This window comes from Chaetodon auriga, chromosome 5, assembly GCF_051107435.1.
Source record: "Chaetodon auriga isolate fChaAug3 chromosome 5, fChaAug3.hap1, whole genome shotgun sequence".
Taxonomy (NCBI): domain Eukaryota; kingdom Metazoa; phylum Chordata; class Actinopteri; order Chaetodontiformes; family Chaetodontidae; genus Chaetodon; species Chaetodon auriga.
In genome coordinates, this window is record NC_135078.1 from 22,945,946 (window position 1) to 22,996,889 (window position 50,944).

A 50,944-nucleotide genomic window follows, 5' to 3' on the forward strand; every position below is an offset into this window, starting at 1 on the left:
CCCCCTGCTGTAACACTGCAAACATGAAAACCTTGAAATCCTCCCACCGATGTGTGGCAGCATGAGGTGTTTGAGTTTTAAGTAGTAACTGATTGTACCACCTGTGAGCATGAATAAGTCTTAAACAAATTACATAAAATTCAAACTTTTACAGCACTGAAGCTAAAGAAAGAAAGAAAAACCTCTGGAAACCTCTCTTTTGTTGATGAATTACACTGATTTTCTGGATTCTTAAATTTAGATTTTTTTTAATAAAATGGACACTGTGCGACTCTGCATGCATTGAACGTGCTGTGACAGTAATTGTGCTTCAGTGTGATTACAGCAATCAAGAGAATAAAGACGTTATTACACATAATGGCACTCTTGGAGTTGGCTCCAATATCTCCACAGAAATAAAAATATATTGGAATTTCCTGCACATGCTCCTGCACAGACTCTATACCTTGAATGCTTGCCTGGATGGTATCTTTTGTATTGGATGGCACAGATTGCAATTTTTAAAAATAGTTCAGAAAAGAGACAATGCAATAAAAAAAATATTTATTTATATGTAAAAAAATACAAAAATATGCAGTAAAGACAGCTGATGAATTATCAATTAAGTACAAAAACAGTTGTGAACATTAAATTTATGTCTGTTTACATGCATGGCACTTCCATGAAGTGCTTTGTTTGAGAGGTTCAAGGCTGACAGCTGCGTTTTAAGTATGCTGGTGCTCCGCTCGGCTGAGAGAGTAATTATAGATGCATTTGGCTAAAACTGCTCCGATTGATATCATCTGCATTGACGTTTAATTATCGTTTGAGAGAACAAAATCAGGCGGTCACTCATCCAGCCTGGAATATGCTTACAGTTGCACACATATACACACATACACTCTTCTGTGGCCTCTCTCTCACAGATGCACGCACGCGCACACACACACACACACACACACACACACACGTTCGAATCACGTCTGTAACTCTTCACAACTTAACTCTGTTAGTACATTCAACAAGTGATGCAACTCCTAAAAATCAGGGTGCCTCATTAATTCGGCCACCTCAGCACAGTGTTAGTGATTTCAGTTAGTCTTGGTTAGATTATTAGTTTATTAGTAGGTTAGTTTGTTAGTTTGCAGAGAGCAAATAAGAGCTCTTCAGTTAGTTCCTGTTAATTTAACTTTAGGAGATGTTAGTAGCTTGTTGAGAGAACCAAACTGTCTAGCTTATTTATAAGGACTTGTGTTAGTTTGATCATTTAAGGACTCACACAATTAGAGCTGTAAGACTTTAGTAGGACTGCCCATTGCTAAAAGGCATATAGGAATGGCAATAGAAGATGTTTAGGACAAAAGCTTGTCATTTAATAAGCATTACTAGTAGCACCAGGCATGCTTTGATTTATGGAAAGATTTAACCAGAGGCAGAATCATTTGATTTCAGCCAGACCAGAGATGTTAGTAAGAGCAGCAGGTGGGCCTTTGCAGCCTCACCACTGTTAGTATCAGCACCACAGTAAGTTAGTAGTAGAGTTGAGGTTTGCTTGGCTTGTGTGTATCACTTGTGGTGACAACAAGCCAGGCACTCACCTGCGAAGGTTGACCACACAGTGCGCAGGCAGAGACAGAAAGATGGTCTGAAGGCGTGAATTTAGCCTGTGAAGCAAGACACAGTCTGGGAATATCATTTGGAATCAGATCTTAATAGATTTTGTAAGGATTCTTCCAAAGTATGTGGTCAACCCAGTTTGGTATCAGCAGCTGTTTCTGCTCCTCTTTTCATCTAGTGGTTAATAACACCTCCCTTCCCAGGTCCTGAAACCCTTCTCGACTTGCTCACTTTTAGCAGTTTTCATTGATTTCCTTCTTTATTAATCAATCCAAAGTTGGTCATTTCAAGAAGAAGGATTGCAGGATCGTGAGAGAGGAGCGTGTGCATCAGACTGCGGGCATAAAGCAGAGGGTTAGTCCATGAGTTAGAGAGAACAAGGCCAGCCATCAGCATTCAGAGTACAGGTTAGTAATCATCCGACTGTTAGCAGACATTAGTATTGTTAGATATTAGTGAGATACTGTTAGTAGAATCCAGACCTGAGTAAAAGCTATTTGCACATCATTATTAGCATTTGCTGTAATTTGCTCAAGTATCAGATGGTGGAGCTGTGGGCATCATGACACTTTAATTAATGCCAGAAGGCATCATTTAGAAAACTACACACCATTAATTTCCAGCGACATTCTTGTGATTGTCTAAATCACAAGAATCCCCACCTAACTGTTACTTCAATGAGCCTGAAACAAATGCTAAGAATCATCTGTAAATATCTTTCATCCCTTCTCTGGAACATCCAGTGGCTAAAAGAAGAGCTTCAGGCATTTTGAAAACTTTGCAGCTATGAGAAAAAAGCAGCTAGGAGCTTCAGGACCATAACAAATGTCTGTGTTGTGAGACAGACATGACACACATGCACACATACAGGAACAAACACACAAACAAACAGAGCACATGCACACAAACACATGCACTCACGCGGACACACACGCGCCCACACACTACAGTTAAAATACACATTCAAAGATAGTTGGTATCACCTCCAAATGAAGAGGTTTCAAGACAAAGAACATACTGTGTGAATAACACATTGTCACAATGTGAGAAAACTCGTCATCCTCACACCCTTGAGCAGATTTTTTTTAACATTACAGGATTAAAATATCAGAGCTTTCCAGTTCTGGATCTGGCATGGATACCTGCTGGCTCCGGTGAGAAGCTACCACACAGGACAGCTTCATTTAAACGCCACATCTAGTGAATTTAAAGTGTCTTATATGGGGAGATGTGACTAAATGATAAACAGAGTAACCAAGGTAACAGAGAGAGGAGGTCACTGTACACAGCCGCTGAAATAAACAGGCGTGAGAGGTGTTCGATGGCTGCCGTGTCAGTGTTCTCCATCAGCCAAAAAAAATGAGTGTGGGTGGATGAAGCTGTATTAATATTACTCACAGCCAGGAAAATACACACATTTTAAGAAGACAGCGAAAAAACACTGCAGCAAATGATTTGGACTCAAAACACCACCCATGAAATACCTTCCTGCTAAATCTGATCATGCTGACAGTGACTGCAAAGCGCCGGCGGCATTTTTAACTCTTCAAAGCCATTTTCACGCAGAAGAGGCCGAAGTCGTCTCTCGGCGGGGAAACACTTGCAGGTGGATCGTCTCCTTCTGAAGGCTGCAGCAACGACACCGAGCGTCCATCGCTGCAGGAGAAACAACATGAGGGTCAAGAAGAGTTTCTGCTTCCTGACACTTCCCCAACACCTTCCTGTTGGCCTACTTTGCATGACATACTTTTAAAGACAAATTTTTGTCCTGGTCTAACAAACTTTTTTTTTTTCCAGGATAATCCTGCATAATGTAGAATAATGAATGTGAAAAGCTGATTATGCTAATCTGATTTGGTTATGGTCTCCACTTTCAGGTTGGTTTATCTCCTCTTTTAACCATAATCCTGGAAAGGCTAGCAGCATATAGCGGAAAATATGGCAGCGCTTTAACACATAACTAATCTCCCATGTTCTATCTGTTCCCCATTTATCTGCACTTTCAGCAAGCACAGAGGCTTAGCACACAGACGCAGGGACACATCCTGCATGTGGGCAAGAGCAAAACAGAAAAACTGGCTCTGCAGTTCAGATTCATCTGGACTTTTATAACAAGTCACTGTGAAGAGGGCAAAGCCGATATGAGGGAAATAAAAGTCACCGTGGTGTAAATCTAGAGGCAGATCCTGTATCTGTCTGTGAGGCAGCACACTAGAGGGCGATGGAGCGATGGCACAGGTGAGGTCCGGTGTGAGCCCAGATCTGGTTTCCCATCAGTGTAACTGGAGAAGAACACACAACACAAAGCAGCAGAAAAGTGGGACGGGACCAAATTGTCCACCCAAGACACCCCAGGGATTACATGTTCTTTGGTTTTATGGTTTCTCCTCACTGCTTTTAATTTAGACTCAGATGAGCATGAAATGCACCCACGGATAGATGACATAAATCACTTGAGAGAGGCGTCACTGCTATCTGTATTAAATCCAATTCTCCATATTGTGTTTCAGTGAAAATGAACCTCCCCCATGATTTCAGTAAAAACAATCCAGCCTGTACACATAACCTGTCCTGCTGCTGGGTCCTTGCTGGATCCTCCCAGTGTCCTGACTGGTGACATGTCAGCAGCTCTGTCCAGGAATCCAGTGCCAAGTCCATGCAGCACTGACCACAAGGTTACCTACAAAATAAAAGCATACTACATGAGGATGTGGAACATTTTACAGCTGATTAGAAACACCTATAGTTGGGGTTACAGTACAATCAGAACTTTGGACTGCAGCTCTGAGGCTTGAGTGAGGTGTGTTTCAGTGCAAACATACGACACATTGGCTGCAGCTCATGATAGAAACACCATGCAGGCTATACTGTATATACTGTGCCTACAGCAAGCCAGAGGTTAGATCAGACTTCATTCCAGTCTGACATGTGTCCACCAGAAATAGCTTTTCTATAAATAATTCTATTTTAATATTCATAAACCCTGCAAGGATGTCAGATTGAGGATATTATCTACGGACTAGGCCCTCCTCTGCAGAACATTAAATGAGTCAATGTATATCTAATCGAACAAAAAGCAATTAAACCTGTTTGATTAGCGCATTAAAAACCCTAAATGTTAAAGAAAAGCAGAACAACAGGAGCTACAGGGTCGTTTTTCCTACCGCTGATCTCCAGGGTCCACACCACCTGTCCCGCAGCATCAAACGGTGCGAAAAGATCACATCTTCCTCCTCTTCTTCTTCTTCATATTTCCATGCTGAGAACACGATATCAAACCTGCAAACGCACGCCGGGTGTGCGCACTGATTGCACCTGCTGTAAAAGCCTGGTCACCCCATCGGACCTCCGCACGAGCCGCGGCGGAGCGTCGTCCATGGCTGACGAGCTGAGACGAGCAGATGTGGGAGTGCCAACAACAGCTGCGCACTGACGGGAGTCCAGTCCAGCAGAAACGGGATAAAGTGGAGACGGAAGCCCCGGGACAAAGGAAATGGATGGGAGGTATTAAAGAGAACAGCGTCGTCTTTGACCAGGCTGCACTGCTCAGACCTGAATTAATCAGTGGTCTCGGTCTCCAGCTGCTGCCACAGGTTTATGGTCTTTAGTATGCGCGCCCTTCATCCACCATCTGTGTTTCCTGGGCAACCGAGGACTGCCTGCAGGCACCAGCAGCCACCTCAGAGCAAAAGCACTCCAGTACTCTGCTGTGCTGTGACTTAAAGGGACATGCTGTAACATCACTGAGGGTTTGCGTGAACGTTCAGGTGAATTATTCACGGATTTCTCCACGTACGCAAGAATAAACACACGTTTCCCTTTTCTGCTGCACAACAGCACACAAGAAGGCTGATCTGCCACGATGGAGAGAAGCTGGTTTGCATTAATACCAGTGATGATGTCTTATCTTTAAGTTTATCCAATGCTCATTTAATTTGCAAGCCTGGTCATTCATACTGTAATGTTTATTAATTAACTGATTTGTCTTACCGTGACGTTTTTATTGATATCCCTGGTATTTATGTAATTGTGGTTTCATGCCTGTTTCATGTGAAGAACTTGTTTTTCCGCAGATTTTTATACAAATAATACTTGTAAAAGACACAAAATAAAGTGTTGATGATAATAATAAATCTATTTCTTCTGTCACTCAGTGTCTGATGAGGCTGTGATGCTCACGTGAAAGCTAAAATGTTTTAATGGATGAACATTTATTTTTTAGATCTTTGCTGCTTGTAAAACAGTTTGGCCTTAAGCTGGCAGAGGAAAGGCTTACAGAAAGGTTTATTTTCCAGTGAGTGAAGCTGTGCAGAGGTATGGTTGGTGCACTTCTGGGCCTGAGGGTGGTGCTAGAGGAGGGGGCACTGCAGAAAAGAGTACAACTGGCATACAGTGAGCATAAAACTAAAGCTATGAAGATCCAGATGACTCCACAAGGCACACAATTAACAGATTCCTCATCAAACGTGAGTAACTGTGAGGAAACTGGCCTCTGAAGTGGAAAAATGCATTTATTCAAAACTGCACTGAAAACTGAACTGAAGCTGTTTGTGAGACACACACAGCTTCATGAACTGCAGCCTATGAGCCATGAGATGTAAAGATGCAATTAAGTTTTAAAAGGCTGAACTGACAAAGAGCAGAACAGTTTCATCATTTCTAAATAGTTATTTCATTTCATTGTTGAAATAATTTTACCATTTTTCAGTCAAGTTCTTAAAATCGTTTTGCTACAATTTGCTATACATAATCAGAAACTAAGCAAAATTACATATTTAACATCTAAAGACGCAATTTAGGCTTAAATATTGTATTGATTTTATAATAGAAAGTGAGAAATGAAAAAAACTGTCAGTGAGACCTCCATCCAGCTGGGGGCGGCAGCGTGTGCGCTCTCACAGACTTGTCCTTCGTGTCCGGTGCATCAGCCGCTCTGGCGGTAACGTCCCGGTAAGTCCGTGTTGCTGCAGCGCTGTTCATGCATCGGTCGGGCCCTGCGGGTCTCTCGGGTCTGTGCCGAGTCACCGACCATCTTTATCTGAGCAACAGCAGAGCGGCCAATGACTCCTCTGAGGTGACTCGGTGCAGGATCACATGCATCGTGAACGTTAGTGAGACCAGGAGAAGCTGCCCTCCTCCTCCCGAGGTGGAGTACATCCACATCCCGGTGTCTGACACCCCGGCGTCTCCCCTCAGCGACCACTTCGAGGAGGTGGCAGATAAGATCCGGCTCACTGCGGAGCGCGGCGGCCGCACGCTGCTGCACTGTAACGCCGGGGTGAGCCGCTCCGCCGCCCTGTGCATGGCCTACCTGATGAAGCACCGCGGCGTGACTCTCCTGGAGGCCCACAGGTGGGTGAGGACCTGCCGGCCCATGGTGAGGCCGAACGACGGCTTCTGGAAGCAGCTCGTCCGGTATGAGATGGAGCTTCGTGGGTGCAACTCCGTCCGAATGGTTTCCTCCTCCATGGGAGAGATACCAGACATTTACGAGGAGGAGGCCAGAAATATGATGCCACTGTGAGGAGGTCACTGCACTGTGTGGGGACATTTCTACACTGCGCTGTGTCACAGAGACTACCTGCAGTGTTAAAATACTGTCTTTATACTTCTACCACATGTATGTGACAGCTACTCATTAATAAAGCATGAGCCCAATGCATTGTTAAAGATTAAACCGGTGGTTCCTCTTTAGCTTGTGGCCCTTCATAAAAATGTACTCAAATTGGGACCTCTTGTCACATTTCTATGAGTTAAAGTTGTTCCAACAAAGAGTTAATCCCCATGCGAGATTTCTCAAGTTTCAATGAAGTGAAATTACACAAAAAACACGTTAAGAGTAAAGTATAAAAAATGAATGTTGGTACTTTATTCTTTCCTGCACAACCCCTCCTCAGACCCTTTGAAGGGGCCCTGACCCCGGGTTGGGAACCACTGGATTAAACTAACTGTCTAAAGTCGATAAACTAGCTTCTCCTCGACCAGCTGCAGCAGTAAAATACTGCAAACACATTATTGCATCAGTATAAAGTATTGTAGTATTAACTGTTATGTAATGTCATAGATAATGATAGCAGGTTTCCTTTTTCTGCATAATGAGTTGTACTTTTGATACTTGTGATACCTTTTGCTGATACTTTTTTTACCTTGTGTATTTTTACTTCCATAATGGATTGAAGTACTTCTCCTCCTGATTATGGGCTTAAATATGATCTGAATCACTGCAGCTGTGACACTCAAGGCAGCCAATCAAGCTCGTTTGAGACTAGAAAGTACAAAAAAAAAGCTTTTATTGTAGAAGCAATACTCCTTTCAGTACACACACTTTTATGCAATCATACATTTGAAGGACAGCAGGATGTTTATTTATGGACAGCCATTCCTAAAAAAGTGAAATAAATATCTTATTTAGCCATATGGTCACTAAATATCTTGAAAACATGCTCATTTAATTCCATTTCCATCCAGACTGTGTGCTGATATCCCTCATGAAAATGTGGTGTAAACTAATTGGCTTATAAAATGTTCTTTGCAGATTTCACACTGAAAATATTTTTTGGAGCATAATCTATTTTTTTCTTCTGCCAAGAAAAAGCGGGATCATTTTTTTTTTTTACAGAAAGTGCTTTCCATATACTATGACCACTGCCCAATAGAAATATACTGTTAATCCAAACACAGGCACAACACAAGAATCACACATTGTATCACAGTAATATCGTTCACAATTTGGCACAAGTCTGTCACCTCTGAACATAAACACACACATCTACTGGTGAGGGGAGGTTTTATCTAAAGTAGCAGTGGTCAAACTATCTCCAGAGACAAAATAGTGCAGTCCCAACAGTCAAGATCATGCAGCTGTTGACCAATTTCCTCGCACAGTTTTTACAAAACAATCCATCGCCAGTCACACCACACAGATTGTTTGTCATTGAGATTCAGTCTGGATCAATAAAGAGCCATTTCCACGTGAACCCAATACCCTGACAGCAGTTACTCAGGTATTTAGTTGTATTTCAAATGATGAGTTTCTACATTTGGAAAATTTGTTACTTTTTTTGGCAAGAGTTAGATGAGAAGATTGATACCACACATGTTTGTTTGCTAAATATGAAGCTACAGTCATTAGCCGGTTAGCTTAGCATAGCATAAAATGCTCCCATCCATAATGTAGTGCAAAACCACGATGTATCATTTTTGCACTTGAATTAGCAAGAGGTGAAATGTGTTGATTGAGCTTTGAAGGTGCTGAATGGATTTTGTCACGTCTGGAGAGCCAGGCTAGCCGTTTCCCAGTTTCCAGTCCTTATGCTAGGCTAGGCTAACCAGCAGCTGCCTGCAGACTTAGTGTTATATTTACCAGAAAGATATGAGGGTGACCTTGATCTTCTCATTTAACTCTCAGCAAGAAAGCAAATAATTAGATTTTTCCAAATGTCACACTATTGCTTTAAGAACAGACTTTCTCTGTTCAGCCTGTTAAACATCTGATTTGGAAAATAAGGGTTGCCATTACATTCATCTGGCCACCGCCACATGGTTATGAACACAAGAAGAAATCCCACTGGGATAACTTTGTGCATATAAATGATCTCTTCATACATTTTATTTAATAGACATTTAAAACCTCAACGAAATTGTACACAGCCAGTATTTTACAAAGATTCAGATGGCTTATTTAGGTACACAGTGCAATCACTAATGCACTGCAAACAAGTCTGGAATCCAAACCACTAATATGTTAATCTGCTACTGAAAAATCCTGAGTCAGGACCTTAGTCAGGTCAAAGTACAAGATTGATTTAGAGGTGGAATAATGACACAAGTGCAAAAACAGCATGCTTATTTTACCTTCGCTGCATTTCACCAATTCCTTCAATAAGGCAACAGTGTCGTCTGCATAGTCACACAATAAGCATCTAAAAGGTACATAAAAGACGAATGTCCATTTAACACAAGGTGAAATCAATGCCGAGTGCACAGAAAGACGTAATTCGCCCGCTTGTCACACAACCCCCAGTGTATTCAACTGCTCGAGACAATGGCTTGAAGAGTTACTTGAGATCACATCTGAAAGGAAATTGAGAGAATTCAAAACCCACAAAATATTTAGATTATTCAAATTAAAATAAAGGGGGGTGGGGGGGTGGGGGGGTCATTTCTTGACATCAACAACTTACGTGCTGTTCCAGTTTTCGGTAGTCTGTGGATTTAGGTCGCCGTGTGGATCTGGATTTCTTTCCTTCCAAAACAAAGGCGATTATCTGCGGAACAAAGACGAAGAATATTGGCAAGTTTTCAACCGACTTAGCCTTTGTTGTATGAAGCCTGATCTACAAAACAACTACGGATAACCAGCATGCTGTTAGAGGCCCATGCTAGAACCGAGAGAAGTGTTTTTGACACTGCCAAGAATACCAGGAGCAGGAAGACTCTTCTCAAAGTACACAACATAGTTCTGCACTGTATTAGTCTGATGCTAATGTAGGGTGTTAATCATTCTATTGCATATAGCGGGGACGTGACTGAAAATAAAAATTCTCTGCCACAGAACTACCTGAGTGATTTCTGGGTTTCAAAATATTCCATTTACATCATCATCTGTTGGAACAGCAATGCACAGACCTCATTTGCAACTCAAATCTGGGTCAGTGGAAACAAGGGACACATGCTTCAGAGAAGTCTGAGAGAAAAAGTACCTTGCGCTTATTGTGGTAAGTGATGTAAAGCACCGCCACCAACACCGCTGTAGAGACAAGGTAGGCAAAGAAATGACTGCTTTCAGCCTCATCCAAATTGGTATCCAGCAGTGGTTTTTCTCCCTCATTGACATCTTTTTCTTTTGACTTTTCCTCATCAGCATTATTTCCTTCTGACACGTCCCCACTGGCGCCCTTTCCTTCTGGCTTTTCACCATTGGTGTCTTTTCCTTCTGGCTTTTCACCATTGGTGTCTTTTCCTTCTGGCTTTTCACCATTGGTGTCTTTTTCTTGTGGCTTGTCACCATTGGTGTCTTTTCCTTCTGGCTTTTCACCACTGGTGTCTTTTCCTTCTGGCTTTTCACCACTGGTGTCTTTTCCGTCTGGCTTTTCACCATTGGTGTCTTTTTCTTCTGGCTTGTCACCATTGGTGTCTTTTCCTTCTGGCTTGTCACCATTGGTGTCTTTTCCTTCTGGCTTGTCACCATTGGTGTCTTTTCCTTCTGGCTTTTCAACATTGGTGTCTTTTCCTTCTGGCTTTTCACCATTGGCGTCTTTTCCGTCTGGCTGTTCACCATTGGCGTCTTTTCCGTCTGGCTGTTCACCATTGGCGTCTTTTCCTTCTGGCTTGTTACCATTGGTGTCTTTTCCTTCTGGCTTGTTACCATTGGTGTCTTTTCCTTCTGGCTTTTTATCATGGGGACCTTTTCCTTCTGGCTCTTCGCCATTGGTGTCTTTTCCTTCTGGCTTTTTATCATGGGGGCCTTTTCCTTCTGACGTTTCCGATTTGGCATCATTTCCTTCTGATTCTTGCTCCTTGGCTTCCTTTCCTCCTGACTTTTGCTCATTTGTCTTCTTTCCTTTTGACATTCCCTCATTGGTGTTCGTTCCTTGTGACGTTCCCTCACTGGCATTCATATCCTCATTGTTTTTCTCCTTGTCTTTCCCTCCTGACACTGCAGGATTCTCTCCTGTGTTATCGGATGTCTTTTCTTCTACATTTTGCTCTGCTTTGCCAGTTGTCAATATGTCTGCAGGCTTCTGAACACTGGTTTTTCCATGTATGTCCTCCTCACCCTCCTGACCTTGTTGATTCTTCTGCACACTTGTCGCTTTGTTGCTGTTGTCATCCCTTTGCTCCTCTCCTGGAACTTGTTTTGGCTTACTCTCTTTCAGGTCTTTGTTTGCTTGTGCTGTCATGCCCGTTGCCTCCTGATCTCCCTCGGGTTGTTCTGATACTTTCACATCATTAGTTTCAGAATTTTTCACTGCTTGTTGATTCACTCCTGCTTTGTCAGTCATGTCTTCAGTTTTCTTAGTACCAGATATATCTGATGGATTGTTACTGTCATTTTGCTGATTTTGTTCCAGAGCGTGGTCCACGGGTTTTTGTGCTGGAGCCCCTGAAAAAAGAAAAAACAACTAAAAATGTAGATGTTTTAACCAGCAGAACACAAGATATGGTGCCTGGACGCACCAGTCTGATACTCGTATCAGATATCAGTCATACACTGACCAAAATAACTGGATCAGGTATCGGTGACAATGGAGCCAATCTATGGACCGTCTGTTCATTTCATTTATATGTTTACATCTACGTGTGCAAACTACATCATGCATCAGCAGTGCACTGTTAATATTTTGCCAACAGACAGCTGGGGTAAGACACCTTACTCATGGTTAAAACTCTAGACAAGCACAAAAATGGCAGCCACCAACATAAACCACCATAAACCAGCTGTGTTGTTTTACATGCGTACAGATAGGTACAAAAAATGGTTTCGGTCTCTATAGCTCATTTCCCCGTTTATGCCAACTGTACAGGGGAGAATTTTTATATCACTCACTCATTTGACTCTTACTAAGGCTTAAAATTATGCATCACTCTGGGCCACTCCTACTCTGTTCTATTTGCTTGTCTTCATTACCTTTCCTGTTAATTTTGAAGATATTTTACCAAGTTACCATTATTTGTTATTTAGTAATAAATTAGAGTGCGGTACATTTCTGCCCATATACTTGTTACACTCTGATTTACAAAGTTAAGAGAAGCAACGTTGAAGTCAGGCCTGATGTTACCTTACACATAACAGGATGACCCCAGTCTCTTCCTCACAGCGAGGCATGCAGTGTACTCATTAAACACTAGCATCAGGTCAGTATGGTGGTGACAACAGAAACAGAGAATAAAATGCCATGTATTAAAAATACTTGTGAATGCTGCCATTGTGAGTTCTTCATTGCTGACGTTGACACATCTGTTTGTTTTTCCTCATTACTTTTCCTTCTGTGTTTCCACTGCAAATCTTTGAATATTTAGTTCACGCTAAGCTTTAGTTCTGTCCCACTTCGTCAGTAGTGTTTTCTGTCATCTTCTTGACAGTTTAACCAGCTTCATTAAGTTAGCTGAGATGATTTCATTGGATGATTTGATCATTATGCTACAAAAAGCACATCTCAGAGGCCATAACATTAAGGGTGAGGACGCAGCCTCCAGAAGTTTGAAGCATGACTTCTAGTTTGGTGTACAGGATGAACAAGAACAAATGACAATAAAATCATTGTAATTACTGTTATTTTTGTGGTATTTCCTAAAACAACAAAAGAGAGATACATCTTAAGTAACTAAGCCTTGTTAGTGTTGTACTGAACTCAATGATGGCTCCATCCCATTTAAGTGTCCTATTAAGCAGGCATGAAGAATACATTGACCCTAATTCACCCATCTAAACTAACCCACCTAAATGGAACGCAGCCGTTATTAATGTTAATTTCACCTGTGATTTTCTGATATGAGTTGTCAAAATGTCTGTTGTGGAAAAAAGCCTTCTTTGGAAAGTCCCGTAAACAGAATTTAACCCAGTGCAACAATACCACAAACCACAGCCTTTGTAAATATACATACAGTTCATTTATAATAGCTATAACAATGTCAACAAAAGCTGAACATTACAAGCTTGATGAATGTATTTAAGTTGTGGCACAGCTGCTGTATTGGATGGCAGGTGTGTTTAAGTAAGTGGTCCATGAGAATGTCCATGTGACATTCAGAGTCCCACAACTAAGATTCAAAGACCTGCAACTCCAGGTAAAGCAGGAAACTGCATAGTATTTGGTCTTTGGTAATTTGACTTTTAAAATTTTGTTGGGAAAGTCTCAATAATATCAACTACAGTGGTTCAGATTATTAGCTGTTGTCTTGGGGGGGGGGGGGGGGGGGGGGCTGCATGTTATTTTAGTTTATACTGTGCTCACACAGCACATATTACTCAATAAAAGTATAATAAACTGACTGACACATTAAAAAAAAACTGAGGGAGAATTTCAGGATAAGAGTTCCGGGTGCCTGGGCGTTGAATCAATCTGTTGTGCAAACTGCGACTTGAGGGCAGCACAGCAGTGGATCTGGGGCGGGGATGTGTCGTCATTGGAGTCCCTGCCCGCTAATAATGCAATCCACTGCAAGTCGGAAGTCAACGGTTCTGCTTCTCAGAAAAACGTGGACACCTGCAGCAAACTGATGCTTATTTAGCAAGTCTCTGAACAGGAGAGCTGCAAGTGCTGCATCACACTCTTTACTCTGAATTACTATTAGAGTCATTTCTAACAAACTCTTGCAATAATGGAAAACAAATCCTCCGTTTTGTTAGTATTAGTTGTTTGTTATAACAACACGTACGTTACTTAATAAAAATCTGTGTATAATAACGTGTGTCGTGATGGATTTCCTTATAGTTTTCCCGGTCAGAGGTCGTTTTGTTCCGATAAATGCTGATAAATCACGTGACAGTGTTTATCTCGTTTTACGCGCTTTTGGTTTTTAGTAACGTTATATTTGGTTTGGTTTACGTGTTTTTGTGACTGAACCTAATAAATTGCTCAATTTAATGTGTTAGCAGTCAACACTTATCAGTTTCTTGTTCCCAACACATGTTTATACTGAAAGGCGTTCGTTCGGTGCAGTTTAAACAGCACGGACGTGTCAAATGCACTGTTTTGAGCTGCTTTTCATTCAGCCACTGAAAGAGACCTCTGTCATCACTTCTTCCTCTCTCAGATAAAATAAGTGGCGTCGTGTAATATAACGGTGTGACTGCGTTCAAGGCTGGCAGGGATTATGGAGGAGCCAAACATTTCTCTGAGCAGTCTGAAGGAGGCATAACGTTACATGGCAAAACGATATAAATCTCCACTCACCTCTGACCGAGCAGCAACAGAGAAATACTGCGACTATCAGAAAGGTTGTCCTCATTGTGTCCACACAACGACGAAGACACAAGGGAAAGCTATTCTATCTGTCTCTGGTCCGAATCCGCGTTGACAAACACAGGTCGACAGGTTGGAGGGTTTGATGGTAAATCCCGTTCCTGCTTCCGTGTACAAACCGACCTGCTCTTCTTCTGCGGATGGAAATACGGGCGAGGAGGGTGCTGCCACCTAAAGGCTGAAGGCCGACACGACACCTTTATTTCCCCTGAAACAGAGAAGTGGGAAAGTACACTTCCCAGCTCAAAACATTTTCTACTCCATTATATTTCTTTATAGCTGCAGTAAATAAAGATTTTAATTTAAAAAAATAAATAAATATATATATATATATATATATATATATATATATATATATATATATATATATTAATAAAATCTGCTTGTTAGAGATTAAACCAGTGGCTGTTCTAGTTTCACTACATTGTCATGTCTCAGATGTCTGTGAGTTGATGGGATTTTGCTGGATGGTTTCATTTAAATATCTATTCAAATCCCAAAGAGATCACATTATCTGTCAATCTAATAGTGTGAAATATAATAATATATAATTTGCGGAACAAGTTCTTTTAATTTTGATACTTGAAGTACATCTTGATTATAATACAGCTGTACTTTTATTTAAAGTTTTAAATGAATGGCCTTTACTTATAAAAGAGTACTTGGACGTTGTGGTATTGGCATTTTTGCTTAAGTGATCTGAGAAAAGATCTGAGTGCTTTTTCCCCAATGTTTGCTAGAGCATTACAATGGAGCTTCTTCATGTTCTGCTCGTCAGACTTCATTTACAACACATATGGACGATCACCTTTCCTTGCATGCAGTCATGCAGGCTCTCAGTGTGCTCGCTTAAGGCACGACTATCTATTGATCACACCTTTCTTTCCTGTAAACGCATGTGATGTTTCACTCAGAACAAAAGGATAAGAAGGTGCATTTATCCTTTAAGATGTCATTTTAAACTAATTTCCACTCAAGTTGTAATTCAATGTGACACAACTGCATCCCAAACTAACACACACAAGTTTAAAGTTTCAAATCAGATTAACATGCAAACACTTACTGTCATTTATCACAACATCAGTGCATTTAGGTGCAGCTCTCACATTTTAATCTGATCGTACCACTTCCATCTGCCGTTTCTCCAGTCAGGTCTAACGAGTTGAAATCCTTGATCCTGAAACCCTGAAGGCACAAGTTCAGCAACAAGATATCACCTGACCAGACATCAGATTCTTGCCACTAAATGAAGAACAGGAGACAAGCTGCAGCGTAACATATTTAAAGCAGCGCTGCAGTCGTGATAGCCAGTGTCACTGGGTTGAGAGTTACACTGAAACTCACACTTTCTCAGGGCCTGCAGCCTGTCGTTGAAGTGATCTGAACCACACCTACACACAGCTAAAATGCATCTATGTGTCATCAAAATCAAGGCTCTCCTTCCCCATTTCCAGAAATGTTATCGCACATTTCCTTCACATGTACCAGCATTCGTGCTAACACTCCCCTGTACTCAACTGGCCTGAACTTGTAAAAGTTAAGAAGCTCTAATGAAGAATAAATGTCATATTTATTATTATACGTGATTTTCTTTTCCTAATGACCCACCACAGGGGGAGTGGAGGAGGTAACAGGTGTGTTATTACTGCCACCCACAGGTGAGGCGCTGACACGATGAGGATATCCACTCCACATGAGGTGTCAGTATTTGACCTTATCAGCAGATGGCAGTATTGATATACAGTTTAAAAAAAAAAAAAAAAGCGTGTGCGTGTGATTGTGGGGATTTACAACAACCACTAAATTCTAATTAAATTCTAACGTTGACAGGTATGAAATAGCATTTATTCTAGAAAATAAAATACCATTTAAGTACAATAATCAACCTCAATTTAAATTTAAGAGCTGAGTATCACGAGCACGATGTAACAACATTATAGGGATTAGGAAAGAAGGTGTGCAGCACCTTTGGAGAAGAGATTATCATCAAAATGTTAATTGGAGGTGTTTTACATCCCAGCTGGGTGTGGGGGACCTGTGGGTTCTTGTAATGAATATGTCTTAATTGTGGCAGGCTGTTTGACATTTGAAAAGTCCGATGATCCCTCTCATTCTTGACACTCGTTTGCATTTCCATCTTTAAGGTCAAATGGGTATGAATAATACATTAAGGAGGTTCTTAAGCTCACAGCCAGGCATACCTATCTTCACAAAGGCGCCAGCTGAGTCTTGCTAAGCTCAGTGAATGTTACAGAAACAATCAATTAATATCACTTTGTGAAACCGCATGTGATGCAAACACAGCATCCTGTTATTAATGGGAATATAAGGTCACGAGTTAATGAAAGCTATAGGATCAGGCTTCTTTGATTAGTCTTATGTAATCCACGTCTTCATCTGACAACAATATGCAGTTCTCAGCCCGAGAAGCTGTGTGTATTTAGCCTCCAAAGTGCTGATGGGTGTGTGTGTGTTCCTGTGCTTTTATTTAAAGAGTTGCCATTTCTTTAATGATTTCTGTGACTTCTCAAATGACAGTTCATGGTGCAGTATTACACATGTGAACTATCAAAGGGTTAACCTGGAATAAATTCAAGATCAAAGGAAGGCCCAAAAAAGAACCTTGGCAAGAGATTGGAAGAATTTAATGAGCAAAAATTAACATGTATTAAATCTGACCTCGTGCTTACATGGCAGATGTTGAGTGGAGCAGCAACCAGATTCGTTATTAGAGATAAACAGTGGCGTGTTACATTTTGAGAGGAGCATGGGAATTTTAATACAACATACTGTTTATTCTATTTCAATTTAGATATTTTGTTTAAAACCAAGCAAAAATATCTATGCTTTAAAATTCAGTTTGCTCATGTATTGTGTACTTAACATCATCGACCAAATGTGGTTTTAATAATCGTGTCTTAATAGATTTCAACATAACGAAACTCACACAACCTGAAAATAAGCAGGTGTAGGTACAGAGATGTGTGTAATAGAAGAACAGCCTGGTTTAAGCAGCACATTTGAAGTCATTCACTTGGGGACTGAGTTTCATAATAAGGATACTGTCTTAGGAGGATTGAACATTACACTGGATGTATGGCCTTGAGGAGACAGATTTGCTGGCTGTTTTGACAACTCATTACCTGTAATTTCACTGACGGATTGGTGAAATGGCTCAGAGTCGGCAGCCGTGGCACCAGAGACCGTGTGGTTTGTGCCTGGAATGATGTAAGATACAACGGCAAACAAGCAAAGACTTATTATGGCTAATGATAGCTCAAAACGAGGGGGGGGCTTGACAGTTTGGTGCCTCTACGGGGGGTGGGGCCATTGGAAAATACATCCTGCGTCCACCTGTGTGTAGGTTTTAGAAGCCGGTTTGAAAGAAAAATCTTCCTTAGGACTCTGACGTTTGATTCTGTCAGATAATTATGAGCATATTGATGATAAAATCAGTAAATCTCAGTGACATCAGATATTATTCTGACAAGATAATTACTGTCATCATCAATCAAGCTTAAAAACAACCAACCCAGACTCGTCCACTGCACGGCTATCCTGTCCAGTATCTCTGTGGCCCCTTTACCCCCAAGTCCAGTGGTCCAGTGTGCCTGTCGGTGCCGTCTACTATCTGGAAACTTGTCTTTAAATGTGCACATTGAATGATCCAATCAGCTCAAAGTCCGTTGAAAAGTCACATCTCCGTTGCTATAGGTAAGATCTTGACTGAGTCTCTCAGTGAATAGGTGGGTTGGGGGGGGGGGGGGGGGGCAGTGGGCTCGTCCAGGCCAGGCCAGCCCCCCCTCCGCTGCAACTCGAACATAATTGGTCCATCCCTGGCACTACTCCTCATCTCCAAAGCCACCAAAAACTGTAACCTACCTTGTGTATTTTTCACTAATTGAAATGCCTAATGAGGTCCCAAGGGCTCCATCCCATTACCTCTGAGTTAATTAAAGCCTAAGCAGTGTGCCAAACGGTGAATAAAGATGCAGTAAAAGTGCAAGAGGAACAGGGAACCCGAGCAGGGTTCGGCGTGCTGGGATGAGGCTGACCTGCTTTTCTGTCATTGTTGTGGGACGCTGTACGCCGAGCAGGAGCAGATGTCTATTAATTTTTTTTTATTTGTATTTATTTTGGGCTTCAAAATTTTGTTACCCTGGTTCAGGCACTCATTTTCCAGTGTGGTTAGCCTAATTCTGTTTTATTAAACATTAAAATCCTTGCCACCATCAGCAAGGCTTTTATGAAGATGGTCCCTGTTTAGAGCTGAAGCGTAACACGAGGCTGAAAAATGACAGGTGAGTTATGAACTAATAAAATCACACCGTTCATTAAATCTACATTCTCAACACCTACAGAAGGCAGTTATCAGCTTGTTATGCACTGTGGTCACTATTATGAGAATATTAATCTAAACCACATTACGCTGTTAAAGAAACTAAATGACAAAAACACCAGCTGGCAAAAAGTGAAAAGACAAAACGAGACGCCGCTTTTAAGAAACAATTTCAAATGTTTATTTAACATGTCAAAGAAGGGGCACACACTCGTGAATTGAAAAGGGGGCTGCAATTATTGGCCAGTACTATGACTTAAACTTAATACTAACATTAATCAGGTTTTGGCTAAAAAGAAAACATGTTTTTGTTCCTTTTTGTTTTTATAAAGAAACTTTATGTACATTGTTTTTTTTATACAAGAGGTTCATTGGATAAATGCAAAAAAGAAACCAGTTCTGCAGTAAACTTTACAAAAAATACATTTTGTGTTCATTGAGAGATGTAGAAAAGGAGACAGTCAAATATTGACCAATAATATTTCTTCCTTTTCATTATTTAGAAAAAAAGTTGTTCTAATACCTATTTAAAAGAAAAAGCAATATACAGCACAATAAATGGGAGAAAATTGCCTTTGCGGATTCATTCAGTCGGTTTGGTAACCAGGGAGAGGGGCTGCGACTGGAACAGGGCATGATGGGAGTGAAGGGCTGCCTGATGGAAAGGGGAAGGGGGGGAGAGCATGGAGGGGTGCAGGGAGGTGAAGGGGATTGGCCGGGTGAGGATGGGTGCGGTCGACTGGCTACCTGAAGTACCAACTGGGATGGAGATGGATTGGGAGGAGGAGGAGGACGAAGAGGAGGAGGAGGAGGAGGAGGATCCAGAAGCCTTCCCGGGTAGAGAGAAGTGGTGGTGCATGCGTCCCTCCGGTTTGGTGGTGAGCGACAGCGGCTGGGCCTGCTCGGAGTGAGTGGCGGCGGGAGCGGCCGGGGAGGCCAGGGCGGCGGAGGGAGTGGCGGGCGAGTCCAGCATGCTGCCGTGAGACGACGCGGGGCTGTCACACATCTTCTCCGAGGGCAGGTACTGCACGCACTGCTTCTTGCTTCTTATCGAGAAGTCTGGGGAAAGCAAAGGAGACGAGAAGAGGCTGAATTATGGATCTGCTGCTGGCTTCGAATCTGGTTCACGTCCCTCAATGCTGCCGGCGACAGAAGTGAACGAGTGATTATTAAAACAGAGGAGATGATGGCGGCGAAAGCTCTGAAACACGTTCAAACCGACACGTTACAACAGGGAGAGGCAGACAGGATGTTAAACATATTCAGATGGTATGCATTTATGACGCAAAAAGAAAGAACATGACACACTACATCAAAATGTGCACTGACGTGTGGAAAGCTCTGACATTTTGGGCAAACTACAGTTGGTTGCACAACAGCACACATACCTGCCACTATTAGCACTGAACCTCATAAGCTGCTTGTCAAAGTGAAGCAGGGAAAGAAGTTAGTAAGTGTTAGTGAAGGAAAGAGTGCATGCAGAAAAGGTAAACAGAAAGAGCAGAATAAAGGTGCAGCGTCTTCTCAGTTTCTGCAGCTTTTTTCTTTCTTATTCCGGTTTGTGAAGAAAAAACAAATAAGGCGTTCAGGAAGAAAAGGCCTCCTACCTTCTGGTTTTGAGTCTGGTTTGTTGTCTCTCTTCCTCTTTTTCCGCTTTCCCTGCACAGATGAAAAGAAAGCCGTTAAAAACAGCTTTTCATAGTGAAAGTACGACCGCAACCACTCCGCCTTATCAGAGCAAAAGTGCGATTATTATCATTAAGTGATTCACGTGAGTGAGAAAAACTCGTGGAGGAGCAGATTATGGAAATGCGCCACTCACATAGTTATCCCGAGCTGACCATCCTGGATAGAGCTGGGAGTGGAGTTGCCTCTCTTTTCTGGCCAGCTCGTAGTATTTGGCTTGTTCCTCTCTTGACAGGGAATGCCACTGTGGACAAAGACACAAGATATCAAAGGGCTGCTAAACACACACACACACACACACACACACACACAGTCACATGCACATCTGTGTCTGCGCTACTTACCCGTCTTCCAAGGATCTGGTTGATGGCAGCGCTCTCTTTCAGAGTGCACTCTGCCACTACTTTGGCTCTCATCTCCTTCATATACAGCATGAAAGCGTTCAGAGGTTTCTTGATATGAGGCCTCTTGTCCTCTTCTTTCTTGGGAGGAACGGGGGACTTCCTGCTAATCAAAAACATTAAAAAGATGCTGTTAATAGAGCGTGATTGGTGGAGAGGTACCTGAAACAAGGGAAAATACTGTGCAGCAGCAAAAGCAGGGTTTGATACAGTTAAAAGACTATTTGGATTGTGCTTACGCATGCATCGAGGGGCTGATGTTGTCACCACTGGGCTCCTGTTTGATAGCCGGGGAGACGATGGCGGGATGGGGGATGCCAGTCTGGTGGAGGCTGTGCGGAGGCGGAGTCACCATGTGAGGGGAGAAACGGCTGGACACCAAGCTGAGAGGGCAAACGAGGGCAGCGTTTTAACAGTCGGGTTTAACAGCGAACCTCTGTTAACCTGACGAGAAAGGCTTGAGCTAACTTGGCACATTAAGTGCACTGCCTTACCCTCCGGGTGAAATTCGCCGTGCCTACTGCGTCTGTCTAGACTAAATTCATACACACAATGAGCGAAACGCTTGCTTTTTGTTCAAATAAAGACTTTTTCAAAAGCCCCTTTATTCAGCAATGGCTGGAGAAAAGTGGAGTGTGTTGTTACCATGGCGACAGCATGGCCGTGACACCTGAAACCACTTTCCTCACCACGTTCCAGACCGTGGAGAGCGTTCTGACAGCCGTCCACACAGAACACCTTTACAAAGTGTCTCTCTCAATTTCCAATTGTTAATACAACGGAGCATTGTAATGAAGAACGGGGGAAATTAAGCTCCATATCCTTCGATCACACACTCGGGTTCATGTTTGAATGGAAAATAACTCGATTCTGACTCTTTTAACATGCCATGAGAGACAATGCACGTACACGAGGTGACCTGGGGTTTTACTTAGTACTTGTACTTGGTACACTCAACCCAGTGTTAACTCACTTTTCTAACACTTTCCAACCATCAGACACAACGATACTGAGCTCCAGGTTACAAATGCTCACGCAGAAAGCAGCTCAACTGACGGAATATAAAATATATGAGCAAAAAAAAGTAAAAAATATATGACTTCCAATAAAATATCTGTGATTAAGAACTTGTATTTTCCATTTTTCCTTTGAAACACTTAATCATTTATGCTGTGTAAACAAGGAGGTGCCATATCATTCCCCCGGTAATAAACCTATACCGACTATCTGTGTAAACATCCCACTTAGTCCCTGGTGAATAACTGGATGCTGCTCCGAGCGATGGCATGCAGTCAAGCTCCACATTTTGAAAATAATGCTCCCATTAGCATTCATGTAATGCAGTCGTATTTATGTAACATGGGTGGTTGCCATAAGTTTTTATTTACACTTGAATTCGCTTTAAATTTAGTTCATCAGCACAGTTTTTTTTTTTTTTTTTTCTTGTCTGATTAACAAATAATGTTGCACATTATGAACTTCACAGCAGAAATTCACCGTGACATTGTGTGGCTCGGTGTGATGTTTGGGATGCATTGAATAGAATTAAACAGTATAACTCTTCTGTGAGGTTTCTTCTGATTGTGAGTACGTCTCAGGACGGAGCTACACATGCTATTGATCACAGAGACCCTTCTGAATATTTCCTCTCATACCAACACCGGAAGGCTCGCTACAAATCTGTCCAATTTTGAAAGAAGGTGAGAGAGTTAAGTCTGATGGGACGTGTAGGTTCAGATGAGCTTTGATTTGTCCTAATCGATTCGCAGCCCTTTCATCTCTGCCGTATGTGCGTGTGTGTGTGTTGTGGAGTGGCTCGGAACATTGGCCTGACCACAGAAATTTAGCTCTGAGAGAAAAGACAGGAGAGCGCCGCTGAATGCTAATGACGCGCTGACTCTGTTTAAGAAGCTGAACTTGTCTGTGGTAGACTTAGACCTCACATCCCTTTGTAGTCCTGACACCGCTGCCTGTCTGTGATCTGACAATGCTCGTCAGAAGGAAGCATGTTAGTCAAAATAAGATTTCTGCTGTTTCCGTTGTTGCCCGAACAGCTTAACATTGCAAACAGTGGAAGTTGAAAACTGCACACGAGCCCTTTATTTTAGCGAGTGCTCAAAAACGCTGGCGACGAAAGCTGGAAAAATGTGATTACAGCATGTCATAGAAGCAGCAGATATTAGGTGTCCCCCTTTGGGAGGGGGGTGTTGCTGAACTTGATCCGCTCACCTGGACATGGATGCATTCATTGCTAGCGCTGGATAGGGGTGACGGAATCCCCCCGGAGGGATGGAGTACATAGGCTGGCCCTGCCTGAGAGACAGAGGGAGACAAAGTGAGCGAAAGCTCCAGTGTGAGGTGGATCAAACACAGCTGACAGCTAACCCACCAGCACTAATCCTCGACTCATCAACTCAAATCCCCTCCTTGTGGAACAGCACCGTTGTAATTGATTACAAGAGCCGTAGCAAAACCCATAAATGTTCATAAATTCCTCCCGGTGAACTCAAATGTTTTAATTTATTATTATTACTGATATGGTGCACCTGCACTTACACAACAGAGCTTTAAAATCTGACGTTACTTTAAACAAAGATGGCAGCAATTTTCTCTTTTTGCTTCTAGACTTACCAGAAACAATGTCTGGCTTTCCTAAACCATAACTCAACACAAGCATCTGGTTGACTTCAGCCACTGATCTGACAACGTTAATTTACAAACATCAGTGCTTTAACTGTGGTGTGATAAATGAAACTCACTGTGGCATGAGCCAGCCCAGCGGGTGTGCGATGGAACCAACAGCCCCGGGTGACAGGGGGTAGTATGGAGAGAGCTCTGAGGGGTGAGGTGTCCGAGGAATACCTGCAGACAGAAGACAGAAGACATGAGCTTTTAAAAGTACATACCCGCTGAGGTGACATGGTATCATCATACGAGTTATTTAAAACAATATTTAACATCTCTGCAAATATTTGCCATCATCTCCACCTGAAATCTATCTTTTGAGAGGCAGTTTGAAAGTTTACAGCAGCTGTGGTGATTACCAAGTTTTCAAGGTGGAAAAGAAAAGTCACAAAACGTCCATAGAAGCTTTTTCAGTTCGTTCCAAAACAGAAACAGTTTTGCCAAGATGTGTCTAAACACACCGTTTCCTTTTCAAACTTCAGGACCATGTCAGGCTCATTGGCGTGCGCTCGTTTGTGCACGTGAGAGCGCCCCGCTCCTGGTTTCTGTGGAGGTTTCAATACTTTTTTCCAACGTGACAAGTGGTCACGCTTTGAATTCATTATTGCTGACGTGCATTTAAGCTGAGTAACTTTCACAGCCGCCTTTCATGATGACGGACAGATTGCATGTGAGATGCAAGATGCACAGTGAGGTGAATCAACACCCGTCCAGGAGACTTCACCTGTTTTTGGGTCGAGGATCTCTGGGGAGAGATGTGACGGCGGCGTGCCGGGGGAGAAGTGTTCATTGCTGTAGGTGATGAGGGGCGTCAGTGGGTGGACGTGGTGGGCATGCTGCACCACTGGGACTTTATTGGACTGAAGAGAAAAACAAGAGAAGAAGAGACAGAAGTTAATTTATGAGCAGGAGGTGACACTTTATATTCAGAATAGAATGAATCCATCAAAGCTACTGAAGATACCATCTCAAACTGTACACATGATTTCGGCTGGCCATTGTTCAAAACATGTAAACAGGGCATCGTGTGTGAATGCCCTCCACGGTAAACATCTCAGTCTGTGCGTGTGACCGGCCCTGTGATGCAATCTGGACCGGCACCAAGAAACACTAAAAAGGCTCGCAGACACATGCCAAGACCATTACGGTCATTTAGCGGAGGAGAGAACTGTTTGTTCAGTCCGACAAGGAAAACAACGGTGCCACCGAGTCCAAAAGTCACACCGGCAGGCCGCAAGCAAACACAATCAGGCTAAGGTAAACTGAATACCCATAAACAAGTGGAGACATCATGCCTGTCTGACAGCAGTCACTTGACTGGGCACACGCCCATGGGTGGACTCCACTGCCACGTTATACTTCAGATGGACCTAATGTGAGAAAAACACTTCACAGTCTGTGTGACTTCAGATAAGTGACGAAGAGCAGAGATGAAACTTCTTTCTCTGTGCAGCTTGGATGTTTCAGCTCTTTCAACGCACATGGAGAAAGAGCAGATCCCTGCCGAGAACTGACCGGCATTACGTCTGTGACGAGGACGAAGAAGACAATAATAATAACCAGTGTCTCTACTTTCATTAGGCATCGCTCAGCCTCGCAGTCATTTCCCCTGGCTGCCTGGCTGAATAGAGCACTTGTTGGCTCAACTTGTCACATGGGAGGGTCAAGGGGTGGGTGGAGGGGGAGTCGGGGGGGAGAAAGGAGTCTTGTTCCTCCAGGCTAACCTTTCTTCAATATCCCTCCCCACCCCCCTTCTCAACCTCTCGTCTCTCTCCAACGTGGTCTGCCGGGGAACAAGGTTTGCATTGAGACTTCTGTACACTCTCTCGCTTCACGCGGCTTAGAATTGTACCCAAATCGTAGCGTTTTTTTTTTTTGTTGTTTTTTTTTCAGCCACTTTTATTTAAAGGAAAGTCCAACCTTTTCCTCCTTTTAAATCTTTAGCAAATTGGTTTCTCCCACGTCTAAAGCACGCTTTGATTCTGGTAATGCCAGATGGAGTGAGGAAAATATTTACTGGTGTTAAACATGGCTATATTAAGATCGCTTTGCTCAGAGCTGGTTTCTCCAGAGTTGGAGCATATAAGGTCAGTGCATATGATGATGCACAGAGAACACGATTTGACACAACACAGAAAAGGCTTTGATAACGCTTCATGGCAGAAATAGTGTTGACTCGCTGGGCTGAAATCCCAGGTCCCACATGTCATGTATATTTGAGCTGTGCTTTGTTGTTCTACTTCATGTACAATATGCCTGAATTTTCCCTATATTGTGAGGGCTGCTCGAGACCTCTAGACCTGGGTGCCAACACATTTTGGGAAGCACTTCAGTGAGAATTCGAAATGATGCCTATTAATAATTCAGATCCTGGAATACACCAATCGTGTGCTCTAAACATATTTCTAAGTTTGAAGGCACTAGTTTCGACTCCTGCCTTTCAGTTCAGCAGCCCGACTGAATGTGGAGAAAAATGGGAGTTTGCACATATGCAAAACTATTCTGACCTGCATCCCAGCTGCCAGAATCTCTCCGTTAGGAATAAAGATGGATACTTCATCGAGCAAATTCCTCTCTTCAAATCAGGATGTTTTTGAATCTAATCGATCAAAATGTGCATCATTTTCTAATCTAATTCTTATTAAAAAATCTCCCCAAAGCTCTGAGAGCATCACATGCGGTCCTATAAAATTTAAAAAAAAACCCAGACTAATGGCTCAATCGTGACTAAAACTAAACACTAAAGCTTCAATGCCTTCTTTCACTTGCTTGATGTGTAGAGGCAATATTCCTCCAGCTCACAGCTTCATACATCTGGCTTCATGGTCCACAAGCAAAGAGTAATAAGGAAACCACAAGGAACATGAGCTGTGTTTTAAATATAAACAACATCTACGTGATAGGACAGATAAAGAGCAACCTGGAAACAGATGGTATCTGCATTGACGGACAGAAATCAAGCTCTTACATAGACGTGCTTGTTGCAAACAGGTCTGAAGCGGTGCGTGCCTCTCAGCTAGCAAGTAAAAACACCCAGAACCGGTCTTAAGAGCGACTGGACATAGTAACAGGAAGGTTTAAAGGGGAAAAAAAACACAGCAAAAAGTTGCTGAGCCGGTGCAGAGAAAAGATGTCTGTCTCTTAAGAGGGTTTGAAACTAAAAAGGCCGAGGTGGCAGTACCTCGCTTGGCTGTCCAACTTGGAACGGCGCTAAGAAAAGCATAGTCCTTGGTCAATGTGGGTGGAGGGGTGGATTTCATTCAAGCAAACATGTTTTTGGATCCTGCACATCTGAATTGAATTACTAGGCAAACAGCCGATGGGGAAGAGAGCTTAGAACAAACTGAATAACCCCGCAGCTTTGTGTGTCTTTATGCTCGGTGATTCTGGGTGGGAGGCTCAGAGGCCTTTCAAAACTCCAGGAAAGACGGGGTGAAAAGAATGCCTGGCATGCTGAGAAATCCAAGCCTTGTTTGTCAACGCCAACAGGAAGCGGACGCGAGAGGGGACTGACCGTGTCGTATGTCCTTAAAATCAACCGCTCCGAAACTATGCCATTCATCACAGACAACGTGTGCTTTACGCCTGGTCATCGCCTCTGAAAAGGTCAACGGCAGTAATATTCTTGCTTAAAATAATACAGGGCAGAGCGGCGTCATATTACCGGAGAGAATATCCCCAGCGCTCACGAAATAATTTGACAGAGCTCTAACAAAATCAGCACACAACACAAACATGGACAAATCTCATTGGGATCCAGTGTGGTAATAAATATTTGTAAACTGACAGAGATACATAAACATCTTTTTTTCTGGGAAATCTGAAACTCTCATGTAATTTCACTCTGCGATCCTAAATCTGACTTTGACTGGAATCAAAGCACTGGTTCCTCATTCCATTTCTGAAGAGGATCTTGTCTCTGCAGTGGCCCAGCAGGACTGCAGACCTAAGATCAGTATTCAGTTCAGTCCTCCCAAAGCCTTTGATTTCATGATGGATCCCGGTGTTCACTGCCTAATGCAAAACGCGAAAATCTCACCGGACTCACAGTCAAGGGTCTGTTGAAGTAATGTGGGTCGAAAGCAAGTGTATGTATCGCTCTGAGAGAAAAAAAAACAGCATATTTTCAGCTAATATCTTCACTTAAACTGTCACATAGCCCTGAGGGTTGAAGATTGCACACGACACATGCAAGGAGACAAAAGCCATCTCTGGAATGCTGCTCGAGACCTTGCCACTTCAATTCACTGAAACAATTCGGTGACTAAGTGACTTATGACACGCTGGACCGGGTCCACTCTAGACGCTAATGCAATATTGACACAAAGAGGGTGATTCTTGTGTCCCCGTCGAGTGAAGATCAGCCCATATTTGAGCACTGAGCACGCCGTGATCTGATAACTAACTGACAGACATGCACTCCGGTCAGTTCTACCTCATTTGACAGTCACAGCTGCTTCTAATCGCGAATAACAGTGCTAGTCAGTGTAGTCAGTAATGCCGTGGAGAATAGGCCTTATGGACAAATTATTGCAAATGACTGAATGACCTCAGAGGGAGAAGTGCGCAGCCTTGACATCATTATCAGCGCAGTGTTAATGACTGTGAATCGGTACGTTGTGCAAGACGAGTGCGAGACACACACGAGTCAGACAGCGGTGCCACCTCGACTTCCTTTCCTTTCCCTTTCCCTTTCCCTTTCCCTTTCCCTTTCCTCTCCTCTCCTCCCTGGTCCAGCTCGGCCACTACTGATGGGCTGACAAGTTCCCCGTACTGCATCACCTGGCCCTGCAGCGCCTTTGATGTATTATTCATGACGAGACAGCCTCTGAACACAGGAGCTTATATGGGGGTTTGGGGGTGCTGCATGTATGTGTGTGGGTGTGTGTGTGTGTGTATATATATGCATGGTGGGGTGCGGTATGTTCACAGGAAAGCTAGTTCCCTTCTTCCCAGTCCTCCTCCACCCCCCCACCACCACCATCACCACTACCATTGCTACCAAAAGCAATACCAACTGAATGCTAAACAAACCTGTCTGTTGAATAATTGAGGATCTCAGGCCAGAGCAGGCTCCAATTTGCATATAGGCCTTATGGACCCAATCTGCAGTGACAGGATGGTCTTTCCCTGGACTTTCGCATCCCCTGAATTCTCTAATTTCTATTTTACATCCTCTTATCTTGTTCCACATCGCCAGAATTAGCAGAAAAGCAATTTCAGTTCGAGCAACAATTATTGCATTGATCTCCGCAGGCATACATGGGAATGTGAGATGATATCATCCACAAAAAACTAAATATCAACATTGTCTTCATGCGGTGGCTCAGCAGTGGATGATTTATTCATCTGCAAGAGGCAGACTGAGCAGGCCTCTCAACTAATAGACTGTAAAATCCTTATCAGTAAGCTCACATTATGCATAGTTGACATGCACAGAAAACATAAGATATACATGTACCTACGGGCAGATCCTCACAGATATTCCAGTCCATGCAAGTCCATCATCAAAACAAGACAACAGTGTCAGACTGAACACATGCTTGCAGAATGACTGCAGAGGTACAGGTCTGCTGCAGGAGTCCCTGCTGGTGTCTCCTCGCCTCCTCTCCTCGGGTCTCTTTCTCTGGCTCCTCTTGGCCCTGGGCAGTAATCCCTGGCCCCCCATGTGTGCCCATCCGCTCCCCCTGCTCTCATTAGTGCAGTGTTGGGGCCTGGGGAGCCTGCAGGCCTGGGGAGCCAGCCTGCTGCTCCCCTCCCACTCTCCCTCTCTCTCCTCGGCTGGAGTAATGAGCACATAATCAGCCTGGCTCCCTGTCAGCAGCAGCACACCAGAGGGGCATGTGGGCTCCTGGCCCAGAGTGGGGGGTAAGGCCACAGCGGGGTGTTTCGCTTTCTGTGCTCCGTGCCCAGGGTACACCGTACCCAGTGTCAGAGCTTCCCACTGCACATCAAATGACCCTCTGGCTGCAGGTCACCAGATCAAGTATGGCGACTTCCTCTTTTAGTTCACAAACTGAAAGCTGTTACACTTTCAGTGAACTTCCCCACCTTTTATACTACTTTAAAATGAAAGTGTGAAATGAGGTCTAAGACAATAATGTTATCTCATATTCTTAACTGACCATTCAAGCATTTCACTTGAGGTGTTTGGCCTTAGATGGCCCATTCATTAGAGCTGTGCCATTCAATAGCAATGCACACAGTGAAATGATCATAATAAACAGCACGTCTTGTCTCCCTTAAAAACTTTTGCCATTCAAAAAAGTCAAGATACAAACAATCTAAGAATCTATGCGAACAACAATCTAGAACCTATATACCACATTTGCAAGCTGCTTTCCACAGATTGAAAGGCATCTAAATAATTTTTCAATGCACCTGGCAAACAACAAACTTTGCAAACTTAAGAAAAGAACATATTTCAGCACACGAAAGTGAAGGCTGCGTATTACTCGAACAATGTGCCGAACATTTCTGACAGAAAACAGTCTGATCCCCCACATTCTCCGTCTTCTACAATGTCTCTTCTGCACTGACTTTGCTGGATTAATGAAATTCAAAGAGATGAAGGACAAACAAATGCAGAGCAGCACCAATCACAGAGCCACATGAAAAGTCGCAGCACTGAAGGACAGAAGAGGAACTCGACCTCAGTCAGCGTGCTTTCATTTCCTTTCAATTGTTATTACTCATTGTTTGTGACCTGTTGTCTTCATTCTCTCTGCCTATCACGCAGATTCATTCATTCCATAGTGTTGCACATTAGCGGCTAAATTGCTCTATAACAGTTTTCTGCAACAAAACGTCACACAGAAGCTGCTGTATTCCATTTCCAGAGAAATCAACAGGGTCAATGACGGGTCAGCATTTATTCGAATAAAATATCTTAATTGGTTTCCATTGAGATTTAAGTCAGTCCTGGATTCCCATGAGCAAACTCAGCCCCTTCACAACAATTTGCCATTGACTGCACTCAATGAGGACTTTGTCATGTGCATCACGGTGATTATGGGATGCAGCAAATCAACCACAAACTCAGCGAGCACGTCTGGCCAGGATATGTAAGGTCAAGGGGTTGAGTCACAACGCCTCTTTTTACTTTAAGTGTTGTGACAGTAGTTTTCTGCTCCACGCACGGCTGAGCTTGACTTCCTGAACCAGAAAACACCCAGATACAATCAAGCAGGTGAGATGTGAGATAGATGCTGTTGGCCTTGTGTTATCTAATGTTTTCGATCCCAAACACACGTCCCTCAGCGAAGCCACAAAGCAAACAGGTCTGCTGAGGGCCCGCATTGTCAAACCAGAGTGAGACACCGTGATGACTAGTTCACACCTGCGTGGGAAAGATCAGGAATGGCAAGGAGGCTCAGACTTGAGAGATTTATGATGGAGGCTGAGTTACTGTGGTAAAGACAGACTGCTCAGCCTGCGGGTGGATGGATGGGAACCAGCACATTTACATGCTCACAATAACTCCATTATTGTGAATAACCACATTATGGTGATAGTTTAGTTAATTATTCATATGATTTGCGATAAACGGATTCACCCAATAAGTTTACTTGATTTGTCTGATAATTAGGTTTATGTCCGGTAGGACGTAGCCTGGAGGAAACACCTTATTAGCGCCACAAAGTGATGAATTCAATGAGGAACAGTCATTTGAAATTTTGCTGTAGAAATTGTGATTTACTTTCCCTCCTCCAACCAACCAAGCCATCTGAAAGATTGATGAATATATAGATAATAAATTGATGAATCCTGACTTCAAATGTGATCTGTGCTCCTATACAAAATCCTGCTTCAGGTGTTTACACCATAGCTGAGTTTTTGGCTTGAGTTTTACTTTGAGTGTCTACTTACTAAATGCCCTGGTGTTGGAGAACGGGAGTCTTTTAGTCCTGCAGATCCAGGGACGTCCAACAGAGGCCATTTCATCTGCAGGTACTGTGGGTGAGAGAAAATGAACAGAATTACAGAACAGAACCAGACTGCAGGGAAAAACATACACAGTCATAAAAACATACAAGATTTAACAAAATGCAGACCAACTGCAGGAACTGAATCTGTTCCTGCAGCGTGCTAAAGCGGTATGAACGGTGTCAAGCCCGCAGAGATCTCCAGCAGACACCTGTACGGGACCCACATTGCTGCTGGAGTCAGACAGCGAGTTCTGGCACGGGGGAGAGCGGGGAGAGTGATGTGAACACAACGGACTAGTGGAGGACTGTGAAATTGCCGTTTGTCAAGGAAAAACAAGAGGCCAGCTGTGGGCGCCCATCGCCGAGCGGGTGGGAAGAGACAGCTGGAAGGAAGCCCCGTTTACAGAGCAGCGAAAGGCTGTGCTGCGCCCTCGAAGCTAAGTCCTGCCTTTCCGTCTCAATTAGTTTGGCCTTTTGACCCAAACGCAGCCCCTCCTCCTTTCACTATCACTATTTTTCACCCATGCATCAAACTTATCATAAAGTCTTGTGCAAGTGTTTGCTCTCCCTCTTTTTTCCCCTCACATGTCACAAAGATTTCCACCACCCGATTACTGCTGCCCAGTGCCATGGAGAAAGAGCTGTGTACTCCAAGAGAGGTTTTTGTGATTTACTGCTTGATACAACAAGCTGAACTTTTCTTCTCTTTTTTTTTTTTTTTGTTCCTCCAGCAATGGAGATAGCATGAAGCCAGAGCTCCAAAAGCACGGCTCAACCATCTGGTTTATGAATCAGTTTAAATACCGGACACAGCAGCTTGTCATGCATGTGGATTTTCTCCCTGGTGCAATTTCAAATTAATTAAAAAGGTTTTATATTATAAGTTGTGTTTGGCTCATCCAGTCTCATGTAGTGTAGAGACATAAAAGTATCCTAGTTCATTATTTAAGTTGGCATTTAGGCATGAAAGTGTATTACGGGTGATAAATTCTGTCCGTAACAGGCGATCTCACCATGACTCTTCTGTTATCATTCTACAATGTATACTGTTGTTTCTATTTATATAGCACGAATTCCAATGCACAAACAACATCCACCCACAGCAAACATCTGATGAATGGTGAAGACAAGAAAAAGTATCTGCCACTTAAAAAAAAGGACTGACAAAACCAGTTAAAGAATATATGCACCGCTTTGTCTCCGTTTCAAAAGTTGGTGCAGGATAAATGATGACAAACAAGCAAACTGGAGGAGTCATGCATTCAGGTTTTGATTTTTAAATCTTCATTCATCACTCAGGGTTTGTAAGGAGGAAGGAAGCTTGGATGGCTGTGGGTTAAAAATGGAAAAGACATTATAGCAGGAGGGGGAAAAGGGAGAGGAGGGAAAAAAAACATTTTCAGGAATGAGTTTGTCGGAGCAGGCAGAGGGTATTGTTTCCTGACAGCTGGGGTCCAACAGAGCACCGAGGCAGGGGGAAGGGGACCCTTTTTCCCTTCGAAAAGGGGGGAAATTCTTGGAGTTGACATCAGCCCTCTTCATTTTCACTATACTGCTCAAGGCTGAATCGTAGGTTCCAACTAATGGGCCCAAGTCCATACAACTGTCAGGAGGCAGTTGCTTTTAGAGGCTGCTAGCTCCCTATTGAAACTTTACTCTGCTGTGTGCATGGCGCCTAATGAATGCTACTCTCTGGAGAGAAAATCCAAAACAATGCAGTTTTCTCTGTCTAATCTATGTCAATCATGAGTCCTTCCACAAATGAAACAAGCGCTATTGTGAGCGTTTGGTCTTGCCCGGCCGTGCCCACCCCGGCTCTCCCACCCAATCCATCCCTTATTTGACAGCTTCTGCCAGGACCGAGGAACATGCCCCCGGGCGCTTTTTTCTGAGCGCCTACTTTTCTTTTAATTGCCAGTGTGGCCTATGGGGCAACTGTTCACACACTGCCTGAAACATCCAGCCAGGTGATGCCAGCCGCACGCTGTCACATTAGCTGCAGTCCGGACTGCGGCAGCACACCACTCACTAACACATGAGAGGCGGAGAGAGAGGGAGGGCTGTGAGTTGTTTCAGGAAACAAAAGGCGAGGAATTGTGGGCCGTGCTGCTCAGCAAAAACTTTCTCGGTGTTACGGTGAAAAAAGAAAAAGAAAAAACGAACACAAGGGAAGTGTAAGAAAAAGTTAGGAGAGCCAGCACTTAAAATGGATGATTCAAAGAGGCGTGACATGGTTTACGTGGTATTAAATGTCAGTACGAGATAGAAACAGGAAGTAGAGTAACATCAATGCAACTGACATTTAGTAATGCTTTACACGTGCCCTTATTTTACTGGAAACACATACAGACATATGGTCAGGGCCCATAGCAATGTCTGTGTCAGCATGGGAGCTGGAAGCTCTGGTAAACAGACTCGGACAGAGTACTGAAAGAAATGTGTAACTAAAGTGAAGTTTAGCTGGTCCATTTTCATAGCTCTCTAATTGTCTTCCAGCCTTCCCTGCTGCCTCCAACACTCAGAATAGACATCAGTAGAATGTGCTACTTTTACAGGACCCAGATGCGACAAAGGTGGCAGTGATGCCACTGAAATTTTCCAAAAAGCTACACTGGAGCCCTTTGGTTTTTTGAACAGAGAGAATGCGACATATGCTCTGGGGCATGTGGCCTGCCAGAGCTGGGTTTTAATTGTTACATTGCTCTCACAGAGCGGTGGAAAACACAGCCAAGAGTCTTTGTCATCTCTGAAGTGTGTGGTGCCATACTGCAGGCCAACATCAGAGCACGGAGAAGAGACAGATGTCTGGACATTTGCTGTCAAACTAAGTCAGACTCTCTGCCAACAGGACAGAAAAAAATCCCAAACTTTGCTCGCAACTATCTGCCCGCTTCAGGGCTGCGGTGAGAAGTCATAATGGCTGTCAGTCAGGCAAGAAGTAAAGTCAAACATAATACTAATATAGACTAATATTTATGTCCTCATAAAATGTGAAAAACTACAATAATTATGCACAAAACATATGTTGACTCTGGAAAACAGCAGATACGCCTAATAACTTGCCATCTAAACCAAACCATGTTATATATATATTTATTGCATTTTATGCTGAATTACTTTAACTCAATCAGTCAAAAGCAAACAGTCGTTCACAGTCAAAGTGAATTAAAGACGCAGCTCAGACGAGGCCTGGCACTGCTGCTTCGCCCAACTTGTGGCAGAGCAGCAGGAATGCCTCCTCAGATCGCTCCAGCAGATAATGTCAATCACCTACTGTGTGGAGGACCCCTCCCCATTGTTTTCTTTTACCCCCCAACAGAAAACAAATGGGCCGCACAGCTTGCTGTTTGGCTGAGGTGTTAATTACCGTCCCCTGCCCATATGAACAGCGGCTTCAGACAATGGCCCCGTCAGGCCCCCTGCACGACCGGCCCTCCCTGGTTTGCTCTGCTGATATCACCTGCTCATGCCGGGCCATTGACACCTCAACCTGATCTATGCATGAAACACAATTAAAGCTTTTGGGACAAAGACAATGTGATAAGAAGCCCCCGCCTTGTCTCAGAGTTTGCATTAAGGCTCATTGTTTGCCAACATTACAGGCAATTACACTGACAATTCTTAAGCAAACCTCGGCAGTCATTGTGCTAATTAGTGTGTAATTGATGGGGAAACGACAAGCAGCTCAGCTGGTCAGACCCACAATGCACTATTGGGCCACTGCAAATTTTTCTGAATGGGGACCATGTCCTATTATCCGGTCCACTATGAAGTAAGTAGATTAGTCAGGGAGGAAGTTATTAATTAAAGCTATCTTACAGGAGGGGGTAAAGGGAGAGAGACAAACATATTTTGGTGAGAGTTTAACTGCAGAGAAATTAGTCTTTTTCATCCAAACGCAGGCTGGATTTCTCACCCTGCTGTGCACCAATCAGTCACATCAGGCACCCGTAAAAAAAAAACCCAGCAAGAACTACCCTTGTCTTTTTTTCAGCTCGGATCTCTGAGTTTACATGAAATTAACCACGAAGAAGAAGCCTGTGCTGGAGATAGCATCCTGCTAATGGCTACCACATTTGAAGTGTCCATTAGCCCACAGAGGAATGAAGTTAAGTGAGTATGACAGGGGCACTCCCTCAGTTCGCCGGGCCTCTATTGTGACCTGGTTGGTCGTCCTGCACTCTTATTCACAGCCGGTAAAAAAAACTGGGTCAAAGGTCAGACATCCAGAGTGCTGTGGTTTCTATGGCAACGTGGCCTATTAAGGCCAGGCTCATTGGCCTCTTAACATGCTCTTGTACACAAAAGAACTATTAGTGCAAAGAGGGAGAGAGGAGAGTGAAGAGGGGAGGCAGCGTGAGGGAGGTCCTAACAATACAGCGGCAAGGTTTTTCCAAGATTTCCAAGATGGTTACGCACTCCGGGCCGCGGCTCCATCCACGTCTGTGTGTGGCGTACGCAGAATTTCAGCGACACACACAACCTGCTTTGCCCTCTAACAGTACGTGCTGCCAGTGAAGTGTAAAAGTCCACATTTTGTGCAGAAAATCTCCACAATTCAACTTGAAAAAAATCAATGAGCACCGGCGTCACGTGACGGCCTCATGCATAATCTGTACAAGGCCAAACCGGCCAGCTAACTGGGTTTATTTGAAAAGTCCTGGGAGTGAATTTAGTGCTGTTTCAGTAATAAAACAGCATTAACAGAATACAAGGCCAAAATAAAGCCCCTAAAAAGCTTCTTTAACATTCTGTCCCAGTGAGTGAAGCTGCGACTTCAGCAGGAGTTTGCATTTTTGCAACTCAAGCAATTATTTGTTTCGGGGGTTTATTTTTTTTCTTCCTTTTGCATGACACAGTCCTGAGTTACTGCTTCCTGTATCCACAGCTTTAACTACGGAGCTCACACGAGCCCTTAAATGAAGCCGCCATTGTTCTTATTCTGACTCACTGACTTTCAGGTACTTTTAATCAGGTGCAGTTAAAGGAAAATTTCTTCACTCGCGCTGAGGTTTAAGTTGGGAATAAGTGAGTAATTCTGCTACAGAGCACAACAGCAGGCCATATAAAACTCACTGTGTAATTAGACACACAAGAAAATAATTATGCATCTGGTAAGAGCAAGGCCATCTCATAAAGACAGAGGAGGGTGCGAAGCTATTCAAGTCAATTATGTGCAGTCAGTTATGTGGTTTCCCGTACCTGGGAGAGCTGCTTTCAATTGTCACAGACCGCTCCACTTAATGTCAGTGTGATCTGATGTCAGGCTACTCCTCAAATGTCAAAGACGTCGTCCTTTTCCATGTCCTGTGGCATTGTTTGTCCAGTCGCACTGGAACACAGCTTTTTATTGTTTGGGGAGTAGCCTCGTTTCATTGAAATTCAGAGCCGTAAACGTCTGTATAATTAACTCCAGAACACGGGGTGGTTACCAGCGGTTGGCTGGATGTTTACAGTAAAGCTCGACTTAGAAATCAAATGTGTGTGCGTCTGAGCGTAGGTGTGTGCGCGCGTCCCAGTCTGCGCCAATGACACACAAGTGAGACCTGAATTTTTCATTTATGACCGAACACAAATTGACTGGAGACAGCATGGGTTACCAATATAATACAGCTCTTCCTGCCAAGGCATTTAGGAGGCAATAATAAGTCCAGCATGCACCCCTCACACTGAACAGGGCGAATACCACAGCACGGTAATCACTCTAAACTCTCAGTGAGGACATAAAAATAATCCCTTTCTCTTCTTTTTCCAGATAAATATTTACCCCCACCCTCTAAGAGTAAATTTGAGTACGTCTGCTAAAAGTGTGCCTTTTTTTTCTGGCGGGGTACAGTGGGTGATTGTTTCTTCCTTTTTTTTTTTTAAAGCTTTTCTTGGCTCTTTTTTTTTTTAAACTTCCTAAAAGCAGCTGACAGTGGCAGGAGAGGCATCTTGAAGGGAAAGCGTCAGTTTTGAAAAACTGAGGTGGGCATAAGAGGGTGTAGTGGAGAAGGCAAGAGCGAGCGAAAAAAAAAAAAAGGGCCTAAATTAAACACATTTGTTTCTGCTCTCACATACCACAAGTCTTATGAAAACAGAGGGCTGATTGTGTTCACTCTGCAAGTCCACCCCCCCCTTCTCTCTCTCTTCACCACCACCCAACACCACCACCCAGCTCCACACCCCCACCCCCCTTGTCCTAAGCAGCAGCAGCAGCCCCTCCCCCCCTCACACACACAGCTGCCTGCAGATGCCTCCTGTGTTTGCTCTCCGAGTGCAGGCGCAAATCTCCAGACCCCGCAGACTTCTGGGCCCTGCCTCATCTCAGATTTTACTACCTGACATCCCTATCACCCCACCGCTAAGCCCACTCACTCCACTCTGCGTCTCCTCTCCGCCCGCCCGCTCCTCCAGCTCCGCTCAAACACACAGTCACATTCACACGCCACAGGTATGCCTCCACACTCCCGTCGCACCGGGACACAGAGGCCCAGTGTTAGAAATGAAACCCGGATCATTTATGAGCACTTTAAATAAGACCTGAGCAAAAAAGTGTCGTCTGCATATCAGGAAAAAATGCTCGAATCCATCAAACAGGCTTGAAGCAAACAGTTTAAATGACAAAAAACAACAATTTTAGGAACAGAAAATCTAATTTGACTTCTAATTCTCAGTATGTTGCGCAGGATCTAATTGAAAAAGGAAATATTCTCAGAAGCAGTTTCAAGCTCCCACAGTGTGCGACACAGTGCACAACTTACTACCATGACATTCCCCAGGATTAGTTATGCGTATTGTCAGCAGACTGCGGGGAGGTCTGGAACGTCGCCAGAGCATTTTTATACCTGAAACATTTGTAAAAGTCATTCCGCTGCAATCTACAGGCTTCATTTTCATCACGCTGCGCATAGTGATATTGAGCGCTAAATCATGACTTAGTGAAAGGTTTGGCTATAAATTCAATTCACTTTCGCATCCGGGGATCCTCTTACATGTCTGAAACTTTGTAAAGAATAAATTTTCCAGTACGAACGTATAGGTTTTCGGGGTTGCAGAAACAGCCTTTAGAGGAGTCACAAGGCGCGATGAGGAGGGGTCATGAGGTCCCCTACCTCTTCAAGGTTCATCAGGTCTCTTGAAAGCAAAGCAATGGAGTAGAAAAACAAGCAAGGGGCTGCCTATCTCCTGACAAAGTCATCTTTTTTTGTTCTGTCAATACTGAATAAATTACTCCTTGCACAATTTGAGCAGAGAGGTGCTAACACTGATTTATATAAGGTGTTGCAGTTTGCTGAAAAATGTCTTCACAACACTAAGCAGGCCACAGAGAACTCAAGGCTGGACATGCTATTTAAAACAACATACAGCTGTTGCTCTCTTTCAGTTTCAATACAATCTAACGAGAACGGCAAGGTGATTACGATCAGGGGCTGCTGTAAATATCAAATTCCCAGGGACAGAGTTTAGGAGAGGCCCCGTACAATTACACAGTATTCAGGAATGCAGAGCATGAACCACAGTAACATGGAGCTGAAGACCAAACGCTCACATCCCATTTTGGACGTTCAGCTCGCGCCATGTGACAGCAAAGGTTTACGAACAGCATTAAAAAAGTAGGAAAGTTTATCTTTCATGAAGAGCTGTTTTCTGCGAGCCCCAAATCTGCACCACAATGCAACAAACTTCAGCTCAATCCAAACTGCACACTTCTGCAAACAATTAGTGTTAACCCCAGAACTGTAAGCTGCTCAGAGAGAGAGACTGAGAGAAAGAGAGAAGGAGAGAGAGAACGAAGGGGGAGTGACTGGAGAAAGAGAGGGGTGCTTGTGCACAATTACAGCAGGGATTTATGGCCTGAGAAACAATTTATAAATCACAGCGCCTGAGCTAATGTGCTCCAGATTGTTCTCCATGCAGCTGCAATTTTGGTCTGCGTGAAACGGCATAATAAACCTGGCTGGAGGACATGTTTGGGTGGTGGTGGTGGGGCAGGGAGAGAAGTTGAGGTTGTGGGTGGTGGCTGATGTGGGTGAGGTTGTGGGCTTGCAAACTTTCTGAGGTGTTTCGAACAAAGAAACTGCGAACTTTTTTTTTTTTCTTGCCAACCGGCTGATGTGAGATTTTGCTGAGGTGCAATTCTCCATTGTTAACGAACGATAAAGAGAGAATAAGAAGGTCTCTGCAGAAATCTGAGGAATAGAAACTCTCAGGTCATGCAAATCATACCGATTAAAGGGTGTTTCCTATGACAACAGCGGGCTTCCACAGTAGCTGGACAGCAAATGCAGAAACAAAGAGCAAAACTGTAACTGAATAATTACACAAGTTTCCACTGAGAAACTATTAAAGCTTCGAGCCGTAAACCTAAGCCGGTTTTACAGGCTCATTGTGAGACTGTGAACTCTCCCCTTACAATTCTTGACACAAGCGAAAATTAATTTTAGGTTATAATAAGAAAAGACAAATGTTGCAAACTGATCCGTTCATTGTGGCTGCAGGCTGGTGTGGAAGAAGGGATCGGATGTGCTGAGGGGAAGCCTGGGCTTTTGTGGCCACTCAGCCAACTGGCCCTGAACCTTGACCTCTAACCCTTCACCCTGGGGGGCAAACAAAGCTCTGAGTGACATCTGAAACTAGACACTCTGTGGGGAGAGAGTGTCTGGACAGGACTCAAATAACCCCATTAACTCCACAGAAAAGATTTATGGCTTTTTATTCTGCCCCTGCAAATCTCCGAGCCGAAGAGTCGCACAGATCTGTCAAAAATAATCAAGCAATTAGAGGTGCGCACCAAGTTTCGTCTTGTTTACTTGCCAACATCTCCATCTTGCATGAAGATCAGCAAAAATGCTCCATAATTAACGGCTCCGAGTAGAGTTGTGATTAGCAGCCATACACACATATGCCAGCAGTTAGTCTGTATCCAAATAAATTCTGCTTAATATGAACAACATGAAGCTAATCTTCAGGCGGTTTTAAGAGAGTCACTGATGCATATTCACCAGCACCTCTGATGGATTCTATGCAATGGATTACGTAAAGAGCTCTGGCATTAGTCTACTGTAAACAAAAACAGAGAGAAAAGTTGATGGTAAATGTGCTGCGGTGAATGCAAGCCTCCCTCCGCCGCCAGAATGCTGAAAGCCACTGTAGTATTTAAATCAGGCAAGGAGGGAGGAAGACTCGGCCAAGCATTCTGTAGCTCAGCTGTGAGGCTCTAAGCCGTTGCCCTAGGGTCTTTGTCCTGCCTTTCAGGGCAAGTCTGAGGTAGTCAAAGACCCTATTCATGACCGGCGCTCCCCCTGCCAACACACCCATACAGCCCCAGTCAAGTCAGCCGAGAGCTATAGAGCCTTCCCATTTCACACGAGAATCAGACCTGCCCCTAAAGCCTGCTTCAGGGATTTCCAATAGCCAGCCCCTCCAACCCATGTACAAATCAAACAAAAGGACTCCTTGGCCTACTCCATGTCATATAGGGCTGATTAGATCTTTTTTTCTAACGTAGCTACTCTAAATTTGCAGCAAATAAGTCAGTCACATTTGTAGGGATTTGGTATGGAGCCATGTAAATGGATGAGGGATTATGTCAGCGGAGGTGTGGAGCCGCCGTCCAGCTCGCCTACGCCCGTCGCTGTCATCCAACGCAGGATTCACCGCATGCTAACGCGCATTTTATAGACCGAGTGCAGCCAAAAGACAAACCTGAGTATATCAAATGATGAAATCTCCTGACAAAGAAACCCAATGATGCTGATCATCTGAGGCGGGCGAGGGGAATCCCCGCCATCACTAAAGAGAGCCTCATGTCTGAGGAGCACAAGGCCCTCGACGGCCGCCATAACTCATAATCAAGGGCATTAGTCTTAATTTTCAATTTTGCACACATGGTCAGGAAAGAGTGAGAATCTGTGGCCGAGGTCAACGTTTAAATATCTGCCCATCGGACGTTTCTGCTGTTTATTCTAACAGGATCCACAAGTCTGCTTCAGATAAGGAGGCCACACATTTTAGATGACTTGTGCTTTTGCTCGACTTTAATCGAATTTGTTGCTCTGCAGAACATTGTGACTTTTTAACAAGTACAATTGGTTTATGAGGGTAACTGAGGGAAGCGAGGGGCACCCAAAGGTTAAGTTATTATCAATATTAGGACAATATTAGGACATTAGGCAGCCTGATCTCATGGGAACATTGAGAGTGGGAACAAAATGATATTTACATAAACAAATTCAGACCATATCGACTCATCCAGGCTGTCATTTATCAAAAACTAGCACCACCAGCAATTCCATAATTATTTGACAAATATGCAAAATTAAAGTAATGTTACTAAAAATAAGGCTGTTTTGTTGAATATAAAATGAAATATGTACTTTTTGTATGATATCATGCAAACCGCTATGGGAATACATCAACACTGACACTAACAGCTAAAAATAACGGAGTTTAAAATAATGTTACTGATTTTACTTCAATAAATATTTGTAGGATAAAGCAGTTACATGCTGTAATATAACATACAAATTCTATTTCAACCCCCTTCTCTTAAAGCTTGTCTTTCCTCCTTGCATTTAAGACAAGCTCAGTAAAAGTAAGCATATCGTAACATGTGCCCTGCTCATATAAATGTATTAAACATGGAAAATTCCCCGTGGCTCCCGTCAAGATTTATGTAGTCAAACATACGATCCATTACATACACACTGGTGTTTTTAGAGCAAGGGCTAAATTCAGGTTACAGATGGCGCGTCAGTCTTATCAGTTACCTCATCAGTTACAGCTCTGACTTTATACAATATGTAAGTTTTTATCTGCGTTTTTTAAGTACAACAAATCCACATAAAAAAATGGAATAATCAGCGAAGTCATAACACGTAAGTTAAAGCTAATCCAATCAAGCGCGCACAGGTTAATAGAAAGGTCTGTGTGCAGCAGGTCGCAGGTCGTGTTTGCAGGTGCAACGTGTTGACTTGACGTGTGTCCGTCAGGGGACACGAGCTGCACCAGCAGCTCCACCATTACAGGACAAACTCGGTGGGAAGCAGCCAAACTGATTTATAACTTCTACAAGAAGAACAGCTGCTCCGCTCGCTGTCGACTAACCTCATCCTGGACGGATATCCATCCACTTCTTAATTTAGTATGACCACTACAACCTCACTGATACTACACACATACTTGTATGACATGGCCTTTCACAGACCGGGAGCAGGGAGAACGCATTTCCATGGCCTGCATGTGAACCGAAGCCAAGCCTGAGACAAATCTCGGTAGTACTGATGCAACTTGTGCACGACCTGATAGCCTCCCGCTGTGTGCTGATTGGGCTGTGACTGCAAGGGAATGGCAAAGCATTGTGGTCGTCGGCGGAGAAAACGGCGCTCTGTGGGAGACAGAATCCCTCAGATAAGTGAGTGCCTCAAGGTCTGGAAGCCGGCCCACCTCGGGATAACAGGCGAAGGAATAGCAGGACCCGTATCTGCCCCAGTTTAAGCTCCCACCACCACATCTCATCAACAATCTCTCCTCTGCCTCCCCTCTCTCTCTCTCTCTCTCTCTCTCTCTCTCTCTCTCTCTCTCTCTCTCCTGCTGCCTGCAGTGCTTAAACTGAAAACAGCTGCTTGGAATACCAGACTGATGAAATCCTGTTTAGAGCTTTTGCTTTTTCTTCCTGCTGTACAATCACGTTTTATTAGCATGGAGTGAAGCGTTTAAGGTACAATTATGGAGGGAAAACATTTCTTTATGTGAGCTAAACAGTAGTGGTTATGGCTACGAGAGGGCCACATACACTTATATGGGACAGTCCAATTTACTGTTTACTGTCAACCCACCCCCACCCCCTCCTCACTTGGCTGCAAGTGAAGACTAGTATCATTATCGGATAGTCTGACAGGTTTGTTGAAATGATAAGTTGATCAACAGAAAATTAATCAGCTACTATTCTGATTTGAGCAGATATTCTCCAAAACTCACGGCTCCCAGCTGTTTTTCTTTGTCAAATTTGACACTAAACTGAATATCTTCAGGTTTTTGACTGTTATTCGCACAAAACAAGCGATGTGAGTACGTCACTTTGGCCTCTGGGAAAAAATAATGTACATTTTTCACTATTTTCTGAAATGTCACAGCCCACATAATTAATCAACAAGTAATCATATCATGAAAATGATGATTGGTTGCGGCTGTAATGTCTTCAAATCATTCATTAAGTCGGACTGCGACTTGTTGACATGACACAGAAAAGAGAAAGGAAGCTGCTCACGTTTGGATTTGAAGGATTTTTACAGGATAAACCAGTTTGACGATTAAGCCGCAATCAGAAACTGTTTCGGGACAAACAGTTTCAGGACTGCGGTCACCTGGAAAGTCTGACTACCCTGCTGATAAATCCAGGAGGTGGGCCCACCCTCCCCTCCCCCTCCCCCTCCTGCACCAGGACTCCAGGTTAATACCACACAACAGACATGACTAAGCTGGTATTCACATGACACATGAGACGTGTCTCCACCTCCCACGTCTCCATCTCCAGAAACTTCACTTTTTTGAGAAGGAGCAGCTGTGGAGGATAGCAAGCTTTGGATGTCCACTGCTTCAGCGTCACCCGCTGTCTTTGAGTCTCATAATGGTGCAGTCCTACAGTGACCGTCCACTGCACGAGGACTGCGAATGTTTGATAGTAGAGGTGAACATGTGTAGACATGACCAGAAGTTTCCTCTACATAGTTGCTGTTTTTTTGTTTGTTGAAACGCTGTAATATCGAATTCTACTGCAGGATTTTTTTGTTGTTCAGGATGCTCAGCGACTCAAACCGCTTCAAAGCTACAGAGATAAACAGAGACTTCGGGGTGAACTCAGGTGTGAGAGGTGTCCATCTTCGACTGAACGTCTCTCAACTCAAACACGAGTTCACCCAAATTTTCACAGGGAAAAGCAGTGTACCAAACTGTGCAGCAGCTCTGGCCAAACACAGCAAATGAGAAAAACACATTAATTGATAAAAACACATTTGCACACATATTCAGCTTGGCACATCAAAGGGATTCATTGATGTCACTGAACATGGGGAGTCTGCGGCTGGAGAGGGGAGATGTTGGTTATCCTTTCCTCAAAGGGTGCTGAGATGCTCCTGATGGGCCCCGCGCTCGAGAAGCCAGAGAGCGCTATAAACAGAATTTCTAATGTCAGGCGGGCGAGTGGGTGGGTTAGGTAGTGAACTAGCAGGCTATGGGGTAGCAGGAGGAATTGACGCCAACTCGCGCTTTCCACAGAGACCAAAGAGGGAAGGATACAGACCAGGACTGACACCATTTCACACAGTTCTATACGAGTGATGTTAGGAAGTGAGCATCCACGGTCTGGAAATGCAAACTGCACCATCCTGCAAACCTCCACCAGTGAGGTGAAGCTTCTAAAGTTACAGAAAACGAAAAGCGTCTCTAGACATTTACTGATTTAGACGAGTGATTTATGCATGTCAAGGCATGTAAAGTGGAACATTTGCAACACGTTACGGCAATATAATCACCACAATAAACTGCTTTGGTTTGTGTTGCACTAATTAGACCTGACTTGATTACCCATACGTAATAAAAAAGTAATTGCTGAGACTTACTGCTGTTGAAATGTGTTACAAATTTATACTTAAATCAATTAAAATACTTCTGTTTTAAAGCGTTAAAGTGCAAACATCAGCCCAAATATCTCCCCCTCATTCTCAAACAAAATCATGATTCATTTCATATTTCAAAACCATATATTTTTTTGCCAATTTTAATTGAATTTCGAGGCCCAGCAATGAGTTCATTATCAAAATTAATCACTCCAGGCGAAGAGCCCCTAGCCAGCGATGGCATTTCTGCGGCTGCTGGCGATCTGTTTTTAATTGAACAGAGCCACTAAATTGATGTAGATGTGTTTGCCTTTGAAGAAAAAATCTTTTAAAAACCATCAACCTAGTCAAAAATGTTAGCTGTGTTGACACAGTGCTTGGCTGAAAAAATATTTGTGCGCTAACATTCAGGAATACAACACTGAGGGCTGTCAGAATGTGAGCTCTGTACACTGTTGCCTCTGTTGCAAAATATCCACGCAGCCTCACCTGAACAGCCCCTCCTCCCACCCCCCCAACGCTCACAGACTTCACACACACCAACCTGCAGCACGCACCGGCGCACGTGCGCACATTCACGCGCGCACGTACACGGCAAGGTGAGCGAAATGCCAAGCGAGCCACCTGATGAAAAGACACCTCCACGCAAACAGTGCTTGCTTATGCAGGGAGAGGCCCTTTTATTCAGCGGGACAATGTCTGTGTTGACTTTTCTTTGTCTGCACATTTTTAAGCACCAAAAGCAACAGAAAGAACGAAAAAGAAAAAAAGAAGTCAGACAGGCATGCAATCACAGCCACTGACATGTTCAGGCTTATACAAGCTCTCTGCTCGTATCTCAATCTCAAACAATCTTCTATTCAACAATCATGCTCTGGAGCTCGAGTGACCCGCTGCCTATTTGATGAAGATATATCCGAGTGGCCAACCTCGCTCTCGCTCACTCGCCACCTCTCACAGACAAGAGGCATTTCGCACTTTCGTGACGATGATGATGCACCAGCAGAGTTATCTGAAAGTGCTGATGAAGCTGACAAGTGGTGGCGTCAAGCAGAGTGTGTGCTCACCAATTAAATCTGGCATTAGTCCGTCACTACAGGAACAATACGGCGATAATCACATCAATGAATCGACAAACAATAAGCGGGATTTGTCAGGATGACTTCGTAAGTGGGGGAAAAGGCATCTCTGGCCCTGCACCCCACCGCGGGCTGGTGGAACATCTCTGCAAACATAAAACCTCCTCCTCAGCTCTCAGTGGATTACAGCAGAATGTCAGCTCTGAGCAGGCTTTAAATCAGTTATGCTTGGCCCTCGGGGGAACTCTGTGCTGATCCCATGTCGGCCTGTCTCTCATTGCTCATGATAGGGTTGCCACATCCAAATTTAAAAGTGCGAGACTCAAATCCTTCACCGTGTCGCACATTGCAGAGTGAAGTCAGTGCACGATAACTCGAGCAACATCTCGTATCTATTACTGAAATGCAGGGAATATTTAGCCTTTCGCTGCTTTATTGTAACACAGAAATACTGAGATGTCACGCGGGGGAGGAGAGTTGTAAACAGAAACATGCAGGAAATGTAGAAATGCTTCAAACACGTGCACATGTTGTCCCATCTGTTATCACGAAAACATTTACATTGTGCTCAAAGCCATGAAACTGCAGCTCTACATGTGGATTATGTTGCCTGGTATTAATCACATGATCTGTTTAAGAGACGCAACTTTAACGTGCCTCATGCAGCACAGGCACGACCACATACCACACCACGCTTATAAAACAAATCTGTCAGTCGCAGCAGGGCCGTCCAACACACTCTATAACAAACTGCCTGCAGGAGCAGAGGAGTGTTTGTATCCCAACACCAGAGAGGTGACAACACAATGTGGGCAAACTTTCTCTCATGAGCCAATCATTGTATTCCACCAATGATTATGCATGATAACTATCCATGGAGCTCTTTAGTGAAACAAACTTGTCGGCCAGATGCAGGCCACTTGTAAATACCATCCAGCAGATCTGACCGTAGTCTTCCACAGGTGTAAACAAGACAAATCCTCAGAATGCGAGCCTAAAAAAGGCACTAAGCCCAACCTCTCGTCAATCAAATTCACCGCATTCACGCTGAGCCGAGCGCAATATGGAGACCTCAAGACGTCTGCTAAGTATGCCAGCTATTGTCTGGCTCCATGTTTTCTGCCACGCTGATGATTGACAGTGTCAGCTCACTCTGTCCCATTGACCTCATTCTTCTTTTTTTTCTCTAATGTGGAGGATTATACCTCTAAATTTTAAATCCTCTCCAATTATTTGCTACTTTGCCCCAAGCAACAGGAACAGCCGTTTTAATTTTCAACTTTGTTTTGCTGGACAAAAACACGAGGAAGTGAGAGGATTTCACACCAGAGACACAAAACAAAGCAGGGGACAGACAAAAGCTGAAAGCTGTTACTTTAGACGACTGTGTTTGCTCACTTTAACACACCAAAACATCTATTTAAGTTTCCTGCAAAAAAAAAAAAAAAACTTCAGAGGAAGCACTGAATATCATGATGCATTCATATTTTCAGCGTTTTTAACTCTGGTGTCCAAAAGCAACCAGATAGACGATGTACACGGTGGTGTGTATCACCTAATGTGAGCAGAGTAGCCATTTAGTTAATGAGCCCCAATGGAGACCTCCAATGAAGCCATCAAGACTGCTCAGAATAACAATGGTCAACTAACGCCTTTCTAATTGAATGGAAGGTAGAGGGAGGCGAGGGGAGTGGGCCTGGAACAGTGAAAAGGAGACAGAAAAGGGGGGGGGGGGGGTCTTTTCAGTCAGATGCCTGCCAGGCCTTAACGAAAGTACTTGTTTTTTGGGGGGGATGTGACATGGATTGGGGGATGGACGAGCTCAGAAGAACAGAGCTCTCCAGCAGGGATTATTTCAAGGAAGTTTGCATAGTCCATTCAAACTGTATTTAATATTCTAAATAGTGTTGGGTACATTTCTTAAAATCCTGTTGCTTGGAATCAGTATTCAGTGTCACTGTGTCTGACGTGTTATTTGATCTCAGTGTGGATTTTTGTCCATGAACTTTCTCTCTAGTCTTGTTTGCATCCTTGCTAACTGGTGTGAAATCACATGCTTAATTCTCCTGTTGTACATGTGATATTTACGGCTCATATTGGAAAGAACAGGAACACAATAACGGCAAACAAACCAATGCAACAATATCTAACAATGATAGCAATACTGGTTAAAAGCACCCCTGCAGCTTCATGGACAACCGATGTGGTGCAACAAGTAAACAAATCACTGCAAACTCTGCATCAACAACACTTACTTAAGACTGTCGAGCTTATCTAGACTTTAAAAGTCTCTGGACAGCAGCTGTCATGGACACTGTGGCGAAATGCCTCCCATGTGTGTCAAAGCGGGGTATTACATTGTTGTTACTCTCAGATGTGACTTCAGGAACAACTCTCTTTTTTTAATTTTCTACAGAGAATGTGAGCCAAAATCCTGCAGAGGCCAAAAACACACTGAGCTGATGGCTACTAGCCTGCACACTTAAGAAATATCTCCATGAAAACAGCAAAGTGCACAAAGGAAAAGCCTGGTGGGGGTGAGTCAAGTTAAAATATTTACATTATAGAAGAATACAGTACAGAAAAACCTGAATGTGCACTGCATAATAATACAGAATAATAGTCCACATGGGAAACTAATAATGAAAGCAAACAATCAGCTTTAACAAGGTCACTCCAAAGTATAGAATCAGGACTCAGAGTGAGTGCACTCAAAATACGAAAGAATGACTAATGTGTCTGAACTTTGAGCCGAATGAGAAGTTGTCAAACGCGAGCCCTGTCGAGGGTGGGTGGCAGGGAGAAATGTATATCCCCCCCAAAAAAGAACAAAGAAGCAGTTAGTACTCCTTGAGAGGCCACTCGGAGGGAATATGGCGGTCTGGCAGCGCACAAGGAACTTTTACGCACGGCCAAAGTTTTTTTTTTCTTTTTTTCTGCAGAGTGCGATAAAATGAAGACAGGAATAAAGAATGAGACACCGGCGGGGACACTCACCGTCCTTGCGCTCGGAGACAGAGAGCCGTTGGATAGGTACGGGTTGGTGAGGTCTGGGATCATGAGAAACGGGTAGCCAGGATAGTGAGGACTCTTAAAAAAGCCACCATCTTGCTGCCTTCTCAGTGCTGCAGGGATAAAGAAAAGTCAGGGTTAATAAACGCGACATGATTGCCAGCTGTAGCACTCAAAGTACTGAGGGGGGGTTCTGTCTTTTTTTTTTTTTTACCTTCACTGAAGTAGTCTCTTGCTTTCTCATAACTTTCTGAGTCGGGTCTGGTTTGGGGGCGCCTCTCTGCTTGCTGACAGGGGGAGAACACATACACACACACACACACACACGGAGGGGAAGAAACTATTGAAACTTTCAACACCATTAAATGTGATTTCTCTGCATGCTGAGCCGTGTCTCGGGGGTGGGACGTTGATATGTGCGCTGCGTCCTTACCTCTGAATCTGATGAGCTCTCCGACTCGTTCACCAAGGAGGATTTCACATCATCCAGATCCCTTTCCGCCGATACGTTCTCGGATATCTTTTCCTCCTGCTCCCCTTCGTCTTTAAAAGATATCATTTCATCATTGGCCCCCAAATCATCCCCACCACCTCCGTTCAGCTGTGGCATTTTGCAGAACAGTGTGTGTTTAGTATCGAGGGCAGGAAAAACAAACGCAAGAACAATTGACTTTTCTCTTTTTTTTATCAGATCGGTGTTGTCCGAACGTGTCGCTGGAGTAGTAAACTAACTACAAGAAAGTGTTCATGTTTCAAAACTCCTTTCTCATCCTCTGAACGGGATCCCGTGGTCCATGACGGGCATTGCGGTTATAATCCAGTTTAAAGTCGGTGCAAAACAGCGATGAACGTTTGGCGACAGCGGCCGGATGCGCAGCAACTTGGCAAAGTTTCGCCTCCTTCGCAGCCTGTGGACAACTTGTGGCCCCTGTGTGCCTCTCCTTGTTGTGCTGCTGAGGAATGGGACTCTCTCTCCTCCTCCTACAGAGCCCGGGGACCACATAAACTAGCAGTCCGAGCGTCCGAGAGCTTACTCAACGACGAGAAACACGTCCGATTTCATCTCCTCGTATCCATGTAAGAAAACAATGGCTCAAGAAAAAAAAAAAAAAACAGAAAACGAGACGGTGTAGCTGCAGTTTTCTTCACTTCTAACTCGCTTTCCTCCTTCGTAGTCGACGAGCCGCAGTGTTGCCCAAACAAACGCAAAGTTTAGAAACTCTAAAAGAGAAATAAAAAAAAAAACGCGACGCAAAAAGTAGAAAGATTTCAGCTGGACGTGGTCGCCCTTTCCCTCCACATTGCTGCCGGGGAATGCGCCCTGAAAACTACTTGGTTGTTGAAGTGGAAGAAAAGCGCAGCCCGTCCGTAGGGGAGGAGTTTGCGCTGAAAACCGACACTTCATTCAGCACCATGTAGATGAGCCATTCTTCACCCTGAAGCCACCGACGCACAGCCACCGAGGGCATTTCAGCACAAGCACATGGGAAACACAGCAAGCAAATCCACTCAGTGCATTATTATTATTATTATTATTATTATTATTATTATTATTATTATAAGAAGCAGCAGCAGCAGCAGTAGTAGTAGTAGTAAAAACAGGAGTACATCCTCCCTGCTGTTAATGAGAATAAGTAAAATTGAAGTCTTTC

At 43.7% G+C, this 50,944-nt stretch overlaps 3 protein-coding genes and 1 long non-coding RNA gene across 6 annotated transcripts; 1 reads left to right on the plus strand and 3 right to left on the minus strand.

The window, feature by feature from the left end:
- Nucleotides 1-526: 526 nt before the first annotated feature.
- On the minus strand, nucleotides 527-5,317 carry LOC143320422 (uncharacterized). The gene is made up of 3 exons (XR_013077156.1): nucleotides 4,761-5,317; nucleotides 3,758-4,276; nucleotides 527-3,252 (listed from the first exon to the last, which is right to left on the minus strand). It is a non-coding gene; the product is annotated as an uncharacterized LOC143320422 (long non-coding RNA).
- A 1,197-nt stretch (nucleotides 5,318-6,514) lies between these two features.
- On the plus strand, nucleotides 6,515-7,888 carry LOC143320421 (dual specificity protein phosphatase 18-like). Its single transcript, XM_076730025.1, has one exon. It carries the CDS (start codon nucleotides 6,575-6,577, stop codon nucleotides 7,118-7,120), a length of 546 nt encoding a protein of 181 aa, XP_076586140.1. The 5' UTR covers nucleotides 6,515-6,574; the 3' UTR covers nucleotides 7,121-7,888.
- Nucleotides 7,870-14,700, minus strand: tgoln2 (trans-golgi network protein 2). Its single transcript, XM_076730023.1, has 4 exons — nucleotides 14,496-14,700; nucleotides 10,299-11,701; nucleotides 9,780-9,863; nucleotides 7,870-9,669 (listed from the first exon to the last, which is right to left on the minus strand). The coding sequence occupies exons 1-4, from the start codon at nucleotides 14,548-14,550 to the stop codon at nucleotides 9,664-9,666; spliced, it is 1,548 nt and encodes a 515-aa protein (XP_076586138.1). The 5' UTR covers nucleotides 14,551-14,700; the 3' UTR covers nucleotides 7,870-9,663.
- Nucleotides 14,701-19,060: 4,360 nt separating this feature from the next.
- On the minus strand, nucleotides 19,061-50,651 carry tcf7l1b (transcription factor 7 like 1b). 3 transcript variants are annotated; one of them, XM_076731650.1, is made up of 13 exons: nucleotides 49,726-50,651; nucleotides 49,507-49,579; nucleotides 49,278-49,405; nucleotides 31,545-31,628; nucleotides 24,400-24,535; nucleotides 23,750-23,852; nucleotides 23,220-23,303; nucleotides 21,230-21,373; nucleotides 20,934-21,096; nucleotides 20,726-20,833; nucleotides 20,511-20,562; nucleotides 20,292-20,320; nucleotides 19,841-19,962 (listed from the first exon to the last, which is right to left on the minus strand). In XM_076731650.1, exons 1-12 carry the CDS (start codon nucleotides 49,900-49,902, stop codon nucleotides 20,301-20,303), a joined length of 1,272 nt encoding a protein of 423 aa, XP_076587765.1. In that variant the 5' UTR covers nucleotides 49,903-50,651; the 3' UTR covers nucleotides 19,841-19,962; nucleotides 20,292-20,300. The 3 variants fall into 3 exon arrangements, with proteins under 3 accessions (XP_076587764.1, XP_076587763.1, XP_076587765.1); XM_076731649.1 differs by lacking the exon at nucleotides 20,292-20,320 and having other exon boundaries at nucleotides 19,061-19,962; nucleotides 20,934-21,093; XM_076731648.1 differs by lacking the exon at nucleotides 20,292-20,320 and having other exon boundaries at nucleotides 19,061-19,962.
- Nucleotides 50,652-50,944: the final 293 nt, after the last annotated feature.

Excerpts from the sequence above, each read along its gene's own strand:
- tgoln2 (XM_076730023.1), bottom strand. The coding sequence starts at position 14,550 with ATGAGGACAACCTTTCTGATAGTCGCAGTATTTCTCTGTTGCTGCTCG. Across the intron at positions 11,702-14,495 it reads CTGTTGCTGCTCGGTCAGAG|GGGCTCCAGCACAAAAACCC; the intron begins GTGAGTGGAGAT and ends TTCTTTTTTCAG. Across the intron at positions 9,864-10,298 it reads CTTACCACAATAAGCGCAAG|ATAATCGCCTTTGTTTTGGA; the intron begins GTACTTTTTCTC and ends TTTGTTCCGCAG.
- tcf7l1b (XM_076731648.1), bottom strand. The coding sequence starts at position 49,902 with ATGCCACAGCTGAACGGAGGTGGTGGGGATGATTTGGGGGCCAATGAT. Across the intron at positions 31,629-49,277 it reads TGTCTCCGAGCGCAAGGACG|TACCTGCAGATGAAATGGCC; the intron begins GTGAGTGTCCCC and ends TCTCACCCACAG. Across the intron at positions 24,536-31,544 it reads CTCCAACACCAGGGCATTTA|TCCAATAAAGTCCCAGTGGT; the intron begins GTAAGTAGACAC and ends TTTTCTCTTCAG.
- LOC143320421 (XM_076730025.1), top strand. The coding sequence starts at position 6,575 with ATGCATCGGTCGGGCCCTGCGGGTCTCTCGGGTCTGTGCCGAGTCACC.